Source organism: Mirounga leonina, unplaced genomic scaffold (assembly GCF_011800145.1).
Source record: "Mirounga leonina isolate KUSES-001 unplaced genomic scaffold, KU_Mleo_1.0 Mir_153, whole genome shotgun sequence".
Lineage (NCBI taxonomy): Eukaryota > Metazoa > Chordata > Mammalia > Carnivora > Phocidae > Mirounga > Mirounga leonina.
In genome coordinates this window covers 30,155,979-30,218,919 of record NW_023270387.1, presented here as the reverse complement: position 1 = coordinate 30,218,919, position 62,941 = coordinate 30,155,979, and the positions used below count along the sequence as shown (strand labels likewise).

At 38.3% G+C, this 62,941-nt stretch overlaps 1 pseudogene; it reads left to right on the top strand.

The window, feature by feature from the left end:
• Positions 1-12,142: 12,142 nt before the first annotated feature.
• On the top strand, positions 12,143-12,677 carry LOC118013116 (annotated as a pseudogene).
• Positions 12,678-62,941: the final 50,264 nt, after the last annotated feature.

Genomic DNA, 62,941 nt, shown 5'->3' with positions numbered 1-62,941 from the left:
TTTATAGGGAAAATACCCTAGTCAATAACTTCAAAAATGTAGAGTGGGATGTTACAAAATAAAAGATAGTTAACATAATAAAACGCAGTGTGGACTGAGGATTCCTATTCAAACCAACCCACTATAAAAAGATATTATTGAGGCAGAGGTAGAAAGATGGCGGAGGAGTAGGGGACCCTATTCCAACTGGTCCTCTGAATTGAGCTGGATATCTACCAGACCACTCTGAGCACCCACAAAATCAGCCTGAGATGTAAGAAGATAGATCCAGATCTCTACAAACAGAATATTGCAGGTGGTTGGTTTCAAGGTATGAAATGGGGCGTCATGATTCCCCAGGCAGATATCAGAAGATAAACAGAAGGGGGAGGGAGCCGTCGGAATCCTGCACTGCTAGAGCACAAAAGCTTCCTGCACTGGGGACGGGGCACAGACTCACAGACCGGTAGCAATGGGAAAAGGACTTTAAGGTAGCCCCACTGGACTGAAACCCGGAGCGGCAGGGCTGCGCGAGCGAACTGTGGGTGGCTGGCGGTTGTAGAAGTACGAAGGCCAGAGACATTCCCCGACCTGGAGGTGAGCAATGGCAGTGCTGCTGAGGGGCGCACAACCCAGGACGCTGCAGTTTATAGCAGCACAGACAGAAATGGAGACAGTGTGGCCTGGAGAGCTCACTGAAGAACAAACTGCAATCTCTCTGCTCTGAGGCAGAGGGTTGGAAATGGTCTCTTCTGCTCTGATTCTTGGAAGAGACTTGGAAAGCCACCAGAGAAAGCCTCCAGAGAATAAAAGCCCCCCAAAACCTGTTTTCACTGAGCCCATCCCCCTGCACAGGGGGCAGGACAACTCTGGCCAAACAGGTTTGCCTGAGCAACAGTGCAACAGGCCCTCCCTCAGAAGACAGGCTGGGAGAACAAGAGGCAGACAACCCTAAGGTCCCTACAAAACAAGTGCATCTTGCTTGGGTTGTGGTCAATAATCTGGACTCTATACATTCCCTCAACCATCCCTCAACAGAATGACTAGGAAGAGGAACCCCCAAAATAGGAAAGACTCAGAATTGTGACTTCTGCCACAGATTTACAAATGGATACAGATATAATCAATATGTCAGAAATGGACTTCAGGGTAACAGTTATGAAGACAATAGCTAGAATGGAGAAATCGATTAATGGCAACCTAGAGTCTCTAAGGGCAGAAATGAAAGCTGAACTGGCAGAACATAGAAAAGCTATCAATGAGATCCAATCTAATCTAGATACTCTAACAGCTAAGGTAAACAAGGCAGAAGAATGAATTAGTGATCTTTAAGACAAACTGATAGGAAGGAACAGGAGGAGGTCTGGAACAAACAGCTTAAAATCCATGAAAACAGTATTAGAGAAACAAATGACAACATGAAACATTCCAGTGTCAGAATTATTGGGATCCCTGAGGGGGTGGAGAGAGAGAGAGGACTAGAAGATGTATTTGAGCAAATCGTAGCTGAGAACTTCCTTAATCTGGGGAATGAAACAAACATTCGTGTCCTAGAGGCAGAGGACCCCTCCCAAGATCAAGGAAAACAGACCAATGCCCTGACATGTAATAGTAAAACTCACAAATCTTAGAACCAAGGAAACCATTTTAAGGGCAGTTAGAGGGAAGAGATTCCTTATGTACAGAGGGAGGAACATCAGAATAACATCAGACCTACCCACAAGCCAGAAAGGGCTGGCAAGACATATTCAGGGTACTAAATGAGAAGAACATGCAGCCAAGAATACTTTATCCATCAAGGCTGTCATTTAGAATGGATGGAGAGACACAGAGCTTCCAGGACTGGCAGAAACTGCAAGAATATGTGACCACTAAGCCAGCCCTGAAAGAAATATTAAGGGGGGTTCTATAAAAGGAGAAAGACTCCAAGAAGGATATGGAACAGAAATTTACAGAGACAATCTATAGGAACAAGGACTTCACAGGCAACATGATGACAGTAAATACACATCTTTCAATAATCACTCTCAATGTGAAGGGCCTAAATGCTCCCATAAAATGGCACAGGGTTGCAGATTGGATAAAAAGACAGGACCCATCCATATGCTGTCTAGAAGAGACTCATTTTGAACCTAAAGATACATCCAGACTGAAAGTGAAGGGATGGAGATCCATCTATCATGCCAACGGACCTCAAAAGAAAGTGGGGGTAGCAACTTTTATATCAGACAAATTAGATGTTAAGCTAAAGACTGTATTTAGAGACACAGAATGACCTGACTGAGGGATGTGGGAAGGAAATAATAGGTAAAAAAAACTAACCATCAGTTTGATGTTAGTTAAATTTTGATCTTTTCCTCCAATCACTATTTACCTCTCAGAATAGCTCCATGAATTCTTTCCAGGTTTTTATAGCTGCACTAATTGGAGAGACAGAGTGAAGTGATCTTACCCCATCTCTCATAACTGGACTACCTCTCTTTCCTACTGAAAGGCCAGAGACCAAGTTTTTGATGCATGTTCAAAATGCTACAAATGTGCCATATTAGCAGTCATATTTTTCTTTTCTTGTTTTGCTAAACCACCTGAAAGTAACTTGTATACATCTTGATATTTCACCATAAGTATTTTAGCAACTATCTTCTAAAAATAAGAATATTCTTACTAAATACAGTGACCCAACTCAACATTTAATTTTGTAATTATGATTTATATTCAAATTTCACATTCACAATGTTTTAAAATAAAACTGTAATATTATTACCATACTTTAAAAAACGATATCTTAAATAATATTTTTTAAATAAATTCAATTTTATATGCTTATTTCTTCAAATCAAGGTATCATCTCACACCTGTCAGGATGGCTAAAATCAAAACACAAGAAACAAAAAGTCTTGGTGAGGATATGGAGAAAAAGGAATCCTTGTGAACCATTAGTGGGAATGCAAACTTGTACAGCCACTGTGGAAAATAATATAGAGTTTCCTCAAAAAATAGAACTATCCTACAACCTAGTAATCTCACTACTGGGTATTTACCTGAAAAATACAAAAACACTAATTCTAAGTGACGCATGCACTCTTATGTTTATTGCAGCATTATTTACAATAGCCAAATAATGGGAGCAGCCTAAGTATCCATCAATAGATGAATGGATAAAGAAGGTATGGTATATGTGTGTGTATATATACATATATACACACACACTCATACTATATATATATACACATACATATATACACACACACTCATACTGTATATATATACACATACATATATACACACACACTCAAACTATATATATATCCACACACATATATACACACACACACTCATAATATATATATATATACACACACATATATATTATATATATATCTCAGATATTATTCAGCCATAAGAAAGAATAAAATCTTGATTATGGTTGGATATTAGAGTCATATTTGTGTCAACCAGTGTTGAATATTGTGTTAAGACACTGGGTCTTGTATATCCGATGCAATTATTATTCATCAGATATTATTCAGCCATAAGAAAGAATGAAATCTTGCCATTTGCAACAACATGGATGGAGCCAGAGGGTATAATGCTAAATGAAGTCAGTCAGTCAGAGAGAGACAAATACAGTATGATTTCAGTCATATGTGGCATGTAAGAATCAAGACAAATGAGCAAAGGAAAAAAGAGAGAGAGACAAACTAAAAAACAGACTCTTAACTATAAAGAACAAACTGACGGTTAGGAGAGGGAAGGTGGGGGGGTGGGTTAAATAGGTGATGGAGATTAAGGGGTGCACTTGTCATGATGAGCACCAAGTAATGTATACAATTGTTGAATCACTATATTTCACATCTGAAACTAATAACACTGTATGTTAACTAACTGGAATTAAAATACAAAAAAAGCACTTTAAAAAAGATCCATATAAGATTCATATGCTGAAATTTTATTGATGTATTTGTTAAAATTTTAACGTACAGGTTGCTTCCTCTATCCTTTTTTCCTTGCATTTTGTTGTTGTTGTTGTTAAATAAGAAAGGAATTGTTTTTCAATGTGAAGTTTCCCATATTATGGATTTTACTGATTGTATTCCTGTGTTATTGATAATATATAGCTTCTTCTAGCTCCTATATATGCTATAAATAATATCTAAATGTTTAAATTCAGGTTTAAGTTTTGGGGAAAAATATTTTCTAGGTTCTATTGTGTACTTCTATCAGAAAGTATATAATATGTTTTAAAAAAATGTTAGCAGTCATTAGTGATTGCAGTTTTGATTCATTATTTTGTTAGGGAGTTGCCAAAATGTGATATTCTAATTCTGCCATTCCATTTTTATTAACTAGCTGGGACAGTTCTATGAAGATAAATTTACCTTCATAAACTATTAGATTTTCTTCAGTTGAAGTTTGTATAGGAAAGGCAAGTTAGTATTTACATATTTCTCTTTACAGTTTTTAATATGATGAATTTATTTACAAATTTTTTGCCAACAATGTTACTCTAATAACATTATTAACCAAGGCATTATTTTTGTTTTAATAACATTTTGGACTCATAAACATAAATTTTTTCTACCGATTGAAGTTAATGACTTTATTGGTTTTCAAGTTACCCCTTCTTTGACCAGTGGGAGCCTCTTCTAGTTGATTCTGAGTCTGTTAACAGGACTATAATCTAACAAACTCCTTGCTTTCTAGTATGGTAAGATGTTCTAGGTTCATTTGGTATATTTCCAGTTATAACTTTATGCAACCCTGATAACTTTCCCTGGGAACTGTTATGTGCCCACTGTCACTAAGATGGACATTGTGTCCAAGGATTTGTAAATAATATATATTGGTTTAAAGATAAAATAAATCATATATTCATGTTGGTAATCCCGATTCAGATTTATAACTACTGGATTTTTATTTAGCCTTATTCAATGCTACATCTTTAAATCTTTCTCCCTCACTGGAATTCCTGGCTTTCAGTGACATCAGCTTAATTTATTAATTTCCCTTTTAAATACAATCAAAACCATCTCAAAATAAGTATACCATCACTACATCAACAAAATAAAAAGGCAAATTCCTGAATGGAAAAAAAAAATATTTGTACACCATATATCTGATGAGAGGGTCATATACAACACATATAAAGAACTCATACAACTCAATAGCCAAGAAAAAATCTGATTAAAAGATGGGCAGAGGAAGTGAATAGACATTTCTGTCTTTCAAAGAAGACACATAGATGACCAACAGGTACATGGAAAGGTGCTCAACATTACTAATCATCAGAGAAATGTAAATCAAAACCATAATGAGATATTACCTCACACCTGTGAGAATGACTAACATCAAAAAGGTAATAAGTAAAAAGTGTTGGCAAGGATGTGGAGGAAAGGGAACCCTCATGCACTGTTGGTGAGAATGTAAATTGGTGTAGCCACTAAGGAAAACAGTATGAAGTTTCCTCAAAAAATTAAAAATAGAACTACCATATGATCCAGCAATTCCACTTCTGGATACGTATCTGAAGGAAATAAAAACATTAACTCAAAAAGATATGCACCTCCATGTTTATTGCAGCAGTAATTACCATACGCAAGACATGGAGGCAACCTAAGTGTCCACTGACAAATGAATGGATAAAGAAACTGTGAGATATATATATCTCACATGGAATATTATTCAGTCATAAAAAAGGAGGAACTCTTGTCCTTTGTGACAATATGGATGGACTTTGAGGACGTTATGCTAAATAAAATAAGTCAGACTGAAAATGACAAACACCATATGATTTCACTTATATGTGGAACCTAAAAAGAAAATAAAAACACTCATAGGTACAGAGAACAGATTGGTAGTTGACAGAGGCAGGGGGTGGCGGTAGACAAAATGGGTAAAGGATGTCAAAAGATACAAACTTCCAGTTATAAAATAAATAAGTCAAAAGGATGTAACATACAGCATGGTAACTATAGTTTACAATAATGTATTGTATATGTGAAAGTTGTTAAGAGTAAATTTTAAAAGTTCTCATCTCAAGAAAAAACTATAACTATGTATGGTGATTGAAGTTAACTAGACTTTCATGGTGATCATTCTGCAATATATACACATTGAATCATAGTGGTATACATCTGACACTAACATAGTGCCATATGTCAATTACATCTAAATTTAAAAATATGCAAATTTAAATTAAGACATTGTGGGAGATAGGAAAAATGGTTAAATCATACACCAAATAGTATATGATTTAGATATCTCTGTCTCTTTTTCAGGTCCTTGCATTCAGATCAGTATTTTTCCATTTCTAAATCTTTTAAACAACTTTTAAAAATCCCCTTTACTATCCCAAACTATTATGCTAAAGTTCATAGCTTGCACACCTGAGTCTCCAAACTAAACCCCCAGGCATGTCTTCTAGGGGTTTTCAGATCCCAACAGTAAAATTTGTATTGGTGTAAGTCTTGATTTTTTTAGAGAAGCATACTACCTTATTTCAGAGTAAAATGTAATGATATCTTTATTTTAAAATATATTTGCAAAGAGAGAGAGAAAGAGAGAGAAAGGGAGAGAGAGAAAGCAATACAATAAAGCATTACTATTAAATTTAAATTGTAAATACATGGTTGTTTGCTATACTATTCTCTACTTTTCTGTAAAGTTGAAATCTTTTCATAATTAAAAACAAACAAACAAACAAACACCTTACCACTAAATTTCACTTTCTTGGGTTCTAATGGCAATATTTATATTTACATCATCTCCAAGGTTCTTATTTGTTAGCTTAATCTTTTCCTCTTTATTAAGTAACTAATGACCCCAGTTTGTTTTTCATAAAATTTTCCTCAGGCTTCTAACTTTTTGCCTTTCTTCCACAACATAATTTGTTCTTGATAATCACTCAATATTATTTTCTTAATTAAAAAAAAAAGAATACCACCACTATGCAACAAAAATGATTATAGAATGCCTTTTAAGGATATTTTGGGGGTGGAAAGAGTGGTCTTTTTAATCCTTAAGAATCAAATCTTTAAGAAAATTAGGGATATTCAATTCAATTAGTATGTTTTTAAGGTCACTTGTAATATGCCCTCTCTGTGATTTTTCACCAACTATATATACAGTTAAATTAATTAATTTGATTTTAATTTTAGGGATATTAAAAAAATATGCATAAAAGTCTAGTTTCTCTAGATGCCTTCCAAAATATTCTGTTCCTTGAATCATACATAAATAATTCTTAAAATATAGTTTATGCCTTTTTTAAAATAAGAAAAATTTATATGTTTTTATTATTCATATTTTTCTTGGGAAATGGTTGCCTGCTTTACACATAATTTTCTATTCTGCTTCATTTTACTTAACATTTTAACTTGAAGATGAAACTATATAAAGATATTTTCTATATGAAGATATCCATCCCTTTTTATAGCTAAATAATACTCCATTCTGTGAATGTATATGGCTTATTCAACTAGTTTATTATTTCATTAGTTCCTTAGATGGGCATAGGTTTGGTACCATTCTTTTGCCAAACTAACTTTTAATAGGGTCAAGCCCCTGCTCTAAACCAATCCCAAAAGAACTCTTGGGAAAACAAAACCATAGACTGCATATAACTTGTGGTCTTTCTTCATGTATTCCCAATGCCTAGGATATCACTCTAAATATGTACAGTCAGCTGTCCCTTCCATATAGACTCTGGCCAGCAGTCTCAAGAGTGGTCAGGGAATCCCTCAGAGGACAGCGTCCAACTTTTTTTTTTTTTCCATGTAAACCACAAGTTTAAAAGTGACCCTCTATTGCTTCTGGGAGCACTAATTCCCAGCAAATGGGACTGAGAGTAATCCTTTAGAGCTATCCACCTGACAATCCTATTTATGATCCTCTTGCTCTGTTCAAATTTTGCAGCCTGAGCCCAGCTTGAGAGCTGTGTGTTAGGAACCCACTGGAGCTTGCTCTTTGGGAATTCCTCCATATAATAGCATATAATTTTTTTTTTTTTTTTTTTTAGAGAGAGAGAGTGTGAGCAGGGAAAGAAGGGTAGAGGTAGAGGGAGAGAGAAAATCTTAAGCAAGGTCCATGCTCTCTGCAGAGCCCAACATGGGGCTTGATCTCAAGACCCTGAGATCATGACCTGAGCCAAAATCAAGAGTTAGATGCTTAACTGACTGAGCCACCAGGCACCCCAAATATGTCATTTTTTTTAAAGTAGGTTCCACACCCAGCATGGAGCCCAATGCAGGGCCTGAACTCACTACCTTGATGAGATCAAGACCTGAGCTGAGCTAAGAGTTGGTTGCTTACCTGACTGAGCCACCCAGGTGCCCCATAACATTTTCTGAATGGACACTGACTAGAGACAATAACATAGAGGCAGTGAAGGGGAGCAGAACTTGCCACCCCAGGATTTGCCTTTTTGAATAAGGAGTATCTTGAGCTGGTTACTTTTAAATAACAAAAGTTGAAAAAAACAAACAGAAAAAGAAATAAGAAAAAAATAAACTATTACATCATTTTTTGTTTATTATTATTAAGCAATTTATTATTAATCCTATTGTTCTTTTTCTCCATGAATTTAATTTAGGATCAGATTAGTTCATACCATGTTACCTATCATGCAGATATTTATTTATTTTTAATTAATTAATTAATTTATTTATTTATTAATTTATTATGTTAAGTCACCATACAGTACTTCATAAGTTTTTGATGTAGTGTTCCATGATTCATTGTTTGTGTATAACACCCAGTGCTCGTTACAATACATGCCCTCCTTAATACGCATCACTGGGCTAACCCATCCCCCCACCCCCCTCCCCTCTGAAACCCTCAGATTGTTTCCTGGAGTCCATAGTCTCTCACGGTTCATCTCCCCCTCTGATTTCCCCCCCTTCAGTTTTCCCTTCCTTCCCCTAATGTCCTCTGTGCTATTCCTTATGTTCCACATATGAGTGAAACCATATGATAATTGTCTTTCTCTGCTTGTCTTATTTCACTTAGCATAGTCTCCTCCAGTTCCATCCATGTCGATGCAAATAATGGGTATTCATCCTTTCTGATGACTGAGTAATATTACATTGTACATCATTTAATAAATAATAACAGACACCAGAGAAGCTTTGAAAACTGATTAGAAGTTATACTTTTGTAAGATAAATTTACATTTATAAGGGAAATCTCCATTTGTAAGGGTGTCTCCCTCTCTTTTTACCAAGAAGAAAAGGAAGACTCTAAATCACAAGAGAATCTTGTCCACGGTAAAGGTAATGACTTAAATCTGTACAACAACCTTACCCTTGTTTACTGTGCTTTCCTTATTACCTCCCTTAATTGGCCTTACACTACCCCACGCAAATATTTCTTTTGTTTTTACCCAAAGATGCTGTTTATGGTGATGGCTTGAGCCATTTCAGAGATTTACACAGTTTTCTTGGGTATCTCTTGAAGGAGAGCAGAATTTGCCAACCCAAAATATGCTTCTTTGACATAAGAATTATCTTGAGTTAGTTATTTTTTTAAGAAGTAGCAGACACAAAAAAGCTCTGAAAACTAAGTTACCCTTTTGTAAAAGACTTTTACACTTATAAGAAAAATATTTATTTGCAAGGGTGTCCCCCTACCTGTACCAGGAAGAGAAGGATGACTAAATCTCTAGAAAGTCTTATCAGTAGTAAAGGCAAGGGCCTAAATCTGTGTAATAATTTACCCTTGTTTACTGTGCTTTTCCTGGTAGCCTCCCATAACTGGTTCCCTACCTCCAACATTTTTTTTTTTTTTTTTAACTAGGGATGGTGTTTGAAGTGGTGGCTTATGCCACCATTTGAGAAAGTTGCTCAGTTTTCCTGGGTCTCTCCCATGTACATAGGGGATACATGTTATTAAACCTTTTGTTGGTTTTTCTCCTGTAAAGCTGTTTTTTTTTTTTTAAAGGGGTGGGGTGAGGGGGATCTCAAACAAGAACCTAGAAAGGTAGAGAAAAAATTATTTATCTTCCCCTATGTAGGAGCAGGTCACCCCAAGATGGGTCACTTTGGCATGAATGCTATTTTGAGTTTAAAAACAAAAAAAACCCCGAAGATTCAGGAATACCTCTTTACCATATCCTCAACTGCTTGCTTATACCAGGAAAAACTATTAACAGAGATTCCTCTTTACCTAAGATAATTATCTACATCATAGAGCAATCTTTGTTTTCCAAACATCTCTTCTCACCTTCCTGCTAATGGTCTTTCTCCCCTTTGTATCCTCAGACGCCTACCCCTCTCCTCAGCTCATATAAGCAACATGTTGCCTGACAATCTAGAATTTCATGTCTGTGTGGATTTCCTGTACTTATCCTATTAAATTTGATTTTCTCCTGTTAATCTGTCTCATGTTAAGTTGATTCTTAGTCCATCTAGAGAGAACTTAAAGGGCAGAGGAAATTCTTCCTCCATGATACCTACAATAGCTAAGAGAAAAGAGGAAAGAGGGAATAAGCACAAATGGTTCCTGTCCTTTGCCTTCTTTCACATCCCCTCCTCTTTCCCACTCCACAACTCTCTCTCTCTCACACACACACACACACACACACAAAGTCCTCATTCCAAGGTTCCCAAGAGAGAGATGTGAGTTTTTGCAAGCACAAAGTTTCAGCTCAATATTCCAGGTTTGTTATACAGAGCTGCATTTAGAAATTTCCAGGAGAGAACAAGCAAATGAACATTGAAGATTATATCTTCCTTAGATTTAGTTTCTGTCAAATCCAGACCCAGCCTGGTATTTTAAGAGTCACTCAGTCCTGAAACAAGTTTGGCTCCAATCAATGAAATGGCAGAGCTTGTCTCCAGAGCTTGCTCCTCCTATTAGGGAACTACTGAGTTTCTTTGGAGGCTCCTTCTTATCGTCTCTTGATGCCTTTGGCTTTATGCTATACTCTGCCAGCCTGTGAATCTACTACAGTAACACCACTTTCAAGTTTACCTTCTCACACAATACCACAAGCTCCAGATCTAGTTTCCACTTCTGTAGCAAAACTTACCTGATCCATGTTTATGACAATGTATTTTATAAAATATATAAATTTGTGGAGCTTTTTCTTTTTAGAAGATAATAGTAGTTCAATATCTTAGCTTTTCAAGGTTACTTGTAATTGATTTAATCAAAGGATGATGTTCTAATTTGGGGGAAGATAAAGGAGAGGCCCTTTGTGAGAGCAGGCTATGCAGATAAAGGCAGATTTATATTTCACTCTGGAGACTAATAGCCCTTATTCCTACTGACATTTGTTACCTATATGAGGAAATCCTCTTTCCTAGGGTCTGAGTTCCAGAGCACCAGGGAGGATATCATCATTTTTTTTTAATTTTTAATTGTTATGTTAATCACCATACATTACATCATTAGTTTTTGATGTAGTGTTCCATGATTCATTGTTTGTGCATAACACCCAGTGCTCCATGAAGAATGTGCCCTCTTTAATACCCATCACCAGGCTAACCCATCCTCCCACCCCTGTCCCCTCTAGAACCCTCAGTTTGTTTTTCAGAGTCCATCGTCTCTCATGGTTCGTCTACCCCTCTGATTTCCCCACCTTCATTCTTCCCCTCCTGCTATCTTCTTCTTTTTTTTTTTCTTAACATATATTGCATTATTTGTTTCAGAGGTACAGATTTGTGATTCAACAGTCTTGCACAATTCACAGCACTGACCATAGCACATACCCTCCCCAATGTCTATCACCCAGCCACCCCATCCCGCCCACCCCCCCCACTCCAGCAACCCTCAGTTTGCTTCCTGAGATTAAGAATTCCTCATCAGTGAGGTCATATGATACATGTCTTTCTCTGATTGACTTATTTCGCTCAGCATAACACCCTCCAGTTCCATCCACATCATTGCAAATGGCAAGATCTCATTCCTTTTGATGGCTGCATAATATTCCATTGTATATATATACCACATCTTCTTTATCCATTCATCTGTCAAAGGACATCGTAATTTAAAACGTATCTGACCCCACTGGCTGCTCTGAAACAGCAACGTTGCATTGTTTCCAGTCCAGCTCCTCACTCACTGCAACCACCTCCACTGTAGACTCCGGCAGCTTCATCATCAAAGTCCTCCAAATCCCGCTTTCCTTTTACTCTGCTACATTGAATTACTGGATTGTCCCATCATGTCAGACACAGCCGTGGACACCAGCTCTGAAATCACCACCAAGGACTTACAGGAGAAAAAGGAAGTTGTGCAGGGGTGAGAATGGAAGAGACATGCATGATGATGGGAATGCTGAAGAGGAAAGTGGGGAGCAGAAGGCTGACAAAGAGGAAGATGAAGAAGAGGAAGAAGGGAGGAGCAAACAGAGGAAGAATAAGAGAAGGAAGGCGATGGTGAGGAAGAGGGTAGAGAGGAAGACCAGGAGGCTGAGACAGCTATGGGCACACGGGCAGGTGAAGATGATGAGGATAACGATGTCCACACCAAGAAGCAGACTGATGAGGATGACTAGACAGCAAAAAAACGAAAAGTTACACTTAACAAAAACAAACACTTCCGTGACATATTCACCCTCCGCTTCCCATGTCAGAATCTAAATGCAGTCCACCTTGGAATGGACAGTCCTGCCCGCTGCCCCATGCGGCCAGCGCCACAGCAGGGGACACATGCACCCTGCCACCCTAAACCATAATGAGAATCTGCAGTGGGGGAGGAAAAAGAACCCAAACTTCCAAGGTCTTGCTCTTTTTCTTAAAAGTACTTTAAAAAGAAAATGTGTTTCTATTTTTTATTTACATTTTGTATCTTTGTACACATTGTTAGTGGTCTGCCATTTTTAATTATCTTGGATGACCAAACCAGTCTTCAGAGCATTCTCTGTCTTGCTTCTTACTTTAACTGTGGTGTGACCATGTTCATTATAACCTCAAATAAGAAGAAGAAGAAAAAAAAAACACTTGTAAAAAAACAAAACCAACAACAACAAAAAATCTTATTCCGAGCATTCCAGTAAAATTTTTGTATGTACTTAGCTGTACTATAAGTAGTTGGTTTGTATGAGATGGTTAAAAAGGCCAAAGATAAAAGGCTTCTTTTTTTCCCCTTTTGTCTATGAAGTTGCTGTTTAGTTATTTATTTTTTGGCCTATGATGTATGTGTGAAACTATGGAATTTTATTTTGCTGAGTTGTTCTAATAACAAACAAACAAAATAAAATTTGAATGTTAGTAAGCCCTCTTGTTTAACTATAGACCCCAAAAGTTAAAACCAGAAAGAGACAATACTGCTTAACTTATGCTCTAACTAAAACCCACCATACTTATTTCTTCTTGCATTTTCTTGAGGCATTGATGAAGGTGTTTTGCAATGACTGGAAATACCACTAGCCCAGAAAAATCCTGATAGCAATAGAATGCCTAGAAGACCACCCCCTACATGACCCCTTCCCTGCCCATGATCATGTGCGGGACACATACAGACCCCCACTCGTGACACAAGCTCTCTGCCTACTAACACATACCCCCTTGAACCTCTCCTTATAAATTTTAGGTCTCCATCATGTAGGTGGAGAGGTTGGTTGTTAAAGCTTGCGACTGCCACCCCCCGTCAGCAGTGGACACCCAAAATAAATTTCTCCCTTCCTCTTTTTCAAACCTTCATCTCTTGAGTTATTGGTTTCTCTTACAACACGTTTATCAGAGTTTGCTCAACAACAGAGTTGGCAAGCGCAGGCAGGAGCTGTGTTTTTGATTTGTCCAGCCCCCTCAAGATTTCCTGTGTTGGGGCAGTTGGCTATGGCAATGCACCAGGGCTTACACATTTATTACCTGAGTTAGCAGCTATGATAGATCATTCAGTAATATGAGAATTAGTGTCCAAATTTATTTCTTTTCCCAGGAGGGTTCTGAGTATTAAATGTGAGAATAGATGTAAGCATGCTTTAGAAAATTCTAAATAACTATTCAAACGTAAGCATTGTTGATCAGACAATCATAATACCATTGATTATACCACAGGTCAGGCATTCTGCTGGATGCTATACTTGCTTTATCTTGTTAAATAACACAAATTCAACCTAGTAAATTTTTATCTAATTGACTTTAGTAGTCAATTCAAGAATTGGGCAGCATCTCATCTCCAAAGGGCTACATAAAGGAAAATGTTATTAAAGGCAGGATAAGGAAGTAATAAACAGAAAAAAAAAAAGGATTATTTCAGATGTAGTCATCTTTTGGGGACAAAAGTATCTTTTTAGGTGGATTACCTCATATTCCTTTGAGTGATAGGGAGGGCCCATGTGACAGCATCTAAATGGTGCTGACCAGAAAATTTCTGACTGACCAGTGAAGACTACAATTTCTGGGGGAGGTTGAAACTGTAATTAGACTAGGTATTATGCTCTGGTTTGGTGATGTGGCCTAGGACAAATGGCTACATTTTGGGCCTGTGGTTTCCTTTTTAACAACTTCTAATTCTTGCAACTAAGGTATTATCCCCATGATACAAAGAAGAAAACAAACTACTTGTGCTGACTACAAACTCTCAACCTAGAGCACCCTTGCATAGTCTGCTCTGTAATGGTAGGGCTGAAAGTTTTCAAACTACATTTTTATAGATACCTATCAGCTGACTTTCAGTTAGGTCCTGGCAATGAGAGGCCTTGGAATGTGACTGGAGAATGCAGGATGGGAAGGGTCTCTCTGTTCTGGTTCCTATTGTCATTTTGCAGCAGCAATCCATGAGTGCAGCTCCTTACCTTTGGCCTCCTTAGTACTTCTCAGGACACAAATCAGGGCATTAGCTACATGTGATGTCTTAGGATCCAAGACACAAGTTTTTTCTTAGACGTCTTAACCCTAGTATGAGTTAGACCTCCACAGTTCTGAGAATCAGATAATTGGCAAACCCTCAAAGTTTTCAGCACCTGACAGATGGTACCTCTTTCTGACTCCTGAATTCTGTAATGCCACTTCTATTTTGTTCCCCAAAGACTAGGAATAACAGTTCTTTTTAAGTTCTGAATATCTAGGTTACCTTAGTATCTACTTTTTCTCCCATCTGTCTTCTAACACCTGTATATCTAATTTCTTGAATTTTATTTTAGTCTGTTTGAAAGGTCTTGTGAGTTTTCTATTGCCTGAACCAGCACACCAGCTTAAAGCTTCCCAGGATACGTAGCAATGACTCTGGTGGTCAACAGGTACTTCTAACTCCAAAATCTATGTTCTTACGTTTGTCTTACACTATATTTCCAATATTAATAGTCAGCATTGATCAAAGGTCTTAAGTTCCACACTCATTTCAAGAGCATTACCTATGCTATTTTAAAGATGGACATTTTTATCCTCTTTGGCTGAAACTCTCCTGTGTTTGGAGACTGTCCCAGATCACAGATTAGGATTGTGTCTGAGCTGGGATGAAAACCCAGGTCTAACTCTAGAGCTCTTATCCTTTATGCACATCAAACTACTTCACCAGCTCTTTTCTTAATGCAAATTAATCCAGCCTCTATCTTGATTCCAGCCTTTACTTGATCTTTGCCTCCTACCTTGAGGACCCATCTCTCTCTACCCCTTCTATCTTGAGGACCTACTCCACCTATCCAAACCTTTCCCATCTTTATGGGTTCAGCTCATTTCCCTTCTGCTCCATGGAGCTTTTTCAGATCTTCTAAATTCTCCAAACTTCTCTCCACCCCAGCTCTCCTTTATTCTTACCTCAGGCTGACTTAGAGCGAACTAGATGTCAATGAAATTCTGCCTGCAATGTTCAATTTTGCCTTTCCACCTATATTGCAAAGCCCTTGGGAGCACTGTTTTCATGATCTCTTCCCTCCCTGTCTCCAGTCCAGGGCTGTACACTTGCTGTTTAATAGTTTAGACACTGAGCTTTGTAGGATTTTGAAGAAGGAGGGAAATATTAGAGAAAGAAGCTATATTAGGCAAGAACTTTTTTTTTTTCTCCACTTTAGTCATCCTGGTTTCCATTGTTTGTTTCTATCCCTCGCATTGCATAGTCAATCCATGAGTCTTCTGGGAAATATTTATTTCTTGATTTTGTCCATACCTATTTCCACTATCATCACCCTGGCCCAAGTGGTCCCCTCTCACAAACTGTGGCAATGGCTTCCTCAATCATTATTCTCCAACCATTCTTGACACCCAGCAATCCAGACTCAACATAACAGATAAAAGGGTCCTTAAACATATGCAACAGTTTTGTTCTCACCTGTGCTTAAAACCCTCTCATGCTTTCCCAATGTATTTAGAATTACATCTAAGGCCCTGACATGACCTACAAGGCTGCATTAATAATATCTGCTCTCTCTACCCATTATCTCTCTGAACTCATCTGCTACTACTTGGAGATTCAGCATGACCTGAGAGGGCCACCTAAGGCTGGAGGTGCCAGTACTCAGTTTTGGCTTTCTGTTTTTATTTTCCATATCAAAGAGTCTGTCTGAAAATAATATCAGCACAGAGTATTAGTTAAGCAAGGCATGGAGAGAGGGAGAGAGATGGGATGCTGATGACATCACTTGAGCCCTGAGTCTAATTGTGCCTGTTCTCAATTTTTTTTTCAGTCAATAACCACTCCCTTCCTAGTCTAGGTTAAATTATGATTTAAAACTTGTTGGAGAGAAAAAAAAATTCTTTATCTTTCAATATTCTTCTGGCTGGTCTAAGAATTAAATTGACATTGGACAGATAAAAGGAGAAAATCAAATTTAATCCATACATATAGCAATCGCATAAATATGGGACATAGAAGAGTTCAAGGCAGGCTGCTTTTATTTTTTATTTTTAATATTTTATTTATTTATTTGACAGAGAGAGACACAGCGAGAGCAGGAACACAAGCAGGGGGAGCGGGAGAAGGAGAAGCAGGCTTCCCACCAAGCAGGGAGCCCAATACTGGGCTTGATCCCAGGACCCTGGGATCATGACCTGAGCCGAAGGCAGATGCTTAATGAGTGAGCCACCCAGGTGCCCCAGCAGCCTGCTTTTATACTTTTTAGACAAAGAAACAGTAAATTTGTGAGGAATTGATAGGACAAAGAAAATTTATGTTTGGGAACTTCAATTAGTAAGAAATTCTAAACAGAATTTGGACTGGAATAGTAAATTAATAAAAGTAACAAGTTTGCTTATATGGGCATCCTTGCACAAGGGGGAGTCAGGGTGTTCTTGCACTGGCTATTTCTTAAGTTACTTTAATTCAAAATAATCAATATGTCACTGTGACATACGTTAGGGCAGACTTCCCTGAGCCCCAACAAATCTAAAGGAGTCTTCACCAATCATCTGCCTCATTATTGCATTATTCAAAATTCCGCTCTGCAGGAGTGGTTTGGGTATTTGTATTGCAGTCAAGTGCACCCTTTCCGACATCTGGGCAAGCACAGATCTAGGCAGAGACATGACTACAGTACAGATACTGACAGATGATAGGTTTTATGGATCTTTTATTTATTTTTCACAGTTTTATTGTGATATGATTGACATATAACATTGTATTAGTTTTAGATATACAACATAATGATTTAATATATGTATCTACTGTGAAATGATTGCCACATAATTTTTGTTAATATCTATCATCTTTCACAATTTCATTCTTTTTGTGATGAGCACTTTTAAGATCTATTCTCTTAGCAACTTCCAAATATAAAATAGTGTATTTTCAACTATAGTCACTACACTGTGCATTACATTTCCAGAACTTATTTATTTTATAAATGGAAGTTCTTACCTTTTGCCTACCTTTATCCATTTGCCCACCCCTACAGCCCCATCTCTGGCAACCACCAATCTGTTCTCTGTATCTATGATTTCTTTCTTTCTTTCTTTCTTTCTTTCTTTCTTTCTTTCTTTCTTTCTTTCTTTCTTTCTTTCTTTCTTTCTTTCTTTCTTTCTTTTTTGTTAACAATTCATCCATCAATAAGCACTGAGATTGTTTTCATGTCTTGATTGTTGTAAATAATGGTTCAATGAACATGTAAATGCAGATATCCCTTCAAGATAGTAATTTTGATTCCTATATCCAAAAGTGAAATTGTTGGAGTAAATTATAGTTCTATTTTTAATTTTTTGAGGAGCCTCCTTATGGTTTCCATAGTTACTGAAACAATTTGCATCCCCACCAACAGTGCACAAGGGTTCTCTTTCCTCCACATCCTCACCAACACTTGTCTCTTGTCTTCTTAATAGCCATTAACAGATGGGAGGTGTTGTCTTATCGTGGTTTTGATTTGCATTTCCCTGTTGATTAGTGATGTTGAGTACATTGTTATGTACCTATTGGTCATTTGTATGTTTTCTTTGTAAAAATGTCTGTTCAGTTCCTATGCCCACTTGTCAATAAAAAAATATTTTTTGCTATTGATTTTGGATTTTTAAACTTTTAATGATATACTATTCTACATTTTAATTTACTATTACTTGCTAAGAATACTATGTCACTGCTTCTTTTCCTTGTCAGTATATGCAGATCATGCTTTAAAATTCCTACAAATTTGGGATAAAAATGCAGGTACCACAATCACAGTTACCACTTATTGGCTTGTGATTTTGTGCAAATATTGAGCATTAAAGGAGATGGTATCAGGAGAAAAAAATTCAGTCCATGGTAGTACTCCATTTATTTCTTAATTACTCTTGTTGAAGATTTTTGTCCAAAAAAGTAGCCTGAAAAATTAGAAAGATAATTTTGGCAGAATTGTGCCAGTAGATTGGGGGTCACAAAAAATCAAGGTCATTGCTCATCTCCAAGAATGGGAACCAGATTCCCATATATGGCTGGACAAGCTGGATATACTGACTAAGCTTAATGCTTGCATCTCACCTCTTCTGAGCATGGTCTGTGTCAGGTCTCAGTGAGGAATCTTGGTCCTATGAATGCTTTAGAGCTGGCAATCCAGGGGCCAGAGGGTCCTAGGGAAAGGCTGTGAGGTTAACAGGACTGTCTACAAAATAAAGGGAAGGATATGCATGCAGAGGTTCCTAGGAAACTTCCCCAGAGTGGAGTATGAGAGAGGTAAGAAGTAGGGGAAGTGAGGCATACATATGTTTCATTTTCAAACCAGGTGAAGTTGAGGAAAGGAGATAAGCAAATATCCTCCTCAGCCTCTGGGGACATAAACACCTTTTGATAGCAAAAGTGGGACTTAAAGAGCTTTCCACAAGTTGACAAGAAGAAAGGGGGCTGGGTAAGCTCTCATGAGAACCTGGGGATAGTTGGGGTGTCAAGACAAAGATGAAGGAAGAAAATGTCATTCCTCACTAGGGTTCTAAGCAATGTGATATTCATTCAGGCTTAGGAAGGAGCATTTCTACTTTTCTTTAATATTAACTCTAAGCTGAGGCTTTTTCACTGGGATCTTTGACAAACAGAACCATCATTTATTGCCTGAAAGGATACTGGAGTGGAAACATTTATCACTTCTAGGACCTCAGGACCTGTAGGGATCACCCAAATTGCAACCTATTTGCCTTTGGGTGGCTGTGGACATAGAAAGGTCCTTGAATTAATGAATTGGTGGGCACAGACATTCTGGCTGCTAAGAGACACACATTCTCATCTCCTCTTAGAATGAGAAAACTAGATCACCAACTTTGCACAAACAGCTTACCGCCACAAGTAGGGTTTTCCCATGGATTCAGCCAAGGAAAAGGTTGGGGAAATGGCATTCACAACCCCCTTCTTACTTAAAATCTTCAGCTTCTCATACCAGTGTATGATCACCTTCACAAGTAGAATGTAGGGAAAAAACTGGGATTGGAGACAGAAGCCTGTCTCCATTTCTGATCTAAATCTCCTGGGTTCTTCACTTTACTAACTGTGGGGTCTGAGCACCTGCTTAAAATATTTCATGCCTCAGTTTCCTTATCTCCAAAGCAAAGAATATTGAAATACCTACCTGAAGGGATGATGTGAGAACTAAATGTGCGCGTATGTAATTATTCACAATATCCAACATGTGGAAACAACCCAAGTGTCCTTTCTCAGATGAATGGATAAATAATATGTGGTATGCACATACAATGAATATTATTCAGCCTAAAAAGAGAAGGAAATTCTGCCATTTGAGACAGCTTGGATGAGCTTAGAGGACATTATTTAAGTAAAATAAGCCAGACAGAGAAATACAAATACTTCATGATCTCATTTACACATGGAATCTAAAATAGTCAAACTCACAGATGCAGACAGTTGAACAGTGGGACTGGAAAGTAGGAGAAATAGGGAGATGTTGATTAAAGGTTACAGAGTTTTAATTATGCAGGATGAATCAATTCTGGGGCTTTTATGTATTGTATGGTGACTATAATTAATATACTGCATTGTACACTGGAAATTTGCTAAAGAAATAGATATTAAGTGTTCTCACTAGTAACACTAACAATAATAATAATGGTGAAGGAGGAGGAGGAGGAGAAGAAAAGGAAGAAGAAGAAAAAGAAGAGGAAGAAAGAGGAGAAAAGAAAAATGAAAACAAGAAGGAGAAGAAGAAGAATGCATGTTAAGTGTTTCTTTAGTGCTCTGAAGATAAATGGTCAATACATTGTAGCTCTTATTATTATCACTGTGTCTAAACCACTAAGATACAAAGATTAAAGAAGACACTGTACCTTTTGCTCTGGGATTCTGCATCTCAGCACTTTGTAAAAGTGAAGACATGTCACCTAAGCTAGGGCCTCTGCCACAAATGGTTCTTTATTTATAGCCTAAATATAATAGCTTGTGATAAGGGTGCTGACCTCCAGAAGATAAGCAAGGAAGATGCTGTCCTACCATAGTGACCATGAAAATTAGATTATAGGCTGCTACAAATCTTTCCTGCAGGGAAATCTTTCCTTCAGTTATCTTATAAATCTCACATTAGAGTTCAAGTAATGTTTTAGTTTACAAGGACTACAAGATCTTTAAGATAACACATTAACCTACTACTACTCTGAGAGGAATTTGAGCTGGGAAGATTCTCATCCATTGGTAATTAGATGTTTGTTTCCAGACTATCAATTGTTTAAAAAGTATAAAGTCCAAATCATGTAAAATCTAATGGGAAATATATAGAAAAAAATAATAATGAATGCTTAAGAGATAGGTAATTTCTAAGTTAGTAAGAATATTAAGACAAAGATGATTTTAATGGGAAAATTATCTTTGTAAATGAGGCAGCAAACTGAATGCATTTGCATTTTGTAAAATAGTGTTTCCTGATACTACCACAACACTAGAGAACAAGGCACAATAAACAAGAAGTCAAAACCAGCATCTGTGAGAGGAAAGTAGTGATTAGGGGGGAGGTGTAGGAGGACAAGGGACAATTGTTGTTGCTGTTAGGGGGATACTTGCACCCTCCTTTAAGGCTGCTGCCATCAGGTTCTGTAGGGACCCAATACCCTCCCTCCAAGTTATAGTCACCCACTGGCCTCCTATTCCTTTATCCCTATCCTTATTGAAGATGCCAGCACCCATTCACAGTCCCTCTCTCCTCTAGTTCTGTCATCTTGAGGCTTTCACTACCCATGTGAACACCTAAACATGAAAACCTGGCCTCTCAACCCTAACTTTTTCATCTCTAGGGATCTTTTCTCAACTTCACAGCCACACCCATGGTCATGCCCCACACTTTGTCATCATCAAACTCTGTTGCATCTTCAACATGAATTCAAATAGCCCACTCTGACCATATCCTTTCCTTCTACCACATGAGCTCAAGTAGCCTAGTTGTAATGACTATTTACTCTCATTAAGACCTGCTGTCCATTGGTTTTGGCTATCTATACATTTGTCTGTCCATCTGCCCATCCATCCATCCATCTATCTGGTCCTTGTAAATTTTATTTTCTTCATTAAATACTTTAAATGTGTTCCTTACAGAAAAATTCAACTTTCTTGTCCCATCCTCACTGCATTGTAGTTTCTTTGCTCAACACCAACCTTTAGATACCAAATATGCCTTTTTGTTTGTCTATACTTTTAATATCACTACATATTTATGATTACTACCCCAACACAGTTTACTATCTTACCATGTTTCTCAGACAACTTTACTCTATCACTTCCATAATGTCTATTTTACACATTCTTCTCCTTGTTAACCATTTTGTATCCTCATCCCATCCCCAGTGTTAGCAGATAAAATGGGTTCACTTCTCATTGAAAATAAAAGTAATCAGACAGGCACTTTTGCAACATCTCAAGTGAGAGGTGAGAGTTTGCTGTGGATGATATGTTTATGTCTTTCCAAAATTTATGTGTTGAAATCTAATCCCTAATGTGATGCTATTAGTTTGTGGGGCCTTCATTAGCTCATGAAGATAGAACTCTCCCAAATAGGATTAGTTTCTTTATAGAAAATATTCCTTGCCCCTTCTGCCATGTGAGGACACAGCTAAAAGACAGCCATCTGTGACCAAGAAGCAGGCCCTCATCAGACATAAAATCTGCTGGTATTTTAATTTTGGACTCCCCAGACTCCATAATTGTGAGAAATAAATGTTTGTTGTTTGAGTCACCCAGTTTATCATATATTTTGTTATACCAGCCTGAATAAACTAGGACAGGGTTGGAGGTTTATGAATTTTCATGAATTTTTTTTATTATTATTTCTCCCCCAAATATAAACCATCTTTCTCCTATTAAGTCAAAATCATTGTTTGTGTAGTTAGCTTTTGACACATATCATTGCATCCTCAACCCTAAGCATATACTTCCATATTTTAAAGATGAAGAAACCAAGGCACAGAAGGCTTAATAATTTTTCCAAGTTTACACAGCAACAGAGTTGGGACTGAGAGCCAGAAATCCACCCTAGAATCCAAACTCTGAACCACCATGTTCTCCCCCACATGCCGTGATCTTCACTTCTTCAATTTCTTTTCTTTTGCAATCTCCAAGTGCCCTATGTTTTCATAATATTTCTCAATTGACCCATCAGCATTCAAATGCTCAGGATCAGAAAAATAATCTTCCATTTATTTGAATATAATCTCACTTTTTGGCAAATATTTCAGGGCTTTTGGTATCACTAAAATGGATTCTCTAGGGAAGTAGGAGAATTGTCTTCTTGAGGATTATTATTTAGACTGAGAATCTACCTTTATCATCCACTCCTACTAGGCAAGGTCAAGTGTTGGAAGCAGAATAATAAATTATAAAAATTGTGGAGGATTTTCCATGGCTACAATCCCAAAAGGCTAAAGTTACTCTTTATAATAGAGTTGGTCAATAAAGCTTTCCTGAAGGGGGTGCTATGAGCACAATTGAGCCTGCTATAGAACCCTGTGGTGAGTGTCCCCTCTCTTTCACTCCATACAACCTCTCTCCTTTCCCTCTGGTCTCCACCTCCAGCCCCTGCCAATCAATCAACCTGCCATCACCAAGGAGTAATTGATTCCTGACAAGAGGTTTATATTTTAGTTGAATTAACTGTCCCTCTGACCATGTGCATTATTTCTCCCTGTCCCTGTGACAGAGACATCTCATTATTCTCTCTCTCCCTCTGCCCTGGTGTCAGGCAACAGATCTGGGCAGGCTCATTAAAGTGTCTACATGTCGAGGAGCATCTTGTTAGGAGGATTCATTGCTAGTCAGGCCTCACTGCTATCTCCACTTGAGAGGTGACTGATAAGGTAGGGGAACTTCTGTTCTGAGCTTACTCATTTATCATCTTAGGAGCAGTTCAAGGCCTTGACTCACTCTCAAAGATGAAGACAAGGAGTAGAGAAAGAGAGAGGACCAAGAGGACACTGCACATGCCCCAGCAGATCTTCCACTTCTGGGCCTCAGCTTTAAGCTAAAACCAGCTGTCAGGAATGTGCCCCCACCCATGGTCTCAAAGTTGGGAGAAAAATCTCCTCCAATTACAACCTGAGATTTCTGTGTATAGAATTTCTGCCCATCCCTCTCCTTCTGTAGAACATATGATACTATCAAGATAACTTCACTGGGTCCATAAGAAAAAATCCCTGCTCTAGGACCTTGGATTTTCAGAGAAGGAAGAAATAGACTCCAAGTCTGGGTGATTTTAAATCCTTACAGGAAATGGGTAAGATTAAATCCTTGCAACTTGTCTAAACCCTGTGAGCCTTGGTTTCCTTACAAAACTGGGGGTAATTTATTTTTTCTACCTGATCTACAAGCTTATTAGTGAAATAATAACGGAGAATGAGTTAAAGAAAATTCCCTAAGACCTTCATTCTGTGCCCAAGAAATATTTAGAAAAAGACTCATCTCAGTTCCCAATAAATTTTTAGCTTTATTATTCTCATATTTGCTTTGCTGTGATCCTACAGGGTTAGCACAGTGGAAAAAATACTGTAATTAGAATCATTGACATAACCAACTCAGCAGCAGTCTTCAAAACTGTGGAGGACCTGCTGCCTTGAGGTAAGTCCTCAGCAACCTTCATAGCCTCCTATTCTTTTGAAAAATCTCCAAAGAATCTCATGGAGGACCCAGTAATTAATAATAATTATAATTATAAGCCACAGCCATATATTAAGTGAGTACTGGGAGCCTGCCATTGTTCTAGTTCCTTATAAGCATTACCTCAAATAATCTTCACAGCAATAAGAAGAAAAAATTATAATTGGAAAAAAAAACCCAACAACCTTAAGTTGGAGAATTTAAACAAATTGCATAGGATCCATATATAATGAAATAACCAGGAGTTGATCCCAACATTTTGTAACTCATGCTACTAGCCATTTTATTATTGCATTTTTTAACCAGGAAATTTTTGATAAATAAAATGAAAAATAAGGAAAAATTGATGATATGGCCATGTTTTATAGAGAAAACAAAATATTGAAATTAGATTCAACTCAATTTATCCCACTACTTTTCATCTATTACCCTATGAAACTTCAGACCTTAAAACTAGTTCCTATCAACCCCATTCCTTGCCTAAGAAACAAAGCTTCTCAAGCAGCCATTGCCTCACATACTCTCATCCATTTATTGCTCTCATCTTTATTCTTACTCATTTTATATTTGGTGTCATTCTTGTAAATTTATAATTTTATTCTATCTTACATTACAAATACAGAAGCTTTGGGGTCCATGGGTGTCTTAGTCTGTTAAACGTCTGCCTTCAGCTGAGGTCATGATCCCAGTGTCCTGCAATTGAGCCCTGAGCCCTGCATCTGACTCCCCGCTCAGCTGGGAGCCTGCTTCTCCCTCTCCCTCTGCCTGCCCCTCCCCTTGATTGTGTGCTCTCTCTCTCTGTCAAATAAATAAATAAAATCTTAAAAAACAAAAACAAGCAAACAAATAAACAAAACAAATAAAGAAGTGAGATAAGGGTTAGTCATAATCCTATCTCACATAGCCACTTCCAATCAAAATGCCAATTTTCAGTGCCAGACAGATATTTTTGGTCTTTATTCTATAAATAATGGAGAATCTCTGAAAGAGTTCAAGGAGAGAAATGTCATTAAGCATTTACTTCATTTTGAGTGCTTAATAAGAATTACTGATTATCTTTGGAAACTTAAACTTTCTCTCTTTCCATAGCTATGTCCATCCTTTCATCACTTTATCCCCATATCGTCCAATTTTCAATGACTTATAACTTAGTTCAGGGATCAGCAAACCCATGGATCAATTACCTGTTTTGTTAAATAAAGTTTTTTTGGAACAAAGTTATTACTCTATTACACATTATTTATATATTGCTCATGGCTGCTTTCACACTACAATGGCAGGTCTGAGTAAGACTGTGACCTCTTTCCTTAAAGGGAGCAGGTTGTGGGGGAAGGGCATGTGTTTTGTGTACATGTTCCTACAGAAACTGTCATTAGCTCTGGAATAAATTGGTCAAATGAATTAATGTGTAATTTTATAATTCCTGGCTTTAGCCCATCAATTCTGAACCATTTCTGAATCCATATTTTGTGTCCTGATACATGAGTGACCCATAATAACAGTCTTAAGGCATGTATAGACTAATTTTAATTAGTGTGGCTCTGAGTCAGTTGAGTTAGGCTGGGGAGTTCTAGACTAATTCATATGGGGCACTTTTTTCTTAAGGTTCATGTATTTTAGACAGAGAGAACGAGCACAAGCAAGAGTGGCAGAGGGAGAGAGAACCTCAAGCAGACACCCTGATGAGTGTGGAGCCTGATATGGGGCTCCATTCCAGGACCATGAGATCATGATCTGAGCTGAAATCAAGAGTCAGTCCCTCAACTGACTGGGCCACCAAGGTGTATATGAGGCACTTTTGAGAGGAAGAACTGGAGAAGTGCATGTGTCTGGGAAGACTTCTTAGCTTTAGACTGAGACTTGAGGAAAGGCCAGAGTTGAAGAGACAACCCAGAAAAATAAGGGTTCCCCCAAAGAGGAAGCAGCTTGAGCTAAGTCCAGGAAGAGAGGCAGGGATGAATCACTTGGGAAGACAAACAAGGCAGACTTAGGCTTGGCCTAACAAGAGTTTTCACTGCACAGTGGAGGTGCTCTTTTGAAATTTCCTCTCCACCATCCCATCTCTCCCTTCACAGTTCCATCTCCTATATATTCTCCACTTCTTCTATGATATCTTTTCAGTCTCTCCAAGCCTTCTCTAATTTCCTTTTCCCTTAAAATCCCTGGAACACTATTTTTTTTTTATTTTATGCCCTTTATATAACTTTATTAATTTAATGAACACGTATTAAGCATCTCTTTATGTGACCTTGGCATTGGAAAACAAAAGAGACATAGAGTTGACCTAGGGGTGCCTGGGTGGTTAAGTGTTTGCCTTTGGCTCAGGTCATGATCCCAGGGTCCTGGGATAGAGCCCCACAATGGACTCTCTGCTCAGTAGGGAGCCTGTTTCTCCCTCTCCCTCTGCCTGCCGCTCCCCTTGCTTGTGCTCTCCCTCTCTCTCTGTCAATAAATAACTAAAATTTACAAGGAAAGAGTTGACCTTATATTCTATTTATTTGTACACTTGCCCCAATCTAGGCCACCTACCAAGAAGTTTGGGTGAGTTATATAGCATCTTTTTGTCTAAGGTTTTATATTTCTAAAGATTTTGTTTATTTATTTATTTGAGAGAGAGAGAGTGAACGCAAGTGGAGAGAGGGGCAGAGGGAGGAGAGGAAGCAGACTCCCCACTGAGCAGGGAGCCCCACTCTGGACTTGATTCAAAACCCTGAGATCTCAACCTGAGCCAAAGGCAGACACTTAACCAACTAAGCCATCCAGGTGTCCCTCATATTTCTAAAAATTAATCATGCAACAATAGAACTTAAAATTGCAGTTGTGCCAACAATTGATGAATATATGCGAAGCACTTGTTACAGGTTTTCATACATGGTAGGCATCTGTATTAGATTCCTGTGGTTGTTATAACAAACTAACACCAACTTGGAGACCGGAATGCCAAATAATTTTCGCTGGGCGGAATCAAGGTGTTGAAGGGATGTACTCCTCCCAGAGACTCTAAGAAAGAATCCATACCTTATCTCTTAAGTCTTCTGGTGACTACCAGCATTTCTTACTTGTGGCTGCACCACTTCAATTTCTGCCTCAGTCACATTGCCTTCTCTGCAATTTGTGTCAAGGCTCTTCTGTTTCTCCCTTATAAGTACACTTGTGGTTACATTTAGGGCCCACCCAGATAATCCAAAATAATCTCTCAATCTCAAAATATTTAATTCAATCACATCAGCAAAGAATCTTTTTCTCCATAAAGTAACATTTACATATTCTAGGGATAGGACTTGATCTCTTCATTCAGTCTACTACTGCATGTTACACATACTTCCTTCTGGCCCTCAAGCACTGAATCATAAAAATGGGACTGTCTTTTCTCCTCTCTTTACTGTGGTGCCAATCCCAGAGTTTGATCTGGTTAACATGTGTGTATTGTCCTGAGCTCCAGCAATTGACTGTTCCACTCTTCCAGGGAAGGAAAAACCCCACTATCCTGGCCCTCATGCACGTGACTGATTTCATTGTCTGTCATTGATGGTTCTCTTGCTGTTCTCTGGTCTTTGGAGCAGTTTCTATGTATAATTATCATAGTAAGCTATCCCAATGCTGTAAAATTCAAAGATCCTGCCATGGCTCCACTTCTTCACTGGAGAAATCTTTATTTCAGACTGTTCTGAAGTTGAGTGGGAAAGTTCTTGGAGGGGGAAAAAAAGATCCTCGAAGTATCATAATGTTACTAGTTCCTACCAGGCATTCTCTGAATACCCTAAGTGCTCTGATAGATACTTCAGTTGTGTGGGAGCATTATTTAGTGAGTGACTTTTGTAAAAATGAGTTAAAAAAAAACAAACAAAAAAGCCTCATTTAAAATGAAGTCAAGACCCTGAAGGGGGATCTCTGATACATGTCCCACTTGTTGCAGTTTGCATAACCAGCAGAAAGAAGGAAGATAAGAATTATCTTGACAAGGGAGGCCATTTTTAAAATTTTAATTACATTGCAGTTAACATACAGTGTTGTACTAGTTTCAGGTATAAAACATAGCTATTCAACAATTCCATTTGTTACTCAGTGCTCATCAAGATAAGTGATGAGTGTCCTTCACCTAGCTCATACATGTTCCCACCCACTTACCCTCTGGTAACCCTCTATTTGTTCTCTATAGTTGAGTCTCTTTTTTGGTTTGTCCCTTTTCTTTTCTTCCTTTGGTCATTTATTTTGTCTCTTAAATTCCACATATGAATGAACTCATATGGTATTTGTCTTTCTCTGACTGGCTTATTTTGCTTGGCATTACATTCTCTAGTTCCATCCATGTTGTTGCAAATAGCAAAATTTCACTCTTTTTTATGACTGGATAATATTCCTTTGTGTGTGTATATATATACCGCATATTCTTTATCCATTTATCTATCAATGGACACTTATGGGCTTCCATCACTCCAAATGAATATTTTTTATTCTTTGGATAAATACCAGGTAGTGCAATTACTGGATCATAGAGTAGTTCCATTTTTAACTTTTTGAGAAAGCTCCATACTCTTTTTCACAGTGGCTGCACCAGTTTGCATTCCCATAAACAGTATAAGAGTGTTCCTTTTTCTCCATGTCCTCAGCAAAACTAGTTGTTTCTTAAGCCTCTGATTTTAGCCATCTTCATAGGTGTGAGAAATTATCTCATCAGTTTTGATGTGCATTTCCCTGATGATGAGTGATGTTGAGCATCTTTTCATGTGTCTGTTAGCCATCTATATGTCTTCTTTGGAAAAATGTCTGTTCATGTCTTCTGCCTGTTTTTTAATTGGATGATGATGATGATGATGATGATTTTGGGTGTTAAGTTGTATAAGTTCTTTACATATTTTGAATACTAATCCTTTATCTGATAAGTCATTTGCAATATATTATTTTATTCCATAGGTCATCTTTTAGTTCTATTGGTTGTTTCCTTCACGTGCAGAAGCTTTTCATTTTGATGTAGTCCCAATGGTTTATTTTTGCACTTATTTCCCTTGTCTCATGAGACATATCTAGAAAGATGTTGCTGTGACCAATGTCAGAGAAATTACTGCTTGTGCTCTATTCTAGGATTTTTATGGTCTAGGATTTTTATGGTTTCAGGTCTCACATTTAGGTCCTTAATACATTTTGAGTTTATTTTTCTATGTGGCATAAGGAAGTTGTCCAGTTTCATTCTTTTACATGTTGCTGTCCAGTTATTAAAACATTTGTTGAAGAGACTATCTTTCTCCCATTGCATATTTTTGCCTCCTTTGTGGATGATCAATAGAATATACAATTGTGGGTTTATTGGGGTGGGTATTCTATTCTGTTCCACTGATCTATGTGTCTATTTTTGTGCCAATACCATACTGTTTTGATTACTATAGCTTTGCAATATTACTTGAAGTCCAGAATTGTGATACCTCTAATTTTGTTTTTCATTTTCAAGATTGCTTTGGTTATTCAGGGTCTTCCTGATCCCACATAAATTTTAAGATTGTTTATTCTAGTTATGTGAAAAATGCTTTTGGTATTTTGATAGGGATTGCATTAAATCTGTAGATTGCTTTGGGTGGTATGGACATTTTAACAATATTTTTTCTTCCAATCCATGAGCATGGAATATCTTTCCATTTCTTTATTTTGTCTTCAATTTCTTTCATCAGTATTTTATAGTTTTCAGAGAGCAGGTCTTCTTTCACCTCTTTGATTAAGTTTATTCCTAGGTTATTTTATTACTTTTTGTCCTATTGTAAATGGGATTGTTAATTTCTCTTTCTGCTACTTTATTCTTAGTGTATAGAAATGCAATGGATTTCTGTGTATTGATTTTTTATCCTATGTCATTCCTGAATTCATTTACCAGTTCTAGTAGGTTTTTTTGTTTGTTTGTTTTTTGGGTTTTTTTTTGGTAGAGTCTTTAGGGTTTTTTATATATATTATCATGTCATCTACAAATAGTGATAGTTGTACTTCTTCCTTACCAGTTTGGATGTCTTTATTTGTTTTTGTTGTCTAATTGCTATGGTTAGGACTTCCAGTACTATGTTGAATAAAAGTGGTGAGAGTGGACAACCTTGTCTTGTTCCTGACCTTTGGGGGAAAACTCACTTTTCCCCATTGAGTATGTTTGTTGTCAGTTTTTCATAGAAGGCCTTTATTATGTTGAGGTATGTTCCCTCTAAACCTACTTGGTTGAGGGCTTTCATCATGAATGGGTGTTATACTTTGTCAAATATTTTTTCTACATCTATTGAAATAATCATATGGTTTTTATCCTTTCTCTTATTGATGTGATGTATCATGTTGATTGCTTTGGGAATATTGAACCACTTGCATACTGGGAATAAATACAACCTGATCATAGTTTTCGATTTTTTTAAATATATTGTTGGATTTGGTTTCCAAGTATTTTGTTGAGGATTTTTGCATCTATATTCATCAAAGATATTAGCCTGTAGTTCCCTTTTTTAGTGGGAGTCTTTACCTGGTTTTGGCATCAAGGTAATGCTGACCTCATAGGATGAATTTAGAAATTTTGCTTCTATTTTTTGGACTAGTTTGACAAGAATAGGTATTAACTGTTTTTCTAAAAATTTTGTTTGTTTGAGAGAGAGAGAGCGCATGCACAAAAATGAGAGCACAAGTTGGGGGAGGAGGAAAGGGAGAGGGAGAAGCAGGCTGCCAACTGAGCAGGGAGCCCAACATGGGGCTCTCTTCCAGGACCCTGGGATCATGATCTGAGACAAAGGCAGAGGCTTAACTGACTGAGCAACCTGGGTGTCCCTAGGTATTAACTCTTTAAATGTTTGGTAGAATTCATCTGTGAAGCTGTGGGGTCCTGGACTTTTGTTTATTGGGAGTTTTTTTTATTATTGATTCAATTTCCTTGCTGGTAATCAGTCTCTTCAAATTTTGTATTTCTTCCTGCTTCAGTTTTGTTAGATAATGTGTTTCTAGGAATTTATCCATTTCTTCTAGGTTTTCCTATTTGTTGGTATATAGTTTTTCAAAATATTCTCTTAAAATTATTTGTACTTCCATGGTGTTGGTAATTGTTCCTATTTCATTTGTGATTTTGTTTGTTTGAGTTCTTTATTTTTATTTTTGAAAATCTGGCTAGAGGTTTTTCAATTTTGTTGCTCTTTTCAAAGAATAAGCTCCTGGTTTCATAGATCTGTTTTATTGCTTTTTAAAAATTTTTATATCATTTATTTTCCTCTGCTCTTTATTATTTCCTTTCTTCTGCTGGCCTAAGCTTTGTTGTTCTTTCTCCAGCTCCTTTAGATGTAAGGTTAGGTTGTTTGAGATTTTTCTTGTTTCCTAAAGTAGGCCTGTATCTCTATATGCTTCTCTCTTAGGACCACTTTTGTTGTATCCCAAAGGTCTTGGACCATGTATTTTCATTTTCATTTGTTTCTATATATTTTTTCTTTTTTTTTAAATTTAAATTCAATTAGCCAACATATAGTACCTCATTAGTTTCAGATGTAGTGTTCAATAATTCATCAGTTGCATGTAACACCCAGTACTCATCACATCACATGCCTTCCTTAATACCCATCACCCAGTTGACACATCCCCCCCACCCACCTCCCCTTCTGAAACCCTCAACTTGTTTCCCTGAGTCAAGGGTCTCTCGTGGTTTGTCTCCCTCTCTGATTCTATGTATTTTTCAATTTCTTCTTAGATTTCTTTGTTGACCCATTCATCATTTAGTAGTGTGTTGTTTAACCTCTATGTGTCTGTTGCTGTTTCAAATTTTTTCTTGTGGTTGATTGACCTCTAGTTTCATAGTGTTGTGGTCAGAAAAGATGCATGGTATAACCTCAGTCTTCTTGTATTTGTTGATGTCTGTTTTGTGGCCTAATATGTGATCTATTCTGGATAATGTTTCTGCACATTTTTAAAGAATGTGTGTGCTGCTGTTTTAGGATGGAATATTCTGAATATATCTATTAAATCCATCTGGCCCAGTGTATAATTCAAAGTCATTGTTTCTTTGTTTATTTGCTTTTTGGATGATCTGTCCATTGGTGTAAGTGGGGGGTTAAAATCCCCTACTGTCATTGTATTACTGTCAGTTCATTCCTTTATGTTTGTTATTAACTGTTCTATGTATTTTGGTGCTCTCATGTGGGGTGCATAAATATTTACAATTGTTATATCTTCTTGTTGGATTGTCCCACTTACTATTGTATAGTGTCCTGCTTTGTCTCTTTTTACAGTCTTTGTTTTAAAGTCTATTTTATCTAAGTATTGCTACTCCAACTTTCTTTTGACATCCATTTGCATGATAAATATTTCTTCATCCCCTCACTCTAAATGTGCAGGTTTCTTTAGGTGAGAAATGACTTTCTTCTAGGCAGCATATAGATGGGTCTTTTTTTTTTTTTTTTTAAGATTTTGTTTATTTATTCGACAGAGAGAGACACAGTGAGAGAGGGAACACAAGCAGGGAGAGCGGGAGAGGGAGAAGCAGGCTTCCCGCCAAGCAGAGAGCCTGATGTGGGGCTTGATCCCAGGACCCTGGGATCATGACCTGAGCCGAAGGCAGACGCTTAATGACTGAGCCACCCAGGTGCCCCTGGGTCTTATTTTTTTTTTTTATCCACTCTGTCACTCTATGTTTTTTGATTTGAGCACTTAGTCCATTTACATTCAAACTAATTATTGATATATATGTATTTATTGCCATTTTGTTACTTTTCTGTGGTTGTTTTTGCAGTTTTTCTCTGATCCTTGCTTCTCTTAGTCTCTTTCATGGATTGCTGGTTTTTGTTAGTGATATACTTGGATTCCTTGCTCTTTATTTTTTGCATATATATTATCAGGTTTTGATATGTGGTTACCATTTGGTTTATATATAACATTTGCATATAGCAGTCTATATTAAGCTGATGATCTCTAAATTTTAAACTCATTAATATTCTCCCCTACAGGTTTCAGATATTTGGTATCATATTTTACATTGCATTTTTTGTGCTTCTCTTGACTGAATTTTACAAATGTGTATATATATATGGCATTTGTGCTGCCTAATTTTCTTACTCTTACTTATGGTTTTTGTTTTCCACTCACAGAGTCCCCCTTAACATTATTTGTAGTGCTGGTTTAGTGGTCATGAATTCTTTTAACTTTTGTTTGTCTGGGAAACTATCTCTCCTTCTATTCTAAATGATAGTTTTGCTGGATAGAATATTCTTGGCTGCAGATTTTTCCCTTTTAGCACTTTGAATATGTTGTACCACTCCCTTCTGGCCCATAACATTTCTGCTGAAAAATCGCTGATAGCCTTAAGGGGTTTCCTTTGTATGTAACTGTCTTCTTCTCTCTTGCAGCCTTTAAAATTCTTTTCTTATTACTATTTTTTGACCTTTAATTACTAATGTGTCTTGGTGTGGACCTCCTCAGGTTAAATTTGTTGGGGAATCTCTGTGTGTCCTGAATCTGCATCTTTGTTTCTCTCCCCAGATTTGGGAAGTTTTCAGCTATTATTTCTTCAAATACATTTTCTGCCCCCCCCCTCCCCATTCTCCTTCTGGGATCCCTATAATTTGAATGTTGTTACACTTGATGGTGTCGCTGAGTTCTCTAACTCTATTCTCATTATATAGCATTTGTTTGTCTCTCACCTGTTTGGTTTGATTGCTTTCCATTACTCTATTCTCTAAATCACTTATATGTTCCTCCACTTCCTATAGCCTACTATTTATTCCATCCAAGTTGTATTTTTAATTTCATTTATTGAGTTCTTCATCTGTGATGTTATTTTTTATCTTTTTGTCAATGGTCTCACTGATGTCCTCCACCTTTTTCTGAACTCTAGTGAATAATTTTATGATCATTACTTTAAATTTGCTATCAAGCATATTACTTATTTCTGTTTTGCTTATATCTCCTGCTGTGATTTTGCCCTGTTCTTTCATTTGGGATATCTTCCTCTGTCTCCTCATTTTTACTACCTCTCTAGATCTGTTGTTTGTGTTAGGAAAGTCAGCTATGTTTTCTGCTCTTGAAAGTAGTGGCTTTATGAAGAAAAGGTCCTATATTGTCCTGCAATGCAGTGTCCCCTATTTGCCAGAACCTGACACTTCAGGAGAATCTCCTATGTGTTTTGCTTGTGTCTTTATTTTGTGTTTGAGTCACTTTTCCTTTCACTCCAAACATCTGCAGTGACTCTGCCTATTGTAGGCCGTGCTTGTTCTGTGGTGTTAGTGAGTCCAAAGCAGGCTGGCTCTGAAAGGGTATGACTTCAGGAGGGCTCAGAAGTGGAGTGGCAGAGTTAGCAAAATCTTCAGTGAGTTCCTAGTCCAAGGCCAGATCCTGGAAGCATGATGGCCATAGGGGTGTTTGGGGGTGTGGCACATGGAGGTGGCAGCAGCAGTTGAAGGCATGACACACAGAGGGAATGACAGGGGCTGGATCACCCTCTACCTGTGTGCCCAGCAGTTGGGCAAGGCATACAGATAGGGCATTAGCCAAATTTGCACAGAGCCTAAGGCCAAGGCCATCAGGCTTGGAGTGAGCAAGTTCTTAGTTGAACTTGTGGGCAGGGAGCACTGCCAGCAGGTTAGGTAGCAAGTGTCCAGGCAGCTACCTCCTGCAGGTGGCCCTATGTTTATGCCAGGGAGGCAAAGAAGGAAAATTGTACCTATCAGTTCCTTTGTCTCCTGAGAAGTCCCCCTATATGTTTCAAAATCCTTCCATTTGCCCCAGGCATTGCACAAAATGTCACTTCTATGTTGCCTCTCCAAGGTCTGCTATCTCTTTAATAGCAGCTATCACTCACCCTCCCAGCTGGCCCATTGCTGAAACAACTTACATTTAAAGCACCAGGCTCCTAGTCCCATTGGTAAACAAACTCAGGGAATTTAGGCCCTCTAGTTTTCAAAGTCAGATGTCATGGAGTTCATCTTCCCCTTTTGGGCTTCTTGGGGTCTTCCCCTCTCTGCACCTGCAGCTCGCTTCCTGCTGTGGGCACCTTTTCTGCCACTTTTTCTGCCTTTCCTAACCTCTCATATGTGGCTTCTTCTCTATATTTAGTTGTGGAGTTCCTCTGCCAGTCTTGGAATCACTCTCTTTATTCATATATGAGTGATATCTAGTTGTAAAAGTGGGACAGGGTGAGCTTAGGGTCTTCCTACTCCACCATCTTCCCAAGCTCCTTTAACTCTTCTTTAATGTTTGATAGAATCACCTGTAAAGACATCAGTCCTGTGCTTTTGTTTGTTGGGAGTTTTTGGTTACTGATTCAATTTCATTGCTGGTAATTGGTCTGTACAGATTTTCTATTTCTTACTACTTCAATTTTTGTAGGTTAGATGTTTCTACAAATTTATTCATTTCTTCTAGGTTGTCTAGTTTTTTGGCATATAATTTTTCATAATAATCTCTTACAATCATTTTTTAAAATTTAAATTAATTTGACCAACATATAGTATATCAGTAGTTTCAGATGTAGAGTTCAATAATTCATAGGTTGCATATAACACCCAGTGCTCATCACATCACATGTTCTCCTTAATGCCCATCACCTAATTACCCCATCCCCCCACCCACCTCCCCTCCAGCAACCCTGTTTGTTTCCCACAGTTGAGTCTCTCATGATTTTTCTTTCTCTCTGGTGACTTCCCATTCAGTTTTCCTTCCCTTCCTATATGATCCTCTGCACAGTTTCATACATTCCACACTTGAGTGAAATCATATGATAATTATCTTTCTTTGATTAACTTATTTTGCTCAGCAAAATACCCTCCCTTCAGTGCCATCCACATCAATGTAAATGGTAAGTATTCATCCTTTCTGATGGCTGAGTAATATTCCATTGTGTGTGTGTGTATATATATATATATATATATATACATCTTTTTTATCTGTTCATCTGTCAATAGACATCTCAGTTCTTTCCACAGTTTGGCTATTGTGGACATTGCTGCTATGAATATTGGGGTGCAGGTGCCCCTTTGGATCACTACATTTGTACCTTTGGGGTAAATACCTAGTAGTGCAGTTGCTGGGTTTTAGGGTAGCTCTATTTTTAACTTCTTGAGGAAACTCCATACTGTTTGTTATTTGTTGTTATTTCTCCTCTTTTGTTTCTGATGTAATTTGAGCTCTCTCTTTATGAGTCTGGCTAGAGGATTGTTGATCTTATCAAAGAACCAGCACCTCATCTTCATTGCTCTGTTTTGTTGTGTGTGTTTTTTTGTTTTGGGGGATTTTTTAGTTTCTATATTGTTTGTTTCTGCTCTAATCTTTATTATTTCCTTCCTTTTTTTGGTTTTGGGTTTTGTTTGTTGTTCTTTTTCTAGCTCCTTTAGGTTAAGGTTGTTTGAGATTTGTCTTACTGCTTGAGATCGGCCTGTATTGCTATAAACTTCCCTCTTAGAACCACTTCTGTTGCATCCCAAAGATTTTAGATCATTATGTTTTCAATTTCATTTGTTTCCATATTTTTAAAATTTCTTCTTAGATTTCTTGGCTGATTCATTCATTGTTTAGTAGCATGCTATTTAACCTCCCTCTATTTGTGCTCTTTCTAGACTTTTTCTTATAGTTGATTTTTACTTTCATAGCATTGTGGCCAGAAAAGATGCATGGTATGATTTCAATCTTTTTTAATTTCCTCAGGCTTGTTTTGTGGTCTTATATATTATCTATTCTGAAGAATGTTCCATTTGCACTTGAAAATAATGTGTGTGCTGCTGTTTTAGAATGGAATGTTCTGAATATATCTATTAGATCCATCTGGTCCAGTGTGTCATTCAAAGCCACTCTTTTCTTCTCATTTTCTCTTTGGATAATCTGTCCATCAATGTAAGTGGGGTGTTAAAGTCCTCTACTATTATTGTATTACTATCAATTAATTCCTTTATGTTTGTTATTGTTTTATGAATTTGGGTGTGCTCATGTGGGGTGTATGTATATTTACAATTTTTATACCTTCTTGTTGGATTGTCCACTCAATGACAATACAATGTCTTTGTCTCTTGTTGCAGTCTTTCTTTTTTTTTTTTTTTTAAGATTTTATTTATTTATTTGACAGAAAGGGACACAGTGAGAGAGGGAACACAAGCAGGGAGAGTAGGAGAGGGATAAGCAGGCCTCCCATGAAGCAGGGAGCCTGATGCTGGGCTCGATCCTAGAACCCTGGGATCATGACCTGAGCCAAAGGCAGACGCTTAATGACTGAGCCACCCGGGTACCCCTATAGTCTTTCTTTTAAAGTCCTTTTGTCTGATATAAGTATTGCTACTCTGGCTTTTTTTTTTTTTTTTATTCCCATTTGCATGATAAATGTTCCCATATACACACTTTCACTGGGCATGTGTCTTTAGGTCTGAAATGAGTCTCTCTTAGGCAGCATATATACAGTTCTTGGTTTTTAAAATCCATTTTGTCACCCTATATCTTTTGATTGGAACATTTAGTCCATTTAAATTCAAAAGTAATTATTGATAGATAGATATATATTTTTACCATTCTGTTATTTGTTTTTGTGGTTGTGTTTATAGATTTTTTTCTGTTCCTTTCTTGCCTTGCTCTCTTCTCTCATAATTTTGCTTTCCTTAGTGATATACTTCGATTCCTTTCTCTTTATTTTTTCATATCTATTACTGATTTTTGACTTGTGGTTACCATTATTGTCATATATAACATCTTAAGCAAATAGCAGTCTTTGGTTGATGGTCTTTTAAGTTTGAAAACATTGTTTACTCTTCTCCTCCCCATGTTTTAGGTATATGGTGTCATACTTTAGTCCCTTTATTTTGTGAGTTGACTGATTTTAATAGATATACTTTACTGCTTTTGTGCTTCCTACTTTATTTACTCTTTCTTATGGTAGTTCCTTTCTACTCAAAGAGTCCCCTTTAACATTCTTGTAGGGCTGGTTTATTGTTCATGAACTCCTTTAGCTTTTGTTTGTCTGGAAAATTCTTTATTTCTCCTTCTCTTCTGAACAATAACCTTGGTGGATAGAGTATTTTGGTCGCAGATTTTTTTTTTCTTCTTTTGGTACTTTGAATATATCATGCCATTGTTTTCTGGCCTGTAAAGTTTCTGGTGAAAAATATGCTTATAGCCTTACAGGATTTCCCATGTATGTGACTATCTTCTTTTGTAATGCTGCTTTCAAAATTCTCTCTTTATCACTACTTTTTTTACATTTTAATTACTATGTCTTAGTGTGGACCTCCCTGGGTTGATTTTGTTGGGAGATCTCTGTGACTCCTGGATCTGGATCTTTGTTTCTTTCCCCATATTCTGGAAGTTTTCAGCTTCTATGTCTTCAATAAATTTTCTGCACCCCCCCCTTCTCTCTCTTCTTCTGGGATTCCAATAATATGAATGTTATTACACTCTGTGAAGTTGCTGAGTTCTCTAAGTCTATTCTCATTCTGCATATATTTTTTTTCTTCTCACATGCTCACCCTGATTACTCATTACTCTTTCTTCAATGTTGCTAAGTTGCTCTTGTTTCCTCTAGTCTGCTATTTATTCAACCTAATGTATTTTCAATTTTATTTATTGTGTTCATCATCTCTGATTGCTTCTTTTTTATGTTTTCTGGCTCTTCTTTACAGTTCTCACTGATGTCCTCCACTCTTTTCTGAAGTCCAGTGATTATCTTTATGATGACAACTTTAAAGTCTTCATCAGGCACATTATATATATCTGTTTCACTTAGGTCTTTTTCTGTGGTTTTGTCATTCTTTTATTTGGGACATATTCCTCTGTCTCCTCATTTTGTCTAACTCTCTTTCTGTTTCTGTGTGTTAGGATGGTCAGCTAGGTCTCTTGATCTTGAAAGTAGTGGGCAGGGCATGCATTTTTTATAAGGTGTTTCTTTGCCATAGGGGATGTGCCTCCACTGCTGAGACTGAAGCCAGTCAGGGCTACTCTGCCAAGTATGTGGGTGGAATGTGAGTGCCAGCACTCCAGTCTTCTCCCACAGGGACTGCACAGCCATGGCTGTTCTGCAAGTGTGCCCAGGCAGGGCATGCAGTTTTAACAAAGTGGGTGCATCCTTTGTGGAAGATGACAGGCCATCAACACAGCCAGGACTGAGGCCCCACAAAGTGAACAGTCTGGAGACATGGTGTTGGTAAGGTTTTCTCTGGTCTTCTGGGGGAGGGGACCCACAGTGCTAGGACTAAGGGTTGGGTCATGGTTTAAGCAAGTTAGGTACTGAATGCTGGTGCTGTGGTGGTCCCTGCAAGGGTGTGTGTGTGTGTGTGTGTGTGTGTATGTGTGTGTTTATGCTGGGGGCCAGGGAAAGGAAATGGCACTTGCCAGCTTCTTTGTTCTTTGAAGAGTCTCCCAGTGATCTCTGTCTCTCTGGGACATGCTCTACAATAACTCCCTTCTGTATGCCTCAGGGGTTTTCACACTGTTGCTTCTATGCTATATTTTCACAGGCTGTTTCCTGTGCTGTCTCTTTAAGGTCATGGACATATCACCCTCTGGGATCTTTCTCCCAGAGCACAGTCTGCTGATTTTTAAAGCTCCAGGCTTTAAGTCCCACTGGTTGTAAGAACTCATGAAGTCCAGCCCCTCTGGTTTTTAAAGCCAAATGCTATGGGAATTCTCCATGCAAGTTCCCCAATGTGAAGATCTGTTTCTCTCCCTTTTCTGTGCCCATGGCTCTCTCATGCAGTTAGCCCATTAGTCCATTTAGCACCTGACCATATCTCTGCCTTTCCTATCCTCTTTGATGTGGCCTTTTCTCTACATTTAGTTGTGGAGTTTTTTTCCTGCCAGTCTTCAGGTGATTTTCTGGGTTATTTACACTGATGTGAGTATTATCTAGTTGTATACGTGGGATGAGGTGAGCTTAGGGTCCTTCTACTCAGCCATATTTCCTGGAAGTAGAGAGGATAGTTTTAAAATAGTAATTTTATCTTCTGCTTTAGAAGAAGGAGGAGGAGTAAGAGGAAAGCAACAACACACTATCATTGGCGACCAATGAAAAATCACCACAACTTTGAACTTTTTTTCTCCGATAAACTTTTGTTTAAAACGACCATACCTAATTTCCTCCTAAAATCTAATAAAGGCTGACCTTCTTTTCATCTCTTCAGACATGTTTATGTTTCCTATATTGCAATTGTACTGCTATTCTTAAAAAAAACTCATTCTGCTTGTAAAATAACTGACAATTACTTTAAGATTGACACTTTACATGCACACAGGCTCTGATTCTCTTTTTGTGCCCCTCTCCCTTCTCACTTTCCCTCACTCTCCCTCATCTCCCTCACCTAACTGATTTTCTCTTGAACCACTTACCACTTGTGTTTTTTCTACCTTTCCTCAAATTCCTCAACCCTTTGACATCTTATTCTTGGGGTTCCCCCTCTTCCCTCTTGCCTATATTTCTATGTCTAGCTTTAGTTCTCTCATTTTCTCCTCTAGTCCCTGACTCAACTGAAGTCAACAAATACTCTTAGGACTAACTATATACCAGGCACTGTACAAATCAATAGAGAGAACAGAACAGAACAACATGCAGGATGGTTTGAGCCTCAGACATTTTACCACCTTCCTGCTTCTTCCTGAAATCTTTGGTCTCTTCTTTTCCCATATCCACCAGTCTCTGACTTTCTCCTTCACCTTGTCCTTTTTCTTTCCTTCCACCATCTGTCATTTTCTCTGTACTTCTCTGTTATTTATTTTTTGTTGTCTGATAATTTTATAATAGAAACCCATATCCCATGTTACATGGCTGAGTTTCTCCTAATCTCATTATTTGTTATAAATGAATCTAATGCAAGTAATTTTTGAAATATTATTTAATTAAATAAATTATGAAACATACACAGCAAAGCCTGGGATTGCTATAATCATTTATAACCACTATTAAATTTCTGGGCAACACAGAACATTAGAAATGAAACTATATAGATGGTTTCTAGCCTTTGTGCATTTAAAGAAGACTTTTCAAATGAAAGAAATTTGCATAAAATTATCTTATTTGTGCATACACAATTCCTCACCTCCATTGTCAACCCTCACACTTCAGTTCCTTTAGTCCTTACTTAATTCTGCTTAAAAGTAAAATTAGCCCATGAGGTCATTGTATTAATACTGTATAGGTTTCATCTGTTTCATTGAAGTTCACTGTGATTGTAAAATGAGAAAGTGGGTCTGAGATTGGTTTTGGTAGTGCCTGTCTCAGGAGCTAGGCATTGATCTCTCACCTGGGTCTGAGAGTAGCTGAGCATCCTCAGCTGCTATGGTCAATGGGTGTGCGTAAGAGGAGGCTGGACTGAATTCCAAAAAAGAGGGGTCTGTCTCTGTCCTGGTGGTTATGAACATGACCTACTCTTGGACATTCCTCACCAAAGAGGCAATGAAATGGACAAATCCCTCATATAGGTCTTGGAGAGGTAGGGTCGTTGGACCTGAATGCTCTGGATAAGACTATTTAAAAAAGGCAAGACACAGAACCTTGCCATTTTCCCATCACAGACTGTCATCTACCCAGTGTTCTGGCAGGATATCCATTTTAATGCCCCCTAGATCTGACTTTTCTTTACATTACACTCACTGTGCCCATCTCCTCCTAGCAGACTGACACTTTACTGTTCACCAAATTTCTGGATTGTCCTGGATTCATCATTTTATTCTTTCACATTCTGCACTTGCACTTCTCTTGCCTTGAATTCCTTTTCCCTTTGCCTGCCTGGAGAATGTTTTCTTATTCTTCGTGTCTTAGCATGAAAATCATCATCTCATGGAACCTTCCCAGTATCAGGTGCAATGTGACCACTGGCCACTCTTTGCCTCACTAGACCTGCCCGTGCCTCAACTCTAACACACTCACTCTGTTCTCACTTCATTCATTTGCCCATCAGTTTTGCCTACTAGTCTGTAAGGAGGCACGACTTGTCCTTGGAGGACAAAGGGACTATGTCTTGTTAATGTCTGAGTCTTTGGCATCTAGTCTGGAGCCCAGCTAAGAGCAAATGTCCTGATGCTTCATAACTGAGTAAATGAATGAATGAAGAGTGCAAGAAGGTTAAATCCTGGGTTCAAATTGCTGAATTCCAGTCTTCAAAACACAGCTTCCAGGGCTGCTGATAGCTTTCTCCCTTGTAGTGTTGTTGGAGAATGTTGAGCTCATTCATGAATATCCTTGAGGAAATGACCATTCCTATGATCTCTCCTCTCTTTGAGAACAAGTTGTCCACTTTGCTGTTGTCAAAGTTTCTTACCATCAGTTCTTCTGTCACCCACACACAGATGATAAACAAGGTAGACTGTGTGTCTCTTTGGAAGGAGGTTGGTCTGAGGCCGTTGGTCTGAGGATGTGCAGTCTCCATGTATGCAAATACAGCCCTCTGTCACAATATAGGGATGGAGGAATGGGCACACAACCTGGATCTGCCCTCTCACTGCCAGAGCTGTGTCTCTGCTCCATGGCATCCTGAATGGAGGGCAGGCCTAGTGAGGGGAAGGCAGCAGGAACAGAAATGACATTAGTGGAGCATTTACATGCACCAGGCACTCTGCTAGGCAGTTAATATTTAATCCTTACAACAATCTAATGAAGTAGGTGCTATTTTTATCACCATTTTACAGATGAGTTCACTAAATTTTGCAGAAGTAATATATCTTCAAAGTTATATTTCTAGAAAGTGCTGGCTGTGTAGGATTTGTATTTCAGGTCTTTCAGACTACAAAGTGCATGTTACTAATCTCTACTTTATGCTTCCCCAGAAAGACACAAGGTACCTGAAAGCACCTGAGAACGTCTACTAGTTCTTTTGACTTTAGTGTGGTAGAACATACATCTCTGCCATGGAGCTATTGTATTTTATGACAAGAATGATTGGTTAATAAAAGTTAACAAAGGATGTTAGGTGTATATCTAATTGACATAAAAATACCCATTTGAAAACTTGAAAATGTTACTCTACAATTCAACTAAAAGCAATGTATTGAGCAGGGTCCTGGGATTTGTGGGTCATGTTTGTTTTTATATTCTCTGGCTTTTGTCCAGATGTTTGTACTCATGAAAATTCTGGATCCAAATTTCTGGGCTCACAGGCTTCCTGTCCATCACAGGCTCAGGGTGAAGTGGGTAGGGTAGGACCCATTTAATTAGTGCCTTTGCTTGGGGACATTGCAAAATCTTTTCACAGGTCAGATTTCCTGCCCATCTATGTGGAAGCTTGTGGACTTTTAATGTACTGTTTAGAATATGTAACAAAGCTTTTAGCAAGCTTAGCATTGGAAGCCCCCAGGCTGTTAGTTACCCAGGGTGAGCTATTAAGTTAAGGATTGCTGCTGAAATGCCACACAAAGAACAATTTACAGTGTCTGTCCAGTCCTCTGACCTGCTGGGCCATCCTGTGCACCTAAGGACTGAAAGATGGGGAAGGACAAGCCTGCCAGAAAGAGACTATTCAGGAGGAGAAGGTATCTTATGGATTTCTAATCCCAAGCTGCAAATTTAAGGAATTCTTTTTCTTTTTTCTTTTTTTTTTAAGATTTTATTTATTTGACAGAGAGAGACACAGTGAGAGAGGGAACACAAGCAGGGGGAGTGGGAGAAGGAGAAGCAGGCTTCCTGCGGAGCAAGGAGCCCAATGCAAGGCTCAATCCTAGGACCCTGGGATCATGACCTGAGCTGAAGGCAGACGCTTAATGACTGAGCCACCCATGCGCCCCTAAGGAATTATTTTTCTTGATACTCAAATATATTAATCAGGGCATTTTATTATAATTTTGTACTACATATGCAAACTCTCCTTTTATCATGTAATCTACTTATGGGACAGGTTCTGTGGCCTTCAAGAGCAGTAACTGGTACCTATTAGGGGTTCACTATGTGTCAAACACTTATGAAATTGTTTAAATATATTTATCTACTCCAAACCCTAAGAACTAATTTTGCCCATTTTACAGTTTTTAACAATGACTCAGAAAAAAAAAAAATCATGTCTGGGTTCACACAGATTAAATCTATGAGATGGGAGTTTGGCCAAGATCTCTCCAATTCCAAATCCTCTGGCATGTGCTTTCCTCGCTGTGGTTTACTCTTCCTTGTATGGTGCCCTGTTGGTAAACATTAAAATTAATACTCTATATTGCAGCATTTACTATGAGTCAAGTGCTGTTCTAAGTGTTTTGCGTATGTTAACTAAATTCACTTCAGAGTGTTAATGAGTAATGGTTATTTTTATTTCCCTTTAATAGATGACAAAGTCGAGGCATAAATGAGGTAACTTGCCCTAAATCCTGTGCACCGTAAGCGGCAGAGACAGGAATTGAACCAGGAAACCTGACACTATGGTACATTCTCATAACTTCCCTGCTATGACAGCTTGTTAAAGACATAAATAATACCTGCTAACTAGATCTTTTAGCATCAAACAAAACAAAACAAAACAAAACAGGTTTATTGGTCTGGAACTCACATTATGTTTTTTAAATAATCTATAAGCTATCTCCATCCACCCATGTTTATAAGCATATTAACCACACACATTTATATAACAAATGCTTTGTGCAATTGATTAGTTTATTTTAGATCTCAGAATTATAAGTAATTTACTTCTGGGAAGTTCACTGGCTTGGAGAATTAGAACCTTTTAATTTATATGAAAATGCATTGTTCCTGCTACTCACTAGTTAGCCTGCTATAAATATTAAATAGTATTGATTTGGGGGATCAGATTCCTCAGATTAGAGACATTTGTTTTTTGCTGAGCCCAGCTTCATTTCTCTAGAACTGGGAAAATGAGGGCTGACTTTTTCTGCTGGCCTTTGTGCTGAAACTGACATCTGCGGTCCTGCATGGCTCAGTTGCCACTGTATATCTTCACAAGGCTCCATCCTCACCTCCATTTCTCCTGTGTTATTAGGCAAGGTTTTACAAGCCACACAAAGGGTTTATATTTTATCCAAATATCACTGAGTAGTCATTTGAGGGTTTTAAGCAATGTGGGTAACATGATTTGTTTGAATTTTGGAAAGGTCACCCCTGTTGTGGTAGAAATGTTTATTATTAGATTAAATAGGCAACTCTTTCAGAAATTCTGGCAGAAGATGAAGGTTATTTGGGCAAGAATTTTGATGGAAAGAGGGTAATATAAATTCAAAGTATGTTTAAGAAGAAAAATTTAGGAATGGCTTGGATTATGGGGTGAGGGAGAATGAGGAGTCAAGGGTGAGTACTAGTTTTCTGGCTTCTGTTGTTAGATGAAGATAATTTATTTTAAGTTTAACATTAGGGAACATTGCAGGAAGAGGTCTAGTTTCAGAGAGAGATCATAAACTCTCCTTGGGCATGACTTCTTTTGGTTACATTGAAATACCCCAGAAAAGAAGCCATGGAGGCAGTTGGACACACAGGTCCAAAGCTCAGAACAAAGTTCTGCACTGGAGGTAAACACTTGTGTGTCATCTACATATAGTGGTAATAAGATCCATAGTCTTGGATGAGATATTCTAGGAAAAATGATGAGTGGTAAGACAAGTGGGCTTAAAATCCAGGAAGAAAATGATGAGCCTACAAAAAACAAACAAACATTACAATGATGTGGATGGAACTAGAGGGTATTATGCTAAGCGAAATAAGTCAGTCAGAGAAAGACATGTATCATATGATCTCACTGATATGAGGAATTCTTAATCTCAGGAAACAAACTGAGGGTCCTGGAGTGGTGGGGGTTGAGAGTGATGGGTTGGCTGGGTGAGAGACATTGGGGAGGGTATGTGCTATGGTGAGCACGGTGAATTGTGTAAGACTGATGAATCACAGACCTGTACCTCTGAAACAAATAATACATTATATGTTAAAAAAAAAAAAAAAAAGAGAGAGAAGATAGTAGGAAGGGAAAAATGAAGGGGGGAAAATCAGAGGGGGAGACAAACCATGAGAGACTGTGGACTCTGAGAAACAAACTGAGGGTCCTAGAAGCAAGGTGGATGGGGGGATGGGTTAGCCTGGTGATGGGTATTAAGGGGGGCATGTATTGAATGGTGCACTGGGTGTTATATGCAAACAATGAATCATGGAACACTGCATCAAAACTAATGATGTAATGTATGGTGATTAACATAACACAATAAAATAAAATTTAAAAACCAACCGACAAACCAACCAACCAACCAACAAAAACAAAACCAACAAAACAACAACAAAAAACTGAGGTGGAGTGAGCACCTCCATTTTTAGGAACTCATTTTCTCTTTCCTCCCCTATCTCCATCAAGGCCAGCACTGACCAAACACACAGAGGTCTGAGCCTCTACAGTCAAAACGAGTCAAGGAGGAGAACAAACAGACAACACCAGATAGGGTGGCCTGACATAGAGGAGGAGAATCTTTGATAGATTTGTGTCTGAAGGTGACTAAACTATACTATTGACATATGCTGTGTCATCTATCCAGAAAAGTGCATTGCACTCTCTCCTTTCCTGAAAAACGATACTTTACCCATCACTTTAATAATGTGGCTGGAGTAAGAACAGTAATGCTATTTTAGATTCTGTTTCCCTGGCAAACCCTTGACTTAACCTAGGTCAGTCAGAGAGCTTCCTACTTTTTTCTTTAACATGAGCCCTGTGAAAAACTATCTCTGTCCATCTCTGGGGCCCAGTGTGGGGTATATGCCTGGACAATGCTATGTGGATATTGTCTGAGAGATTGAGCCAACCTAGAAGGAAAGGAGAAGGATTTTAGTGGTAATTAAGCTTCTGGATCAAGTCATTCCTGAGGTTCAACTGTATTCTAAGTCTTACTGGAGTTTGATTATTTTTGATAATAAAAGCTTTTTATTGTCCCAGTACTGTTTTGTGTTAGATTTCAAGTGTTTACACTTAGAAGTATCTGACATATATCTGTATGTTAAGTAAATGATATTAAAGAGAAAAACATTTGTTCACTTGTTAAAAAAATGTAAGGCAGACTATTCAACAGTGGGCATCAAATAGGTATAGGGACCACTGCAAAGGGGTCTTGCAGGGGGAGAGAGAGATTGGGATCAATTCTAAATACAAAAGGTTAAGGGGGGGATTTACATCCAAGGAACAGAATGGGAGTCAGAGGATGGAAAATTACAAAAAGAAATATCAGGATAAGGCATATTCTGGCTTAACTGACCTAAAAAAGATTCTTGCTAAAGCAGACCGAGGTGATTAGACATTATGTGGGGGATGGTGGAAGATGAGGAATCTGATTATATACGCAGGGTGAAAAGATACTGAGGATGGTTAAATTGACATAGGAGAACTATTACTAAATTTAGATAATACAGAGATGAACACAAAAATCCAAAAGTTGAGACATAGTTGAAACAGAGTTCAGAGAAAGCTGATTAGAATTTGGTCAGGGAGAGAATTTTTGTTAATGATTGTACTCTTGGCCAGAGAGTGCCACCATGACCACAAAGAGGCATTGATAGGGATTGTAAAGTGGCTGAAGGTGAGAACTCCCTTCCAGGAGGTCCATTATACAGTTGGGCTGTGAGGTGCTCACTGAAGGGAGCCTGTTCTGCACTGTGAATGGGTGGCAGGAATCAGTTCAGAAAGGGTCATATGTGTATGGTTTCCTGTGAATGACATGTTCCTGTGAATGTTGTTTTGTGAATTTGTGTCTTGGATCTGGAGGTGCCATTATCTCTCTGTTTTTTTTTTTTTTTTTTAATTTTATTATATGTTAGTCACCATACAATACATCATTAGTTTTTGATGTATTGATCCACGATCCATTGTTTTCGTATAACACCCAGTGCTCCATGCAGTACATGCCCTCCTTAATACCCATCACCGGGCTAACAAATCCCCCCTCCCCCCTCCCCTCTAAAACCCTGTTTGTTTCTCAGGTCCATAGTCTCTCATGGTTCATCTCTCCCTCCAATTCCCCCCGCCCACTTTTCCCTTCCTTCTCCTAATGTCCTCCATGTTATTCCTTACGTTTCACAAATAAGTGAAACCATAGGATAATTGACTTCCTCTGCTTGACTTATTTCACTTAGCATAATCTCCTCCAGTCCCATCCATGTTGATGGAAAAGCTGGATATTCATCTTTTCTGATGGCTGAGTAATATTCCATTGTATATATGGACCACATCTTCTTTATCCATTCATCTGTTGAAGAGCATCTTGACTCTTTCCACAGTTTGGCTATTGCGGACATTGCTGCTATTATCTCTTAAAAAATACTGAAGCCTTGAAGACTCCACCTTACTTAATATGCTGATTTCTGTTGAATCACTGGAGAAAGTTTCCTGAGTCATTCAGGTAGAGGGACAAAGGGAGATGTCTCTAGGTGGGAGAAGAGTAGATTCATAGTCAGGGGCTTCTCTCTGACATTGGATTTCCCCCTTAGATCCACAGAATGCATGTAGGGGTCAGAGCATGACTGCATGCAGCACAATATATAAAAGCAGAGTAATCTAGAAAAAACCTTTTAATAAAATGATTTTTCCCTGGATTATCTGAGAATGATTGGTCTTATCAATACTTTCTGTGTCAAAAAGAAAAAGACAGTAGCTAGCTTGTATTTGTCACCAGCTGCATACCTGGGGCATCACTTGACACTGGCTACTCATCAACTTTCACCTTCTCAACAAGTCTGCAGAGTCATTATCCTCCTTCTTACTCTGTGGTTGAAAACACAGACTCAGAGGGTCTGATGATACAGTCAAAGTCCCTCCTGGAAAGAGAGCCAGGATCCAAATCAGGATCAGAAAAACCGAGATCTGAGAGTTCTCCGTCACTTCTAATAGACACAATTCTGTGACTCTATCAATTATTCTTATTTGATGAATTAAATAACTCTTAGCAGGCAATAGAAATACTGTCCCATGTTGTGGCTCCAGCCTCCCCATCCACCTTCTCTCTGAGCTCCACTGTCAGCCTCAGCCCAAGATCTTGAACTTTATGGTCTTTGGAGGACCTTGACTGGAAAAACCTAAAGGTTAGGAAGATCTAAGTCATTTGGCATGCCTTGGCTGCTGGCTTCCTTTGGAAGTGGGATGACAGGGAGGGAAACACTGGAACTGTCAAGCAGGAGTTGGCATATTTGATTAAAGGAGGCAATCAACCCCATGCCTCCTGATTATTTATGCACAGGCCTAAGATCCACTGGCCTAGCAGTCTATTTTGTGAGGCACCTAGCCATCCCTAGACCTTGATTCTGGGAATGGTGACTTTGTGGCAGTCAACAGCTACAATTTTGAGCTCTTTGCCAGAATAAGAGGTTGAAGGAGAAATGCAAAAGGGGCCTCTAATATGAGAAGTGTCACCCTTGCCTATCCAGGATGCTTTTCATGTCAGGTGTGTGAGCTCACAGAGATTGCTCATACAGACTGTCACCATGGAGCTCCCCTAAACCACTGATCTAGCTGTAATTACATTTCATGGAGGGGTTGCATTGTCATCCTGGATGATTGCTATGACAGCATCACATCAAAGTAGGAAATCAGCTTCTGGCTTAAGAATTACTATGGCATCCCAGCTACCTAGCAAGACGCCTGGGGCTGTGGCAGCCCTGGGACAGGAGGGACAGAAATTCCGCTTGTTCCACTCTGGCCACATAAGTCAGCTGGTAGTTTTCCTTAGCCAAGAGTCATGTGGGAGACTGTAGGTGACCGTGCAGAGCCCACCTCTCTCTGAACCAGCCAACACTCTGTCTTCAAGTCTCTGGCTTGATCTCTCCCCTTAGGTACATCCTCCTGCCTCTGTCCCTCTTACAGTCTTTTTCATTGGTCTCACTATTCTCCATCTCCTGTGCAGATATTTTTTTCTCTTCTACATTTTCTCTTATTAAAACCACTGTCATGTTTTTGTTTCTTCCCCTCCCCCTCTCCCCATCACTATCCCCCACATGCACAACTGTCTAATATTTTCTTTTTTTAAGGATTTTATTTATTTATTTTTGAGACAGAGAGAAAGAGAGAGAGCACAAGCCAGGGTGGGATGGGGCAGAGGGATAGAGAGAAGCCGACTCCCCGCTGAGCAGGACACCCAATGTGGGACTTGATCCCAAGACCCTGAGTTCATGACCTGAGCTGAAGGCAGACGCTTAACCAACTGAGCCACCCAGGTGCCACCCTTGATCTTTTCTTTTCTTGCTTTCCTCATTCCTTTTTCTTACTCTCCCCCACTGGTATACTCTCTCTATTATTATTTTCTATACTTTCCTCTTTTCCACCTTTCATCTCCTAACTCTGTACTTTTTTTCTTTTCTGTCTTTTCATCTCCTGGTTTCATATTTCCCTGCCTTTCTCATTCCTCTCACTTCTAAATTCTGGCTTTCGGCCATCATGTCTGATTGAGTAATCACCCTGCATATGAGTTTATTCAACAGGTCCTAAAGAAGTCCCTCACTGCCTGGGAAGAGGAATCAAGATGAGAGGAAAAGAGGGAGAGATTCATTCACAGTCAAACCAGTAGTTTTACACATCAGAGTTCTCAGTGCTTCTGACCAAACCCAATTTACTACCGTGAAAAAACTTGAACACAGCTGGGACTCATTTAACTAGTGTCTCCTTTGGAGGGGATTTGGCAAGGATCTAGGTGTGCTCCGATCCTGATCTTCATGATTCTGCAAAGGCTCTTGCTAGGACACTTACAAACAGAGGAAAAGTTTACCTTCTTCGGGGATTCTAGGACCATCTGGGCTCAGATTTATTGGTGTTTATTTAGAACCATTACATGATCATCTCCTTCTCATTCTTGGTAATGAGCCATATATTCCTAGAAAAAAAAAAAAAACAAGCCAGCTTTTCTTCTTTGGCTAATTTTGCTGAGACAGTCACTGAGGATTTGGGTGAAAATTGAAGATGCTCTTCATTTCAGGAACTAGAGAATGTGTAATATTCTGGCAACTACAAGAAAAGCCCAAAAAGTGTAAAAGAGAGTTGAGAATGAATGAGGCTGTGGAGAAGGGCTCCCAAGATCAGGTCTGATATGAAAATGAGGCCATAACCAGAAGATGAGACTGCTTTATCTTCGTTCCTTTCCCGAGTTCATTGTTTCTTGTCTGGAAAACTCAGTGGCTTTTCCTGTCCCCCACTGTCCCATATATTTATCCCTGATATATACTGCAATTCTTCTTAGACATGCTGTTACTTGTTCAGGGTATACTGCTGTTTTCATTGGAAGTAGGAAGTCAGTAATACATCTGAAGAGATTTCTGTCTCTTTACAAAAGCATTATTCTGTTAGGGGTGTCTGTGTGGCTTAGTTGGTTAAGCATCCAACTCTTGATTTTGGCTCAAGTCATGATCTCAGGGTTGTGATATCAAGCCCCAGAGTGGGCTCCAAATGCTCAGCTTGGTGTCTGTTTGAGATTCTCTCTCCATCTCCCTTTGCCCTTTCCTCCACTCACATTCTCTCTAAATAAATTTTTTAAAAAATCTTTAAAAAAACATTATTCTGTCAGTAATATCACCACCAAAGATAGAATTAGTGTAGGACTTGAATTAATGTCTTTCTTGACATGAAAACTTATTCCTTCTCTCTATATAGGGAATGCTCATGAGAGTGTGTCCAAGGCTGTTAGAAGAGACCCCTTGCCCCAAGGCATAGAGGGCTGAGCTGGCCCTCCTCATTCCAGATATTCAGGCTTTAGGGATATGCTTCTTCCTGATGCCATAGTCAGTCACAACAAAAGAAGGTGCTGAGAGAATGGAGTGGAGGGTTACATCAGCTCTTATTTTTCAATGCCAGAGCATGTTATCAAGGAGATAGATGTCCAGGTATAAGAATCTGAAACCAGGATTTCTCATTGCCATGAAAACTATGGCCTCAGAATAACTTGAAGTTAAATCAACCTATTCTTCATCCCATCTTGAAATGGAGTAAGTTGTCACATGCTCATGGCTCTCACTGGCTATGAGAAACTGTAGGTCAAGGACTTGATACTGTTCTTTAAAGCAGATATAACAGGGACCAGAATGTTCCTTGAATCTTCCATTGTAAAATATCAACAATACTACCTCTATTCTCATTGTCATTCCCCTGTTCTTATAAGCCCTACAGGACCAGTAAACCAGTAGCTATCGTGGAGAAGAAGGAGCAGCCCTCAATGCGAGCTGAGCTGTGTACTCCCTCCATGTGATGCTTGTCTCTCCATTGCCTTCCCAAGAAGAAAGAACTGGCCCTCTGGGTCCTGCAGCTAACCTGGCTATGTACTGCTCTTGGTCCTCTATGTCACATCCTGGGTGAGGACCATGAGCCATGGAAGGAGCCTAAAGTAAAGAGAGATGGGAGGTGTCACTGTGAGCTAGAGGCCACCTGCCCAGTGTCTCTGCTAGTGGTTAACCCCATTCCACAATCTCAAATGACATGGATCAAGTAATTTTGCTTATTTCCAGGTCCACTGTAAAGTCAGGGAAAGTGAATAATTCCTAACAGAATGATGGGCTTTTTATTCTCAAGGAAAGTACTTGCAAAAATTTTTCTCCGCACTGGCCTCACTGGTTTTGTTACCTTGAAAACCAACCCACTGCTTTCTGTTGCTAGAGCCAGATAATTCATAAACCAACTATTGTTCATGCTTAAAAATGTTCTTTTGAATTTAGGCTGAGCTGGATCCAGAAAGAGAGGGGCTAGGAGCAGGACTGGCAGCTCAGAGTCCAGGCTTTGGTGTTGAGAGTGGCTCAGAGAAGTCCCTGGAGAAGACTTTATCCCACACAGGTCTCTAGACCATGACTTGGGTGTTCAGGCTTCAGCCATGTCAAGGGGGTTGTTCTCCTAGGAGAAACTGGTAGATGCCCAGAGAGAGAGAAAGTCAGTCAGCAGGGCCCTGAAGTGCCTATGGTCAGTGTAAATCTGTGGTCAGTTGATGGAATGGGCATGCAGACTTGACAATAACTGCTCTGCCACCTTCCCAGCATTCCACCATGCCCATGCATTCATTTATTTGACAATGTATGAGGGTCCAAGCATTGTTTAAAGTCTTGGGCTACAGAGTATTATTTACCAAAACCTTGTTCCTAAGTTCTACTCCTTGCTGCTCAACTAACTTACTATGTGACCTTGACTACATTACAAGATCATTCTGAGCCTATTTTTGTAACCAAACAGTGTGTAATAAAACCAAAGTTATGGGGAGGATTAATTGAGTTAATATATACCAAAAAGTAGTCATCATCGTGCCAAAATGGGGCAAAGGAATGATAAAGACATTAAGAGCTCTTAATACATGCTCCTGCCCTTGGAAAGCTTGCAACTTCCTGGGACTATAGCACAAAAGAGTTATGCAGCCAGGTCCCTGAATTTTGTAGTGGAAAGTGATCTAGAAACAGGCCCTGACTTCCCAACCTCCTTCATGTACCCAAGACATCCCCCAGGCTCCTACAGGCTGAATGTGTAGGGGGTGGCACCCCTTGTAATCTAGCCTACTTCTCTTCCTCAAGCTGTTTTCACAAAGTCTGACACAGCATTTCCTTCATCAGTGGGACCTATCTTATTGAAGCTTTAGTGGAAAACATTTTGTGTTGATATTTGAGAAACTTGACAAGTTACCAAGTGGGACTGTGTGTACAGTTGTGTGTGTGTGTGCTGAAAGTGCATACATACACTATACCACACACACATGCAGAAACACATGCAGAAACATACACATCATATATATATATATATATACACACACACACACACACACACATATATATATATATACATATATATACATATATATGCACGTGCACACCACACACACACACACACTCCTTTTATGTCTTTCTTCTTAGAGCATTTTACAATACCCATTGACTGCTGCCTATGAAACCTTAGCACAAATAAGATGTTGTATTTGTATCTTGATTTATTTGGAGGAAGGATTACAGGGATGCAGAGAGGTGAAGGCCAGTGACAGGGAAATGGTCAGGTAGCAGATGTTCATTATCAATGGGGAAATCAGTGAGAAAGTGAGCAGAAAAACCAGTATAGCATGTTTTTTGGGACAATGCTCCTGGGAACCATGAAGCACAAACCCTGGATGTTGTGATGCCCTCCACAATACCTCCTGCTCCTGTTCCTGCCTCAAACCAAATCACACATACCACACCACACACACACACACAATACACATACACCACACAAACACATACTCACTTACACTCCCAGTGAGTGTAGACTCTATGCAGAAAAAAAAAATCATAAGATATTCCTATGAACCAAACATTGTGAGAAATCCTTTAGGGGAAGCAATGATAGGTAAAACAGTACCTGTGTTATAGGAGTTCTAAAACCAATGGGAAAGATATAAAGGTACAGAGACAACTGGCATACAAGGTAATGTATTCATAATTAAAACTGAATCATGGTAGAATTGCAGAGAGCAGCAGTGTTTAGAACAGGAACCAAAACTGCTGGCTCTGCCAATTTACTAACATGTAGAAAATCCACTCTTGGACAATTCACTCTTTAGTGCTATTGTTTTCTCATCTGTAAAATGTGGATATGGATACTTATCTTAGAGAATATCTGAAAGGAACAAATAAAAACTTCTAGGTCCTGCATTTCAACAGGCAGAATTTGAGCAAAGCTCTGGCAACATGTAGTAGCATGGGAAATAACATGAACAAAATCAAAAAAGGAAATGTGCTGCCCGTGTGGAAAGCAGACATTATTAGAGGCAGACTGTAGTGTACATATAGGGAGTGGGGAAGGGAGTAAAAAGTTAGGTTTTAACTTGACCATGAAGGACCTTGGGTGTCCTGCTAAGAAAAAAAGGAGTTGGAGAAGTTTGGACAAGGTCATGATGCCACTGGCTGAGTTCATCATCAACATGTTTCTATTACCTAGGATGGTGATTTTATTTCTCTTTAATATTAATTCAAATCTCTGTAGACAGGGTTTGCACAGCAAAAATTTGGTATAGGCTTACCTCTCCCTGCTGTTCTTCTGCCACAGATTCCTTTGTTTGTGTTAGCCGCCTGACCCTAGCAGACTCCTGGGGCATCAACCCCTTAATTAGGGACATGTTGGAGTGATTAATCAGCTGCCAGGGTGAAGGATGTGTTAGGCTTTTAGAGTCTGGCTTCATGCTTTCTTTCAACAGTTACTGGTCACTAAACATAGGCCAGACCCTGTGTAAACCCTAAGGTTATATCAGTACTTAAAGGGCTTTTCATACTGTTAAACCCCAGCTAGAGTTTTTCTGATGAGGGTTAGATCAAAATGATAAACATCTATTGGGATTAACTGAGATATAGATATAGATATAGATACAGACATAGATGTAGATTTGTGTAGATATATAGATATGTAGACAATCCAGGTGAAAAGATGGATATAAATACAGAGTTTAAAAAACAAAAACAAACTACAAGAATTAAACTGTGTTAGGATTTTCACAAGTTAGCTCCATGGCTAATTACCAAGCTTCCCTGTGTCTAGTCATGGGACTTTTGATACTTAGCTTAATTTCTCTGAATCTGGTCCAAAACCTTTGGGATGTAGCAAAGCAGTTTAAGAGGGAAGTTTATAGTAATATAGACCTACCCCAAGAAGCAAAAAAAATATCAAACAACCTAACATTATACTTAAAGGAGCTAGAAAAAGAACAAAAAACAAAACCTAAAACCAGCAGAAGGAAGGAAATAATAAAGACTAGAGCAGAAATAAATTATGTAGAAACTAAAAACAAAAAACAAACACACACATACACACACAAAATGAATAAAACAGATCAATGAAACCAAGAGCTGATCTTTGAAAAAAATCAATAAAGTTGGTAAACCTTTAGCCAGACTTTTTAAGAAAAAAAGAGAAAGGGCTCAAATAAAATCACAAATGAGAAAGGAGAAATAACAGTGAACACCACACAAATACAAACAATCATAAGAGAATATTATGAAAAACTATATGTCAACAAATTGGACAATCTAGAAAAAATGGATAAATTCCCAGAAGTATATAACCTACCAAAACAGGAAGAAATAGGAAACTTGAACAGACCAAGAACCAGCAAAGAAACTGAATTGGTCATTAAAAAGCACCCAACGAACAAAAGTCCAAGGCCAGAAATCTGCACAGTGGAATTCTACTTTTAAAGAAGAGTTAATATTTTTTTTTTCAGTGATCTAGGTTTTTTCAAAAATTTTATTATGTGATGTAATCACCATACATACAATCATTAGTTTTTGATGTAGTGTTCCATGATTCATTGTTTGCCTATAACACCCAATGCTCCATTCAATATGTGCCCTCTTTAATACCCATCACCAGGCTAACCCATCCCCTCCCCCCCTCCCCTCTAGAACCCTCAGTTTGTTTCTCAGAGTCCATAGTCTCTCATGGTTCATCTCCCCCTCCGATTTCCCCCTCTTCATTTTTCCCTTCCTACTACCTTTTTTTTTTTTTTTTAACATATAATGTATTATTTGTTTCAAAGGTACAGGTCTGTGATTCATCAGTCTTACACAATTCACCGCGCTCACCATAGCACATACCCTCCCCAATGTCTATCACCCAGCCACCCCATCCCTCCCACCCCCCCACCACTCCAGCAGCCCTCAGTTTGTTTCCTGAGATTAAGAATTCCTCATATCAGTGAGGTCATATGATTGATACATGTCTTTCTCTGATTGACTTATTTCGCTCAACATAATACCCTCCAGTTCCATCCACACTGTTGCAAATGGCAAGATTTCATTCTTTTTGATGGCTGCATAATATTGCATTGTATATATATATACCACTTCTTCTTTATCCATTCATCTGTTGATGGACATCTTGGCTCTTTCCACAGTTTGGCTATTGTGGACATTGCTGCTATAAACATCGGGGTGCACATACCTCTTCGGATCCCTACATTTGTATCTTTGGGGTAAATACCCAGCAGTGCAATTGCTGGGTTGTAGGGCAGCTCTATTTTCAACTTTCTGAGGAACCTCCATACTGTTTTCCAGAGTGGCTGCACCAGCTTGCGTTCCCAACAACAGTGTAGGAGGGTTCTCCTTTCTCCGCATCTCTGCCAACATCTGTCATTTCCTGACTTGTTAATTTTAGCCATTCTGACTGGTGTGAGGTGATATCTCATTGAGGTTTTGATTTGGATTTCCCTGATGTCCAACGATGTTGAGCACTTTTTCATGTGTCTGTTGGCCATTTGGATGTCTTCTTTGGAAAAATGTCTGTTCGTATCTTCTGCCCATTTCTTGATTGGATCATTTGTTCTTTGGGTGTTGAGTTTGATAAGTTCTTTATAGATTTTGGATACTAGCCCTTTATCTGATATGTCATTTGCAAATATCTTCTCCCATTCTGTCGGTTGTCTTTTGGTTTTGTTGACTGTTTCTTTTGCTGTGCAAAAGCTTTTTATCTTGATGAAGTCCCAAGAGTTCATTTTTGCCCTTGCTTCCCTTGCCTTTGGCGATGTTTCTAGGAAGAAGTTGCTTCAGCTGAGGTTGAAGAGGTTACTGCATGTGTTCTCCTTTAGGATTTGGATGGACTCCTGTCTCACATTGAGGTCTTTCAACCATTCTGAGTCTATTTTTGTGTGCGGTGTAAGGAAATGGTCCAGTTTCATTCTTCTGCATGTGGCTGTCCAATTTTCCCAACACAATTTATTGAGGAGACTTTTTGCCATTGGACATTCTTTCATGCTTTGTCAAAGATTAGTTGACCACAGTGTTGAGGGTCCATTTTTGGGCTCTCTATTCTTTTTTTTAAAAAATTTTATTGTTATGTTAATCACCATACATTACATCATTAGTTTTTTGATGTAGTGTTCCATGATTCATTGTTTCCATATTTCTATTTCTATCAGAGATAGTCAAAGTAAGACTAATTTGTTTACAAAATAAGTTTTGTCTCAATAAACTTTGCCTGAGCATTTCTATTAGTGCAGGAAGAATAGAGATTTATCATATTGACCCATTTGCAAGTCTGCTTTGCTAGTATATCTCATGTTGGACTTTTAAAAGCCTCTTGGAGCTAGGAAGCCAAGACAAGGATGTCATCAGATTTTGCCTGTGATACCTATAGATTTGGGTGAATTCCTCTCTTCTTGAGGTTCTCAAAATAACATGAAGTTCCTTGGATCTGCCAGGAAGTGAGCTTCCTTCCTTACCTGGTGAGGCTGTCAGGAACCCTGTATGCAAGGTGTTAGACTAATTTTTTCAAGGGGTTTTTATTGGCTTCATAAAGTCAACCTTAGTTCTTGGTTGATATTTCTGGTCATATCTGAGTTTATGCAGATTTCTATCAAATGTGACACTCTAGTCAAGCCTTGGTAATGTTTCTGTTTGTTTCCTGTTGCAGGAGAACAGATTCTTATTTAACTTATACAAATAACTATATTGCCATGAAAATATGAATACTCACTAAGAGTTTTGGAATTCTGGAGATGGAGGGTCAGGTAGGGAGAAAAAAAATAATCATTTCATCTTTGTTTACAAAGGTATATTTACCAAATTGCTGATGGCTTCAGAGAAAAGAGGGAAAGGTTTCCTTAAATCTGGAAAAACAAAGTATCAAAGAACCAGCAATGTGTCAAACAAAAAGTCATAAAAGTTAATAATCATCCTCATCAGTTTATTTAGTCCCATGTAACTAGTTCTCATTAATCTCAGTCTTCTGTCAGTAGTTTTATGAAGCCATGTTTCTCCATTAGAGTTTTATAAATTCTGAACCAGTTCCTTGGTATGATCTAAAAGTTATCAGAAACCTGTATTTCTTAACCTTTTCCAGAATCTCTTTGAAGATAAAGCACTTTTACAGGAACACTTTTGCAAAACCATCAGAGTAAAACAACACCTGTCTGTAAAGGCCATTGTTAAAAGTCAATAAAGGTGTTTATTGTAATGCAATTGACAAGGAAATTTGGTTACTTCTGTAACACACAACATTTTAAAATAATGACTAGAATTATGAGTAACTATTTGATTTTTTGGAATTTTATACAATTTCTGGAACACTTATATTAATAATAATATAAAACCATACAAATACAATCTAAATAGGGTTAGTATAGCTCCTTATTTAATAATGCTTCCTATGCAATTTAGCATATCAAATAAGACTAGTTTTATCATCTCTATTTTTATAAGGAGAGAGAACACATTTTTCAAGACATTCCAGAGACCATCTAAAAATTCCCAGTTGGTTTGAGGTCAAAAAGTCTAAATTTTGAATTTGATTTTTGGAAGGTTTGTCAAAAATCAAGTTTTAAAACATGTGATTAATTAAGATCATAGGTCACTTTAAAACAATGCTTAGGTATCTATTTAGCCAAAGTGACGATTAAAGATTTCACAGGTAAATATAGAAAGTTACATAATTGTAAAACCAATAGCTCTTTTTTTTATGTTTCTGATATTTTGCTTTTATTATTTACCTTTTTAAAAATTTTACTATGTTATTTTAATCACCATACATTACATCATTAATTTTTGATGTAGTGTTCTATGATTCATTGTTTGCGTATAACACCCAGTGCTCCATTTAGCACGTGCCCTCTTTAATACCCATCACCAGGCTAACCCATCCCCCCACCACCCTCCCCTCTAGAACCCTCGGTTTGTTTCTCAAAGTCCATAGTCTCTCATGGTTCCTCTCTCCCTCCAATTTCTCCCCCTTCATTTTACCCTTCCTGCTATCTTCTTCTTCTCTATTTTTTTAAAGATTTTATTTATTTATTTGATAGAGAGAGACACAGCGAGAGAGGGAACACAAGGAGGAGGAGTGGGAGAGGGAGAAGCAGGTGTCCCGTGGAGCAGGGAGCCCGATGTGGGGCTGGATCCCAGGACCCTGGGATCATGACCTGAGCCGAAGGCAGACGCTTAACGACTGAGCCACCCAGGTGCCCCTCTATTTTTTTTTTAACATATAATGTATTATTTGTTTCAGAGGTACAGATCTATGATTCAACAGTCTTACACAATTCACAGTGCTCACCATAGCACATACCCTCCCCAATAGCTCTTTTAAGAGAGAAGACAGTTTTCTTAAGAAATCAAAGACCTGATAAAGACAATATGAAGCAAAGTAAATCATTTTGATAAAACACAAATTCTTTACTTTCTAGGCATATTACTTAAAAAGGTAAAGATAAACTTTATAATCTTACCAAGAACAGACAAATAGTCCAAGAAAACTTTGTCCTTTTAGCAGAAGAAAGAAAATTTTTTGTTCACAATTGATATTAAACTTTATTTTTAAACACCTATTTATAAGTTCATCTATTCTTAGCTAGTTTGACCACACAAGTAAAATTCTGTGTCTGTCTGTCTCTCTCTTTTCCTAACTTTCTGTCTACTTAATTTGTCCTTCATTCTTTTATTTCTCATTCTGGAACAGTTATTTTAGGAAAAGATTTCCATTTTTTTCTCTTAACAAAAATACATTTTATCTCATTCCTTTTCTTAACTAAAAATACATTCTATTTTCTTTTTTTAAAAAGATTTATTTATTTTTATTTTTAGAGAGGGAGAGAGTGTCTGCATGAACAAGGGGAGGGACAGAAGGGGAGAGAGAAAGAGGGGGAGAAACTCAAGCAGACTCCCCACTGAGTGTACAGCCTGATGTGGGCTCCATTCTATGACCCTGAGATCAGGACCAGAGCTGAAAGCAAGAGTCAGACCTTTAATTGACTAAACCACCCAGGTGCTCCACATCCCATTTTCTTTGCATATGGAAACTTTTCCCTTATTATTTCTAGTAGTTAATTGCATATAGTAATTAGAATTCTTAATCCCTGCAAATGTTAATTTCTAGTGAAAACTAAGAAGTAAGCAATCATGAACTGTCTGTTATATCAGCATTCTTTAGATTGTCAAATTTATGAATAAACATAACCTCTAAAAGCACATGCTATCTCATAGCATAAGTTTTTTCAATGTGGCACAAGACTTGTACTAACAGATACATCTTTATCTTATCTGTAATAAGAAGCCAAAAGTGGATAAATCTTTGTTCAATAATTTATGTTTCTGTATTTTATCTTACTTAGAAATTATTTAGAATATTTAATGAATTTCCATCATTTAACTTAAATTAGCAAAAGCCTTGGGATTTAAGTTACCAAAGAGATTTGGAAAAGTAAGCTAACATATTTTTTAACATAATTATTGTTGAAAAGTTTACTCTAAAACTTTTATTCCACTTACATTTATTTAATTCACTTGTTCCTAACAATTATATTTAGATTACTCATGAAAATTTTATGAGACAAAGTCAGTTATCATCCCAAGGTATTTTTCTTGCTGACAAATTTTGTAATAAAGATAACGTGAGTTTATTTGACAAGTAAACCCAGGTAGAATAAAAATTGTGTGTCTGCAGTATATTTAATGCTGGTAACTCTGAAGACATGCCTATTTTAGTTAAACCAACAATCTTAAACTAGCTCTTATTTACTGAAAATTATCCCAGGTCATGTGAATTTGAAAAACATTTGAGTTTTTATTATATTTCTGAGAGTTTAAAAATATTGAATTCAATAAGTGATTTCTTTTTCTTTAAGCTAATTATAGAGCTTTTTGCAAATTAATTTTGGTAATATCATCTGGAGGAAGAAAAATATCACATATCTATAACTGTAATATACATATATAGACAAAAACAGATACCTTATAGTTATCATTCTAAAATTTGAACCATGAGTCAGGCATAATAATACAGAACTCTACAAATACCAATTAGATCCAAATTTTATTTCTGGCAATTGTATATGTTAAGTTTACCCATTCAGCTGGCTAAAGTTGTTTACAATTTGTGGAGAAGTCTTTTAAGATTTGTAGTTGCTCTTGATAAGTAATCTTATGGAGACCCTATACTACAGTTTGGACAGGGGGCCTTTATAGAAGCTTGTATTATATTTATGTATTTATTTACTTATAAAGATTTATTTATTTATTTGAGAGAGAGCAGAGTGCATGTGCAGGCACTCTCAAGGCGGGGAGCAGAGGTGGGGAAAGGGGCAGAGGGAAAGAATCTCAAGAAGACTCCCCACTGGGCGGAGCAAGATGGCGGAGGAGTAGGAGACCTGGATTTCGTCTCCTCTCAGGAATTCAGCTGGATAGGGATCAAACCATTCTGAACACCTACAAACTCAACAGGAGATTGAAGAAAAGAAGAGCAACAAGTCTCTCATCAGAAAAGCGACCACCTTCTGGAAGGTAGGACGTGCGGAGAAGTGAATCCGAGGCGATATTCGGGAGGATAGACGGCGGGGGAGGGGCCTCCGTCGGCCCCTTCTGGCAAGTGATAGAGCCGCGGAGCACAAAATCGGAACTTTTAAAAGTCTGCTCCGCCGAGGGACGTCACTCTGGTGGCTAAGCGGGGGGTGGAAGCCTCCGGGACAGTGTGGTCTCAGGACCCTCGGGGTCACAGAAAGACCGGGGGTGCCTGAGTGTGGCAGAGCTCCCAGGTAATGGAGTGGGGAAGCCGGCTGAAGAGGCGGAGCCCAGGCGTGGGCCCTCAGCTCGGGGTGGCCATAAACCGTGATCCGCGGCACAGTGGGGCCCCTGCTCCTCCAGCAGGGACCCAACAAGCGGCAGATCCAGGGAGACTCACCTTCCTTCCCCAGGAGGAGCCGCGCGGGAGTGCACCACAGGGATCTGCTGGGTTTG